The sequence below is a fragment of the Camelus dromedarius genome, chromosome 15 (assembly GCF_036321535.1).
Source record: "Camelus dromedarius isolate mCamDro1 chromosome 15, mCamDro1.pat, whole genome shotgun sequence".
NCBI lineage: Eukaryota > Metazoa > Chordata > Mammalia > Artiodactyla > Camelidae > Camelus > Camelus dromedarius.
The window spans coordinates 42,896,632-42,968,720 of NC_087450.1; the positions used below are offsets into that span (position 1 = coordinate 42,896,632).

The 72,089-nt window shown below is 45.4% G+C and overlaps 1 protein-coding gene across 1 annotated transcript; it reads right to left on the minus strand.

Annotated features, from left to right (window-relative positions):
• Positions 1 to 11,918: 11,918 nt before the first annotated feature.
• On the minus strand, positions 11,919 to 36,756 carry LBH (LBH regulator of WNT signaling pathway). The gene is made up of 3 exons (XM_010987759.3): positions 36,513 to 36,756; positions 33,821 to 33,923; positions 11,919 to 13,848 (listed from the first exon to the last, which is right to left on the minus strand). The coding sequence occupies exons 1-3, from the start codon at positions 36,536 to 36,538 to the stop codon at positions 13,660 to 13,662; spliced, it is 318 nt and encodes a 105-aa protein (XP_010986061.1). The 5' UTR covers positions 36,539 to 36,756; the 3' UTR covers positions 11,919 to 13,659.
• Positions 36,757 to 72,089: the final 35,333 nt, after the last annotated feature.

Below are 72,089 nucleotides of genomic sequence, written 5' to 3' on the forward strand. Positions count from 1 at the left end.
AGTCAACAGCTTCTATCAGATTCTCGAAGGAGTGCATGACCCCCAAAATGCTTTTAAAACCACTGTTCTTGTGAATTTAAAATATGATCTTAAAGATCAGTGTTTAATTTATACTCAGTTTTCAGGGGGCTGGCGGGCTGCTTCAAATGACGTGTGGGATTACACACACCTGGCCGCAGAAAAGGGGAAATGCCCCAGTGGAGTCACTGCTCAGTCCTCCCACCATCTTCTCCTAAGTGAAGCAATTCATTTTTAAACAAGCCAGCTTTATATCTGTGCATCAATGCCGGCACCAAGGGATGCCTTCTCATTCCTCCTGGCTTTTGTATGTGTGTGTAAGTGACACGCCAGCATCACCAGTCAGCCCAGAGCCCTGATCCCGTAAAAGAATGACCCTCCAAGCCTTACTGATCCCTTTAATAACTCTTTGTAGTTTATTTTAAGCCCCCAGAGTCTTGGGTGCTCCACAGGGACACAGGGCCAGGCTGGCACATCAGGCAAATGCCAGCCTGTAGGGCCCTGCACTTCCCTGCGAGGGGCGGGACGGCGGGAAGGAGAAGGGTCAAAACGAATGGGTAATTTAAAGGCTCTGAAGAGTGACTCAGACATTCCAATGGGGCTTTTATTTTTCCTTTTTGTTGGTGTGTGAAATGTAATTGTAGTCAGTTTTTCCAATGAGTTGATAAACAGTGATTATCCATGGAAGATTTTGAGCTGGGGCCAAGGTGATGCAGTCAAACTACCAACGTTTTTCTCTCTCCCACCCCCACCACACCTAAGATTACCACCCCCAAAGCCTAAGGGCAGAGTTTCCTTGGTCCCAGGAACTTTAGCCATGGTGCAGCCTGCAAGTGGTCAGAGGCTGTCTGGAAGGGTGGCCTGACCGTCAGCCACACCTCCTGCTCCTTTGTACCTGGGATGAAGGAAGGAGAGAGAAAGGGCTTGTTCTGCGTCAGAGAAACGGTCACCAAGAAAGGGGCAGAAGTCACAGAACATTTGGTGAGCCCCCTGTGTAGGCCAGGCGCTGAGCCAATTCACCCTTTCCACATGGATCATTTCATGTAATCCTCACAACAGTAGAGAATTGCTTGAAACTACCGCATACTAAATGCCAGACATTACACATACTTGGTCTTTATGATAATTACTCCAATTAGTTATTGTTGTCTCCCTCCAATTTACAGATCAGGAAACTGAGGCACAGAGGATTAAGTCACATAGCCAGTTAGCGAGAAGTGGGACAATTGGGATTTGAAGCCAGGTCTGTCTAACTCCGAAATCCATTCTCTCGCCACCACACAAGACTGCCTCCCATCAGAGAGCTGGCCCTGCTGTCCCACAATGGCCCCTATGACAATGCCCAGCTGTGACAAGGGAGTAGGGCCTCCCAGGTATGTCACAAAGTGGAGCAGCTCCTGGTTTCCTCCTTACCAACCACAGAGACACAGGCTTCCAAGGAGAACCTGTTTTATTCACTAACTGGTAGCTGGTTAACAGCCTGCTAGGAAGTGATGATGGACAATGCTGGTGTCACTGCTGTCTGCTGTCTGCTGTCATCTGTCCTGCCCCAGGCAAGGGGACAGAAGGATGGCTCCTCAGATTCTGCCAGGGGCATAGCCTTCACTTCTATGAGGCAATCCTCTTTGGTGACAGGGTTGCTGGGGGAACTCCCCAGCCAGGACCCCATAACCCAATCCTAGCTGGTCATGTTGGGTAAAGGATGGATAAGCCAGGACTGAGGTGGCTCTTTGAGGGGCTGTTTAAGGTCATTCTAGCTAACCCTCTTAGTGAGAAGCCCTCGTGTGTGGCAGTGGGGCCAGGCTGGGGTGGGGCAGTAACACTGGCGAGAAAGGGAAAGGGCATTTGGGAAGGAAGTTGGGTGAAGGTCTGGCTGTGCAGGGCAAGGAATCTGGGGTATCAGAAGTGAACAAGAGATCTGAAGACAGATAAGAAAAATGGCAGGGCCTTTTCCTAGTTGCTTGCACTGAAGACTGGGTGCGTTTTGGGCCCTAAGGTAAATTTTTATTTAGATCCAAAAGTTTCATACAATTAAAAAAGAGGTGGGTAGGAAGGTGCAGGTTATATATTCAGAAGAGCATTGGTGTCTTGGCATTAAAAATGCCACTAACACTGTGGTAGCTACTGTTTCTCATCATTAAAATGGGGGACTATCATTTCTCAAAGTTAGTTTGTTGGGGGTGGCGAGTGTGCCAGGGAGAGTTCAGGAGTCACTTTACTATTAATTCCACTGAAGTTAATCATCTTTTTCTTTCTGGCTGCTTTCAATATTTCCTTTTTGTCTTAGGTGTTCAGAATTTTAACTTGCTGTGTCTAGGTGTGTATTCCTCTTCATTTTGGGAGGGGGCATTCAGCAGTCTTCTCAAATCTGTGGACTGTTGTATTCAATCATTTAGGACAAATTCTCTTCCATCTTCCATTTTCCTTCTTTGCTTCTTTTGTTTGTTTTTAAAATTTCTTTCAGTTTTATTGAGAGGGAATTGACATTCAGCACTGTGTGAGCTCAGGGGCTTCCTCCTCCACCGTCCTGGCCACTCCCTCCTCATCCATTTTCTTGTTGGATATTGTATCCTTTTCATTTTTCTTCCCATCACCTTCATAAGCCCCAACTGGATGTATATTATGTATTCCATTTCTGCTCTCTGTTTCTACTCAACGTTTTCGTATTATTACCCTCCTTATTTCTCAATCCTCAAAGTTGTTGGGACAATATTTGGCACATAGAAAGCCTGTGATAAATCACTGTACTATTTCCTGGTAAAGGTGGGTAGATATAAAATTATTGGCAAGGAGTAGGTGAGCCTTGTATTTAAGAGACAGACTAAAAAAAGAATCACTGCAGAATATGTTTGTATGCAGGAGGACTGGGACACAGCAAGGTCCTCTAAGTTTTGCTACTCACACACGGTCCCTGGGCTGCAGCCTCAGCCTCAGCCTGCGGCTTGTTAGAAATGCAGGCTCTCAGGCCTCACCCCAGACCTGCTGGATCAGAATCTGCATTCTAGCAAGAGCCCTGGAAGATTCCCATCTACTGTAAATCCTGAGAAGCGCTGCTGTTTACAAACTTTCCTGAGAATATTGGAATCACCTGAGGTGTTTTAAAAACTACTGGCCCAGGTTCACACTCCCAGAGACACTGACTTAACTGGTCTGGGGTGAGGCCTGGGCACTGAGACTTTTTAAAGTGCCCTTGTGATTCTAATGTGCAGCAGGTGTTGAGAGCCACCACTCTGCATCCCTGGGGTTTCGGGTGCGGCGGGTGTCTGGGCAGGGAGAGCAGCAGAGGAAACTGGATGCCTACTTAGCCTCCCCAGGGGAGAAACCTCCTTGTCACAACGGGAGTCAGCCCTGGCTTTTGCCCAAAGGAGGCTGCAGGGCCTAAAAGGAGATTCTGGGTTCTAATTCCCAGTTCTGTCTCTCTAACAGGCTGTGTCCCTGAGCCCAGTCACTGCTAGCCAAAAGGACCAAGGAAGTGACATGTCCCTCGGAGTCCTCGTGTCATCACTTGAAAATGAGGGTATTTATTCCCTCCAACCATAAGGTGTAAAGTTTCCCCTACATTCTCTATCCCTCCTGTTCATGGTCCTGCTGGGCTGGCAACACTGGGACCTTAAACAGCTTCAGAGCAGGTGCGCTGCTGAGGGGTACAGAGCGTGTGATACCACTGACATGAGGGTGGTGGGGACTGAATAGTGGTTAGCCTTTGGAAGAGTTCTTGACAATGAAGGGGCACTCAGGAGACTTCTGGGCAGTGATGGCTTTCTATATCTAGACCTGGGTGGCGGTTTTATGGGTGTATAAACCTTCACTGAGCTATTCACCTGGGACTTGAAGACTTTATGTAAATTATACCTCAATTAAAAGCAAACAGCAAGCAGTGTTCAGTAGGCCCTCGGGGGAATAAAAAGTTCACATCACTTGACAGCCAGGAGCTGGGGGACTTTGACTAGCTTGGGAGCTAAAGCAGAAACTGACTAGGTGGGGAGAGAGTACGAGCCAGAGAGAGACCCAGAGAGACAGGTACAGACAGAGATGGACAGACAGAGAAGGTGCCTATGGCAATAAGCTGACCCAAATTCCAGACAGTTGAATTAGTCTTAGGTAAAAGGGGTGGGGTTTGGTTTCCAAGTAGGGTGGCCAACCGTACTGGTTTGCTCAAGACTCCCGGTTTGGGCACTGAAAAGTTCTGCATTCTGGGAAACATCTCAGGCCGAAGCAGTGGGGACTATTCATCACCCAGTTCCCAGGCCCTGGGCTGCGGCTGGCAGGGAAATGGAGCATGTCCAGGGAAGAGCTGCCCCTTCCCCAGGGCCCCCAGGATGGCTCTCTTCTCTTTGGCCATAGGTGGCTGTGAGTCCACTGAGTCTGCTGTGAGGTAGTAGCCTCCCGCGTCGTGGCCATCCCAGGTTTTCCCCAACTAAACCATCTCTGCCTTCACAGCACCATTGAGTTAGTTTGCAATTGTTCATTTGCTTATGGGTATTTCTCAGCTTTGCACCACTGCAGTTACGGGGCCCTTGCTCACTCTGCTCTAGCTCTGCTTAGGGCCCCAGCACCAGGGCCTCAGGGTTCCTCATCTTTTGGAGCCATGGATCCTTTTGTCAGCTTGAAGAAGTTTTAATCCTCTTTTCAGAATAATGCTTTAAATGCATAAAATAAAATGCAAAGAGTTGCAAAGAAAATCAATTATGCTGAGATACAGCTACACATTTGCGATAAAGTCAGACATGTCCTTTACGAATGCTTTATCTAATGAAATCCAGCAGCAGGTGTGATTTTGAGGTAGCCATGACTACAAATGGTGATTCATGATACCTGCAACAGGTATACCATGAAAATAAAAATACCTGTGACTTCTTTTGGTGACAGTCACTTGTGCTGCTGACACTGCTGTGGTTTGTTGCCTATATTCCTAATAGCCGTATGTGCTGAATTTCACTTAGTAGTTAATGAAAATACAGATGTAATTTTTCTGTCCCATCCAAATTCACATGAACCCCTGAATTCCACCCATGTGCCCAGGTTTAAAAAAATGCTGTATAAGTTACTGAAAGATCAGAAGTGTGTATTGTAAACTGTGGAGTGCAGTTCCTGTGTAATGTTGTTAGTCCTTGGGGGATGTGGGTGCTTCTGGGGTGGGCATGGGAGGTTGAGAACCAAGATTATTAGCCAGCAAACTGTGGCGCCAGAAGCAAACAGAGGCACCTAGTCTCCGTGTTTCAGAGCTGGCTTTGTTGTAGTAAAATAACATTTGGCATGACCCTTGCCCCCTCCCTCATTCCCCAGTGTGTAGGGAGACTGATCGCTGGCGGAGCTCAAGCACTGAGGGGAACAGGGAGGCTGGAGAGAGGACTTTGGGGGACCAGCAGGAGGTGCCTTGGGCTCAGACCCCACCCACAGCTGAGGGAAAACGCTGCAGGGAAGGCCTCTGTCCTCCCTTCCTGAGAATCCCCACCAATGTCCGTTGAGACAAGCTTCGGTTAAGACTTCCTGGGCTCTCTTTTAAGATGAAAGTCCACCTGGGAGAGGTGCTGCATTCAGATGTCACGATCTTAGCGTGAGTGATTCTTCCATCACCCTGTGTAAAAGTGCAGGGGAACAGAGACCCTGGGCGCAGGGGGCCCCATTCCTGGCACTGGCCCAAATGACCTCCAGCTGGAAAATTGCCCTCTAATTAGCAATCAGGAAATCAAAGCAGAGCAGAGTGCCAAGGAGCATGACCTCAGTTGTAGCCTGGTGACCTTCCAGCCCTTTAGACAGCGTGCCCCTGCCCTAGGGCTGCAGACCCCATGGGTTATTTTTTATCTAAGGGAGCTATTGTTGATTGGCTGAGAGCTGCTGTGGTGGGTTCCAGAAGCAGCCAGCTTGCAGCAAGGATTTCCTGTGCAGCTTCCTCCTCCTCCCTTGTGCAAAGGACCCTCCCTTCTCCAGTGCTCACCAGGCAATACGAGGGAGGGCTGCTTGGAGCTCAGCCCTGGACTTGGAGGAGGCAAAGGGCATCGTGGTCCTTTCTGGCTTGTCCCCCTAACATGGGCCACCCCAGCTCCACCCTTGGGTGCTGCAGCCCCATTTCCTCTGCAGAGAAAGATATAAAGCTACTTCTTCTAGATGCCTCTGTCCCACCCCACAACTCTATAAGGTAAAAGCACTGCTCTCTAGAAAGCCAGGTTCACTAAGTCAGTGGCTCTCAAACTGTTTTGACTGTGAAACAGCAAGAAAATTCTTTTTTCATGACCTAGTACACACATTCATATACATGTAGGAATGAAACAAAGGTTTCAGAGAATGACATTTAATCTTCCCCTGTCTGTTGCAGTCTGATTTTTTTCTCATTCTGTTCTAGTCTTTTCTATTTGTTATCTTTCTTTTTAAAAATTCTGGTTGCAACCCACAAATAAATTTCACAACCCAATAAGGACTCATGATTCAGTTAGAAAAATACTGTACCAAATACATCTTGCTGGAGCTGTTTTTCTTTTCTGAATGAAGGAAGGGCACTAGAGTTTATACAGGGCCTCTGAACGAGGCACAGTCCTAGTTTTGTAGGTATCTATCCATTTTATAGGAAAGGAAGCTGAGACTCGGACAGGCTGAGTAGTTTGTCCATGAAATCAGCTGGAGTGGGAGCATTTATGCCATAGAAACTGACAAAAGCTTTAAATCAGGGTTTTTTTTTTTTTTTTTCCCTTGAGAGCCAGCTCTTACACATTTACCAGCACATAATTGATTCTAACACCCCTCTTTCTGGTTCCAAAGTCAGTACATTTCGAAGCCCTCTGACCTCAGCTTCCTCATCTGTAAAATAACATTAAAAATGCCTACTTCATGGGAAAAAAAACATTCATTGAGTACATTCTGGTAAGTATGAGGGACAGTGACTGGAACGAAACAAAAATGCAAATTGACTGTGATGTGCTTTGAAAGACAAGGTCCCCAAACTTCACTGTCTTGTAGAATTTCCATCATTGCTAATTGTAGTTTGTACAGAAAAAAAACAAATTTCATATATAAAAACCTACACTTTGCAAAACTGTTGTGAGAATGAGAAGAATGACGGTAAACCTATGGCCCAGTGCTCTGTCAATGGTAGCCAATATTAGCAGAGTGAATTCATGTTTTTCTAATTGGAAATGGTAAAGGAAGTAGTGTGAATGAATTTCATTTCAAAGCAGGACTGCTAAGTAGGTAAATGGAGAGAAGAGAATTCTAATGAATATTCTGATACACAGACTATATTGACAAATAAATCACACATTAATCTTTGATATTTCAAAATTCTAGAATAAGAGCTTTACAGCGTCAAATGTATCCAGTCCCAGTGCAGCGGCGCCCCTGCCATCTGACAGATGCCTCTGCCTCGTGACACTCGGAGAAGACTCTGAGCCTTAGGACAGTGTGGGCTCCAGTGCCGGACAGTGGCCTTGGCCTGCCCGGAACCTCCTCTGTCCATTGCTACCCTGTTCTCTGGGTCACACAGCAGAAGTCTGTGTAATCATCACCATCGTCATATGATAATAATGGCTGTATTGGTTTCTTACTGTGGCCCTAACAAATTACCATAAATTTAGTAACGAATTAACAGAAATTTATTATCTTACCTTTCTAGAAGTCAGAAGACCAAAATGGGTGTCACCTAGCTACAGTCAAGGTGTTGGCAGGGCTATGTCCCTTCTGGAAGCTTTAGGGAGAATTGTTTCCTTGCCTTTTCCAACTTCTAGAGGCTCCTTCTCCCATCTTCAAAGCTAGAGTCTCTTTGACTCTGGCATTTACTCTTCTCCCCCTTATCAGGACCCTTATGATTAGATTGGGCTCACCTGGATATTCCAGGCTCTCCCAAGCCAAGGTCAGCTGATTAGCAACATTAATTCCACCTGCAAGTTTAATTCCTACCTGCTATGTAACATAGGAGAGTCACAGATTCCTGAGATTAAGATGGGGACATCTTTGGGGGTTGGGGGGTATTCTGCCTACCACGAAAGTTAAGTTTTCAGCACTTACCATATTCTTGGCACTGTTCTAAGCATGTTACTTGCAATAGTACATTTAAACCTCACCACAACTCAAAGAGGTATGTACCGATTTTACAGAGGAGGAAAGTGAGGCCCAGAGAAGAAAAGTAACTTGCCTAAGGTCACACAGCTAGTAAGAGGCAGGGCTGAGCTACTGATCCAGGAGCCTGATCTCAGAGCCCCTTCTCTTAGCTATAAGCACCTGTCAGTAATTGAAGGACAGATGTACAAACCAAATTCTATTTAATTTAATTCTCCTTTGATGATCCAGAAGCCCCTTCAGGATGTGCCATTGCCTCAGGTCCATCAACACTGACTGCCATTTGCCGCTGGTCAGACAACTTTGGTTGGGCTGACCAGTGGATTTCCAGGGGCTGGGATGCCTGGTAAGCCTGCTTCCTTCCCCAGGGGGCTTCTCACAATGGGTAATAGTAACTCTAAACTGGTGGTATCTGACGTGGTATCTGATCTCAGCTACTTCTCTTTCCCTCTACTCTGGCCATGCTGGCTTCACAGACATTCCTCAAAAAAGTCAAGCTGATGTTTACCGTGGGGCCTTTGCACTTGCTGTCCCTCACACCTGCAATCTCTCCGCACTTTACACAAAACCCAGCTGTCCCTGCAAACAGGTCTCTGCCCAAGGAGAGCCAGACCTCAGGTCTAGCTTGATAGACGTCCCCTTCTTCCCTCTCCAATATTTTTGTGGACAGAAGGCATCAAATTTCCCTTTTTCTCCCTCATGGTGATGAACAAAACGGGCAGATGAAGGCAGGTGCATTTGTGGGTGTCCTCACCTTGAAGCTCTCCTTGACTCGTGTGCACACAGGATCCAGAACAAAAAGCAGGGGAGAGAAGGCAGGGGCCAGTTCCTTAGCTACCAGATCTCTAAGAGGAAGAAGTAAAAAACCTTGACTTGTGGAGTGCCTACGGACAGCTCAATCTTCACATCCCTCTGCAAAAAGTAGTAGAAAAGAACACTGAGGATCCTGGATATTAAGAAACTGGCCGTGACCAACACATGGAGGGGCTGAGCAGGACTTGAATAACACAGCACAGTTCACCAGTTGTCACCAATATTCCTCCTTTAGGGACAGGGGAAGTGGCATGAGGTGGAGTGGGAACAGCTTTGAAGTGACGGGCCAAACATGAAAAAGGATTATTTTTTGGTCCTAAATGAATAATTATTCTACTCAGAATGTCACATGGAGACAATGAAAGACAGAAATAAAGATTCATGTTTCCAACCCTGGGGGATATTTGCATATGGATATACAGGTGTTCTAGAGTCGTTTGTTGAAAATACTGTCCTTTCTCCACTGAGTTGCCTTGGTACCTTTGTCAAAAATTGAGCAACCATGTATTTGGGATCTATTTCTGGACTCTCTATTCTGTTCCATGGATCTATTTGTCTATCTTGATGCCAATACTAAACGTTTTGATTGCTGTAACTTTGTAATAAGGTTTGAATTTGAGATTTGGGTTCTCTAACTTTGTTCTTTTTCAGAGTTGTTTTGGATAGCCTAGTCCTTAGTATTTCCATGTGAACTTTAGAATCAGATTGTCAATTTCTGCAAAAATAAAAAGCTTGCTAAGATTTTGATTGTGTTGAATCTATAGATTAATTTGGAGAGAACTGACATCTTGACAACATTGTGTCATCAGATCCATGAACATACCTCTCGGATTATGTAGGTCATTTCATTTCTCAGTAGTGTTTTGTAATTTTTTATTGAACAGGTTTTACACATCTTTTGTCAGATTTATCCCTAGTTAGTATTTTTTGATTCTAATGTAAGTGGTATTTTAAATTTCAATTTCCAGTCGTTCTTTGCTGGTATATAGAAATACAGTGAGTTTTTGAATATTGGTCTTAGATCCTGCAACCATGCGGAACCCACATGTCAGTTCTAGTAGTTTTTTGGGTAGATTTCATAGGATTTTTCTACATAGATGTTGTCATCTGTGAATATAGTTTTCTGTGGGGCTATGTTCCAGGAGGCTGTGTCCTAATCATCTCCATCCTCCGGCTGTTGGGGGAACACAGAGGGACAATCCAAGATGAGGACGGCCAGGGCCTGAACGTTATCATCAGGGCAGCAGATCCATACGAGTGGTCTGACTTAGGCTAATGCTAAAATGGATTGAGATTCCATTAATTCCGGGGGGGGGGGGCACTCTCAGCACAGATCATTTGATGGTCTATATTCACCATGGTTAGGAGCCTAGATGTGGGCCGAGTGAAGGTAAAAGTATCCAGCATCAGGTTCAAAAAATGTCCAAAAACCTTTTCCACAAAGCACCACCTGCTCTCACTCTGACCTCGGTGAAGCCCCCTTCCTGGTCTCCAGGACTTCCACCTTGCCCCCTCCAACCCCATCTCCAGGGTCAGATTGGGTAAAAATGTAAATAATACCCTTCTAGGCCCTACACTTGGAATAAAATCCAAACTCCTCACCAAGGCCCAAGGAGACCTCCTTGCACTGTTCCTCCTCCCCTCTTCCCTCTAGTCAAGCTCATCCCAAGACTTCTCTGCCAGAAGCACTCTCTCCATGCACCTCCTCCCCTTCCTTCATCTCCTTGTCACTTCTTCAGATGCCCTTCCTGACCCTTCCAACAGATACTCAATCTAAGAGCACCTGCTTTTCCTGCCTTGCACTCACTTTAATTTTACACTAGAGCAGTGCAGTGAGGACTGGGACCACAACTATTTTGTTTAACCCAACCTCTTAACAATGCCTGAGAAGTGCTAGGCACTCAGTCAATGGTTTGAATACCTCCTGGAGCTCTCTTGAGTTCTATGCACGCTCATCTATTAACTCCCAGTCTTTGTGAACAACCTTACATTATTATCTGGGGTGTTTCTCTTCCCTTATAAAAGTGTGTATGTTAAACTCTCCCCAGGTGATTCTGAAAAATACTAATGCTTGGACCTCACTCTAGGCCACTGAAATTCAAGTCTCTGGGGGTAAGACTCAGGTATTTGTATATTTTTTAAAGCTCTCCTGGTAACCCTGATGTGCATCCAGAGTTGAGAATTGCTGGCATAGAAGGAAAAGCTGCTTTCATTCAACCAGCTAATAAAAATCATGAACAGGCTGACCCCAGAAGGACTAGCAGGTAAGATATGTAAGGACCCTCACATGGGGCTTCCCCGAACTCAGCCTTCTGCGAGAGCAGCTTCTGTGCTTTGTTTGTTTCAACGGAGCAGGAAGGAAGAAGGAAACCAGACCAGAGTGGAAAGCATTTTCAAACTTTATTTACAACTGTCACAGTGACAAAAAGTAGTTTGGAAAAAAAAAAATGCTAGTTTCTCCCTGAGCCTCAAAAAAGAACAGATAGAAGTTACAGGAGGTTCATCTTACAACAGGCATTTTTACTGAAATACTAGGGTTGGTTTTTTTTTTTTTCCCAATATGATCAGTTAGAAATACACACAAGTTACTAAAAAAAAAAAAAAAAAAAAAAAAAAAAAAAAAAAAGAGGAGGCCAGACAGGAGCTCAGCTACTTGTCCAAGAGCAGCTGGGTCCCCCCAGCAAGCTCACTGCTGAGGGTCCTGACTTGAGCTGTCAGCCCCTGGCCTGCCCAGACTCCACATGGTCATACAAAGGGGTCTAGCGACCAGCAAAAATAATAAACCACCCCCATAAACACACATATACACAAAGTAGATTTGTTATGCAGTTTACAAGCACGTTACCATCACACAGCAAGACCGGGACAGATGATACAGGGGAGCAGATGAGAGGAGGACACAGAAACATGGGATTTTCAAAGGCAAGACCCCATCCACAAAGGGAGACACGGGATGAGAACTGCTGCTGGGAGAGAATGCGAGTAGCGAGGAAAGGCTTTCTGCAGCCCAAACGGGTGGAGAGGGAGAGAGAGAGAGAAATCCCCTCGCAGGGCAGGCTGCAGGCCTCTCCCACTTGCTTGAGGAGCTGGAAGAAGTTATTGCCATTGGTGTGTGCAACACGAGCAGGCAACACAGAGGGTGGGGGCCGAGGGGTGAGGGGGTGAGCAGTGGCTTCCAAGAACCAAGCCCCGCTGACGTGTCCTCCTGCCCCAGCGTTCTCCAGACCCACACTAACCTGGAGGTATTAAATAAAACCCAACAAGCAAGTCCTGGCCGGGGTCGACCTGGACTGACTGGAGACCTGAGGGGACATGGTGGGTGTCTTGGTTGGCCGAGTTCAGTCCCAGGGAGGGTCTTGAACTCACCTCTTGGCTGCACTGTCCTGCTGTGAGACAGAGATGGTTTGAAGAGTTTGTTCTGCAATCTTTGCAGCTCCAGATGGTTCTTAACTATGATAAGAAGCTCTAAGTCCAAGCTAGCTTTCTCATGCAACTGTGCCCTTGCCGGGGACAAGTAGGAGGTGTCCCCCATGCCACCCTCCTCCCACACTCAGGAACACCATGGAAGAAGCCAGGGATTTCACAACACCCTTTAGTTCCAGGTGAATACATGAAAGCCAGTCACTGCCATCCAATAATTCCCAGGCTTTGCCAGCTCTTGGGACCTGCATGAAAGATTCTGCCCCCAACAAGAAACAGAAAAAGCCTCCTCTGCTTACCACTCAGCTCCCACCAGAAAAAGGCCAAAATCCCACAGCGTAGTGGGTGCTGTGGCTGGTCAGGCTGGCTGGAATCTGCCGCAGGGCTGGCAGCCACATGGGCCTGACGGCTGTGGCTGGGGCTGAGGAGGGTGGAGGGCAGGAGAGGGAAGGGCCGGCCTGGGAGAGCCCACCGCTCTGGGCCTCGGCTCAGGGAGAGAGCAAGTCTAGGGGGAGCCACTGGAAAGAGGCCTTGGTGTTGAAGCATCTACCTCGGTCTTCCAACAAGGGTGGGAAGGGCTCTCACTACTTCCAAAGGGCTGGCGGGCAAAAAGGATGAAATCAGGGGAGAGCTCAAAGGTGCGGCCTCTTAAAAAACCCTCCGGCTTACAGCAGGCAAGTGCACCTGCCAGGGCCTGAGGGGAGGGGCGTGGGGAAGGAACTAGGAGACTTTTTTTCTTTCCCAGCATGACCTCCAGCTGGCTTTGCAGGCAGCCAGGTTCTACTGCTCCTTACCTGCCTCCCCATAGCAGACTAGCACACCCAAAATAAAAGCGAAGGCTGACAGTGTGTGAAACTGGAGCGAGAAGTCCCCGCAGCTAGAGCAAATGGCTGCGGGGTCGGGACTTCTCTGCTCTATGTTTTCTTTACAACATGTATTTTCTCTTCTGTCTCCTATTCGTTTTCTTACCCCTGGATGTTCCTGGCTGGCTTTGCACCTCCCCCATCCCACCCCCCCAGCCCAGAGCCCACTGGAATCCCACCACTGCCCCCAGCCTGCTTGGGTTCAGATAAAGATCTCAAAGATGCACCGCCTCGCCGCACCCCCACCCTGGCTCTAAGCAGCTTCCTTTCTCAGAAGGCCTGGCACGTCGTCGCAGAGGGCTCTGCTGCCCAACATCTCAAAAAAGGAAAAGAAAAGAAAAGAAAACCAACTCAGTGATCTGCAGGTGCAAAACGGAAGCCATCGCTGGCCGTTTTCAGAACTAGTGTGGCGCACGCTCTCCTTCCGTCGCAGTGGGAAAGAACACAGTTCAGGTACAGACGCTGGCTGGTGTGACCCGGGGGCGCCGGCCGGACTTTACTGCTCCTTGTTTTCATTCGCTGTCTCTTCACAGTTATCCTGCTCATCCTCCTGGACCAAGAACTCCTCCGGGGGCCACCGTAGCTCCCCGCTCTCCACCTCCCCCTCTGTGGGCTCCACCACGATAGAGGGCAGACGGTCCTTCAGTTTGCAGCAGCGGTCGAAGTCTGACGGATCCGGGAAGATCTAAAATGAAAGTGGAGACAGAACCAGGTCACCTACACGGGCAGGATGGAGCCCCCGCTGTGCACCAGGGACCGTGCTAAGCCCTCAGGATACTGGACAGAGCCAGGATATAGGCAGGAGCCAGGGAGCAGATTCTGGGGCAACAGATGAAACCATCCCTTAGCAGACTAGCCCTGAAGCTGAAACTTTTCGCAGCAGTGTTTGTATTTTTTGTTTTGTTTTCAGATAAAATAACTCAAAATCACATCATTCCACAGTAAGTCACATCTCCATTTGCAGCAAGCATTTTACTCAAGAAAGCCAACGCATACAACAAGTGCCAAACATTAAATTCCTCCCAGGATAATTATTGGCATCTGGTATGAGCCAGCTACCAGGCGCTTTACATGTATAATTTGGACCCAACACAGTCATGCTGAAATGTAGGTGCTGCTAATGCTACTAGAAAGAATCCTGGGAGATTCTTGGAGAAGGAGGTTGCACAAACCACTCAGCCTGGAAATGAGCAGTGGTGGGATGAGATTCAAACCCAGGTCTAATTTGACTCCCAAGCCTATGCCCCAATACCACCTGCCCCCTCAAGGAGATGGGTTCTGATCTCACTGCAACTGTAAAGTCAAGGCCAAATCAGGGTTGAGGGAGTGGCCCCAGAAACAGGCAAGCTGGGAACACAACCCCAGACTCCTTTTCTACATGTTGAATGACGCCTGGCTCCTTGATGGTTCCGTACCTGAGAGTCTACTTCTCTTTCTAGAGTCCCGTAAACAAAGCATTTTTTAATGCCTACTGTGTGCCCTGCCAAGAGCTGGGAGAAACCCCAAACCAGGCTATAAAATCCAGGCTCTGCAGATTCCCTTTGCGCACACTGCCCTGTGACTACAGCTGACCCAATTCTCTGCCCAGCAGCTTAAGTACTTAATCCAATGGGCTGCTAGTCCCTCACCACTCACAGCCCTCAGGGACATGCCCGAGAGCCGGAGAGAGGGGCGCTGGGGCACACAGAAATCACATGGCACCTTCAAAGCCATCTCTTCCAACTTCTCCACTTGACAGATGAAGAAACTGAGACCCAGAGGGGTCAGGAGACTTGCTCAAGGTCACACAGCTTGTTAATAGCAAAAGAAAAGAGCAAAAACTGGGGAGGGTGGAGACACACATTTGAAGAGATCCTGGGGTGTCCCTGTGCCTGGCTCTGGTCTTCAGAGGGTGCAGAAGTGCTCTCCTACAAACTCAGGCCTTCCCAACCTCCAGGGCACTCCAAGGGTGCCCAATCTTACTGCACCCAACCCCAAGCAGTGCAGTACCAGGCAAGTCCCTGACCACGTCACAGGCCATGTGGGCCTTCTGGGAATCACGGGCCTCAATACAACTTTCCCAATCCCCACAGACGAGTGATTATTAACCATTTATCCAATAAAGCCTTATTGCTGGGGATTAAGTCTTAAGCCAGCTGCACAACCAGGCATCATTAAAGACTTAACAAGGCTTATAAAAAGTATCGTAGTGGCAGCCAGGAGGAGAACAGGGCATGGAGGGGCTAGGCTGGTGGGGTGAAGGGAGGCCTGGGGAAAGTTGACCCCCACTGTGGGCTTTCTCTTCCTGCTGCGGCCAGCCCTCAGATCTGCCCCAGACTGTGCTGTGCACACAGACCCCTGTGCTGAGGAGGGAGAGGGTCAAGAGGCTTACTTGGGCCCCTCCTCACTTCTCATGTGGAGCTGGAGCCCCTCCCTACAGGTGAGGACACATGGGCCCTTCCAAGCACAAGCTCTGGACGTGAGTGAAGGGAACCCTACAAGTGGAAAACATGCTATGCTTTGCAAAGCTCTGTCAGAGTTCACCTCCCATAGGCCTCACCACCCACTATGGGCAGAGAGACCCTGGGGCTCTGAGGGTCACATGGGAGAGCCAGGATTCAAGCCTAGATCTGCTGTTTTCAGTACCTGTGACTTCTGGGAAATGAATGGACACCACTGGGTCAACATGCCCATTTCACAGAAACCTGAGCAGGGAGGATGGGCAAGGCCCTGGGCTATAACAGCCCATTTGGCTGCTGGAGGCCCCAGTTCAAGCCCCAGGATGACTATCTGGGCAGTCAGGTCCAAAAGGTGAGCTTCTCAGTCTGGACAGCTGTTCTAAATCTTTAAGGACTGAGCTGAGACATAGGAAGAGGAGATGGACGCCTGGCCCAGGACAGACCTAAGCCCCTGCCTCCACCCTCTGACCTCAAGCCCTGGGCCGTGCCTACCCTGTGACTCCCCAGCTGAGAAAGGTGGCAGCCAGCTTCTAATTCTGATCACTCAAGCTGAGGAAGAGCAAAGAGACAAGCAGCAAGGAAGGAAGAAGAGGACAATAAGGGTGGAGAACATGTGCTTTCATTTTTAGCTGGGAATGGGTCTTTAACCAAAAATAGGGGGAAAAAATGTTAAAGTAAGGATGATGATGATGATGGAAGGTATGCCAGGCACATTTGCTGAGCAGGACCTGTCTTCATAATCCTCTGAAGTATGTCGTGGTGTGATGACTATTTTATAGATGAGGAAACTGAAGCACAGAGAGGGCAAGTGACTTACTCAAGGCCACAGAGCTAGGAAGTGGCTTAACAGGGACCCAAACTCAGACCTCCAGGACTTCAAATGAGGTGTTCATTTGATATGTCAAGCCATAGACCCCAGATTCTATGTCCTCGATGCCACTTGTATAACCTTAACCAAGACCTCTCAACCCCCTGCGCCTCAGTTTCTCCCTTTAAGAAGTAAAGTCACATAAACAAGTTTACACTGTATAGCACAGAGAACTTATATTCAATATCTTGTAACTTATGGTGAAAAAGTATATGAAAATGAATATATGTATGTTCCTATGTGACTGAAGCATTGTGCTGTACTCCAGAAACTGACACAACATTGTAAACTGATTATATTTCAATAAAAATATATTTAAAAAAAAGAAAAGAAGTGAAGTGACCTTCTGGTCTTACTAGATGGGTCCAAATCCTTGGCAAATACAGAGACGATAAAATGCTTTGAGGACATATGCTAAATTCAAATTGGAATGTCCTCTTTGGAGCAGTTTCAATAGGACTATAGTAAGTATTCAATCTCCAAGCAAGAAGCAGCAACACTAATACAGTAATTAAAATAACTCCAGACAATGCCTTTCATACCAGAAGCTGCACAATTAAGTCTTTTAAGTCCTTGGGGGAAGTCTGAGCATTGAACTTCTGATACTGCTTAGTTGCCAGAGAACTTTGCTCCCTGAAGCAGGCACCATCAAAAAAAAATTTTTTTTTTTTTTGCAAAGCCTAATGACATTTAAAAAAATCACTGTAGTAATCTAACCCTCCCATCAGAGATTTTATTTTATTATCAGATAGTACCAATTTATGCCTCGGAAAATTGTAGCTCTCTCCAAAGACAAACAAAACGCACCCAAAACCAAACAGCTTCTCATTTCCTTACGTCCAGACAGAAAGGCTTGCAAAGCGTAGCTGAGTATTTTGCTAGTACAATCTTATCTCCAATAGCTGCCTAAGAGGCTGACCCCAAGGAGGTCAAGATTTTTCCACTAAGTCATGCTTTTTAATCATCTAGGCAGCAGAAAAATGAGAGGTTGCAACTGCAATTTGACGGGGTGGGGAAGGCAGTGGAAAAAAGGACTCAAATCAGACTTGCCAAGCACATGACAGGTAGGGCTGGGGCGGCAGGCCAGCCTGGCATGCTGTTTGCCTGCAGGAACTGGCAGGGAATAAAGCACTGCCCTTGTTCCAAAAAGAAACTGCTTCTGGTTAAATCTCTTACCCCAAAGCGTCCCTTCTCTCTGGACAGGGGAAAGGGGGGAAAAAAAGATCCTTTTCTCTTCTCTCTGCAGCAAAAGCTCATCTCCAAGAAGTCTAGAAAGGAAGCCTAGAAAGGAGGCTCTGAGAGGCATTTCCCACCCTCAGTCTCAAAGGCAGGACAGATCTAGAAGCATCCAACCCCAGCTGTGTTTCTCTCAGCCCTGCCCTTTCCTCTGTGCGCCAGCACTGGACTCCACATCCAGCTGTCACACTCAGCTGCCAGGGATGATGGCTCGGATGAAACTAAGAGACATCAAGTTCCCTCCTTTGCAAATGAAGTCTTGGAGATCACACACACACACCCTAACCCTAACCCTAACCCTAACCCTAGAACATCCCAGGTCCCGCATGTCCCACTGCGGAGGAATAGCAGGCATTCAACTTGGTAATATGAATTTTACAGGGGACACTTCTTCAAAAGCATCCTTTGCCAGGTAGCCTCCAACTCAAACAGGCCCTGACATTTTGGGAACTTAAATGAGTTCACTTGAAAGGTCAAAGGCATTTTAGGACCTTCTAGGAAGAAATGATCTGTGCAATATAGTTTGGATGCCAATATACTGGAATTTCTGGCTGTGTAGATCAGAGCTGTCCAATAGAATTTTTCCACAATAATGGAAATGTTTTCTGTCTGCACTGGCCAACTGTAAACACTAGCCACATGTGGCTATTCAGCACTTGAGGCTAAAATTTTTAATTTCCTTTCATTTTTATTAATATCAATGTATATGAAATATGTAAATATAAATATAAATAGCCACACAAATGAATGGTTAAATATGGAAACAATGAAAGCAGAACTGTTTGGGAAAACTGAGGATGCTTGGCTGATGGACCCCCATGGGCAGCGTCAGAGCAGAGAAGTCTCAGGTGAAGGTGAGCTCCTGGAGATGAGGAATCAGTCAGCAGGCTTTTGTTGAGGATAAAAGTTGCCAGTCAGTCGGCTCCCATTTCACCCATGGAGTGGAACTGAAAAGTAATACCAGGACCCCAAAGGGCCGAAATTTAGGGGCCTACCTATCAGCTGTCTGCCTCTAAGCCAGGTGACCTAAACCCGGCTGCCTCTGGGGTGGGAGAGGAGAGAGGTGTCTGGCACCTGGGATGGAAAATGTGAGCGATTCTGGTTGGAGCAGCCCTCCCCCATGCGCATGCATCCCTCAGCCATCATCCTGGACAGACAACTTGAGCTGGCACAAGGAGGGTGGAGGGCTGGGCAAAGAACTGGGAGATGCTAATGGGGAAAGCGGACACCAGCAGGCAGAGGAGACGAAAGGTGGTTAACTCAACACAAAGGGCTAATGACCAGTTCTGCAAGCTGAGACCCAGGGAGCTTGGCCATCCTGCTCCTCCTTGCTGGGGTGGAACAGAGGAAAGAGGCGAGCTGGGGTGCAGGGGAGAGGTGAGGTGGGGCAGAGAGCCTGAGGTGAATAACCAGGCCACTCTCCAAGGCCCTGAGAGGGATCTGCCTCAGCATCCAAAACCACACAGTTAGCCTCTCCCCTCTCTGGTTCCAGAGTGGGGAGAATCAACCTCAAATCTGCAAGGGCATAGCACCACTCCCACAGGTAGACCAGGAGTCTGAAAGATCTGACTTTTACCTTGTCCCCATGTCTGATTATCTCTGTGACTGGGGTCAAGTCATTTTAACTTCTCTGAGCTTCGGTTGTCTCCTGAGTAAAATGAGGAAGGAGTTTCTACTTTACAGTATTGTTTGAAGGACAACATGATATTTCAGATTGAGTGCCCAACACGGTACCCAACAGGCTCAAAGATGTGGAGGCCCATCTCCCTCGTCTCCTCATTTATAAATTAGGATGCTAATTCCCACCTTGTGGAGCTTTGGAGAGAATCAAATACAGCTACGTGTGAACATGTTCTGTGAACTTTAAATTCCTAATGATGGTTCTTACTAGGTAAAGCTGAGGTCCCCAGGAAGCATTTAGAGTGAGGGACTAGGAAGTCTGTAGCTGTGTGGCTTGGGCAGGAGCAAATCAGCAGCACTCCTGGGCTCATGCTCACAAGTTCTAGGCCAAGTTCTTTGGAGAATTGGTGGTGACTTCATCACTTCCCCTCCAGTGCCTCTCTTTTCTCAGGGATCGGGTTAGGCCAGCTGGAATGGAAGCCACTGCCGTGTCCAGATCCTGGCCTTTCAGTGGAAGCCCCTACAGCTAGAAGTCTTCCCATTATGCACACTCCCCTCCTCCACCCCCAGCCTACTGCAGGGGCCTGGGTTTCTTATTTTTCCTGGAGAACAACAATGGATTGGCCTTGTGTGTTTATTCCTTCCTAGGAGGGGCTGGTTTATAACAATGGGCAGATCTCTACCAGCATCCTGCTCTCTGCCAAAGGCTGAATGAATGAGCAGTAGCTAATTCAAAAGAAAAGTACAGCCTGCTTTTTGTCCCTAACAGTATGTGAAGGCAAGAAATATGTTCTTTGAAATCCTTGCCTCCTGCTATTTTATCATCATCAATCATTATTTGGATTTTACTGACTTTTCAAAGTGTGGCTGGTAAGAACAGAAAGAATTATAGCAAAGGGACAGTGGCTACTAACTGGATTCAGGGGATGGGAAAGAACATTCTCCCGTCTCCACTCTGATGCTAGTGACCTCATTCTCCATCCTTGAGAATCACCTCGGTTGAATCTCTCCTGGACTGGGTTACAGAACATCCACCTCACCCTCTCCTACCCTTCTCTGGTATCTCACTAACCCTTTGGGAGGCCTGAGCAGAGACTTGGGGCTTTATAACAACTGTTGGAGCTCCTTCCTTTGGATTAAAGATGCTTAAGCCTCCAGCCTAGAAACTTAAAAGAAAAGGAAATCCTCTGGATAAACACCATCTTTCATAAACATCTCCCAAACACACACCCATCCTGCAAGTCAAGAGTTCCAAATTCCAATTAATTAGCACTAATCGCTGCTGATAACTCTGGGCCCAGCAAGCTGATGGGCCTTTTGGAATGTTAAAGAGCACCTCTCAAAGTTCTCCAGCGTGGTTAGGAAAGATCGCAGCCATCCAGCAGAGATTTCAAACACCCGCATCCTATCACCTATATCATAGGTGCCCTTTGAAAAGAAGACATGCTTCCCAGTCATCTCTGGGCCTCTGGAGATGGCCTCTCTCCATCTCTCCTGTCGGTACTACCGGTGTCCCACAGCCACACTCCCCTCTCAGAAAGCCCAGACTGACATGGCTGCCATTTCCAATCATCCCCTCATTCTTTGTTTTGGAGACAAAAATCTTGATTATTTGGCCTGGTCCAACAGCCTTTTCATCCTTGTCTGGGGTTCCCTTCTTCACCTCTACCACAGGGCTTCCAAACCCATCCCTGGATGGAAACAACGCTTTCAAGTCTCTAAGGACTTGCTTACAGCCCAGCCCCAGGGCCTTTGCTTGGACTTCAGTCACCACCACCTCTGCAGAACACTACCTGGGCAGCCTGCTTCGGGACTTAAGCTCTCCCCTCATTCTCATGACCCTCCTTAGGTTCACCTAACCTGTGTAACCTCACCTTCCATGTGCCCTCCCTGAACTTGGTGTCACCCTAGGCTTTTCTCTGGACTCAGGCAGCTTCTTGGCTTCACCTGTCCATGTTAGGCTGAGGATTCCCCAGTCCGCAGCTGCACCTCCCTTTCCACCATCTGTGGAAAATGTCCACTTAGATGACATCCATCACTTCCAACTCACCTTTTCCCAAAGTGAGGTCATCAGCTAATTTATCTGTCTTTTTTTAAGTTAAAAACTCTTTTTCCCCCTCCCAAATAGGAAGCCTTGCTTGATAGTAGGTCCAGGAAAAGAGGCCTGGAGATTTTAGTTGGTCATAACTACAGTATTGATGCAAAAACACTGGATCTAACTGTCCTACGTTCCTAGAGGTCTGCTCACCTCATGGAAGCCATTTACACTAACAGGGAGGTGATGTCCTGCTGTCCTCTGATCAGACACAGTCCGTTCAGTCTAGAGAAGTGGTTCTCAAAGCTCAGTTCCCAAGGTCCTTTCCAGAAGAGAGTGTCCATAGAGTCAAAATATTTTCTTAATAATACTAAGATGTTATTGACCTTTTTTCCTGTGTTGATACTTGCACTAATGGTATAAAAAGGAATGGTGGGTGAAATTGCTGGTACTTTAGCAAGAACTAATGATCAGCAGCAAATTGTACTTGTCCTCATTGTATTCCTCACCATCTCACAAAACAAAAAACTTCATGTCCTAGCTGAAGCAATAAAGATTAATTTTTATGAAATACTGATTCTTAAGTACATGTTGTTTTACTAAATGTCCCTCAACAGATGACTGGATAAAGAAGTTGTGGTATGTATATACAATGGAATACTACTCTGCCATAAAAAGAATAAAATAATGCCATTTGCAGCAACATGGATGGACCCTGAGATTATCATTCTAAGTGAAGGAAGCCAGAAAGAGAAAGAAAAATACCACATGATATTGCTTATATCTGGAATCTAAAAAAACGACACAAATCAACTTATCTACAAAACAGAAACAGACTCACAGACATAGAGAACAAACTTACAGTTACCAGGGGGTAAAGAGGGTAAGAAGGGATAAATTGGGAGTTTGAAATTTACACCTCTTGGGGAGTGATGGAAATGTTTGCTGTCTTGATTGTGGTGGTTGTTTTATAGGTGTATACATCTATCAAAATTCATCAAATTGTACATCTGAAATATGTGTCGTTTACTCTAGAGGAATTATGCCACAATAAAGGGGTTTTAAAAACAAGTACATGTTGTTTCAATATTCTACATGATGGAATGGAAAGTTGGCATAAAACACTTCTGGTGCATGTCAGAGCGCCACGGTTGTCTGGAAGAAAAGCACTTGTGTGATTGACTTGCAAGCTGAACTAGCCACTTTTTCCATGGAACTCCATTTTCAGTTGAAAGAATGACTGACCAGCAAACCATGGTTATTCAGACTTGGGTATTTGGCAGATAGAAGCCTGACATTTCAGAGAAAATGACTGATGGTATTTGGTACCAATGATAAAAACTGAGGTCTCAAGCAAAAATTAGAATTTTGGAAAACTTGTATCAGCCACCATTAGCTTGATAGTTTCCTATTACTTGAAGAATTTCTGATGAGACCAGTGAAGATATTAACTAATGTGATTTTTTTTGATATTGTATAATGAAATGTGTTATCATTTGGAAGATCTGCATAACTCAGTGAACCTATATTTTCCTAATGATCAGTGTGGCACGTTATGAAACCAAGCTTGTGTAAAAGATTCATTCAAAGTGCAAGACAGACTAATGAATTTTAATGTAAGAGTACAGAAAGTTCATTGATAAGGGTTTAGATTCCTCATTACCACTAGCCGTTAAGAAACTACCACTTGAGTTTTGCTGAAATAGCAAAGAAAAATATATGAAAAGGCTGTTAAAATATTTCTTCCTTTTCTAACTACATATCTGCATAGGCCAGATTTTCTTTATTTACCTCAACTAACACATACACAACAGATTGAACGCAGAAGCAGATATAAGACTCGAACTGTCTTCTATTAAGCCAGATACCAAACAGATTTGCAAAAATGTGAAACCTTTCTTCTCGATAAACTTTTTTATTTAGGAAAATATATTTATTTTTATTAAAAATGGTTATTTATATTCACATGTAATGGTTTTATTGTTATTTTAAAGGAAGTAATAAATAATAAAAATTTTAAACACTGTTATAATATCAAAAGATATAACCCACAGAAACAAATATCTCTGGGGGTCCTAAATAACTTTTAGGAATGCAAAAGGGACTGAGATAAAAACAACTTGAGGACCAATGGCCTAGAGAAAAAACCCTCATGAAGATGATTCCGTAAGTCAAGGTTGAAGGATAATATGTTTAAAAATTGGAAGAAATTTGATGGGAACATAAAAGGTTCCTTCAAATATCTGAAAGGTTGCCATGAAGGAGAGAGATTTTTTTTAACTCTAGGGGGCTGATTTAGGGTCAGGATGGAAGATTTCACCTCATCATACAATATACTAACAAAAAAATCATAGAATCAACTCTCCCTGTTACAGACGGGGAAATCAAGGCCCAAAAAGGTGATGTGAGTTGCCTGAGATGACAGATACTGGCAAAGCCAAGATTAGAAATCAGTTCTCCAGATTCGTAGTCCACAATCTGCTGTGCTGAGAGGTTCTGTGCTCGGTGTCACTGGCAGGGTCCAAAGAACATGCAGTGACCCAATGCCATATTACTGTAGACCACATTCCTGTCTGAAAGAGACTGGCCCAGTCTTGAAGGTGCCCTCCCACTCCGAGATGCTGCAGTACCACAGTTTTGATCCCAAAGAGAGTGTCTAAATCCACAATCTCCAAACTTGGCATACTCCCTGAAAGAATTTTGATAACCTCTGTCTCCTTTCAAATCTTTGAAAATTGACACATAACGCTTCTGATACATTACAAATATTACCATTTTAAAACAAAACTTTTATACCACTCTTTTAAATATATACCCAATGGCTTATAAATACCATAGCAATTTGATATCAACTACCATCTATTAAAAAAAAAAACTCATAAACAAGCTCTTAAGTCAAATCTTATTCCTTTCTCTACCTAAAAATGTCTTTCTATTCTACTGCTCCATAGAATTCTATCTTAATATATTTTCATGTTTAAAAGTACTTAGTCTTTAGCTTTTTCCATACTTCTCTGCAGTAAAAAGATGTACTTATGTATACAAATTGACTTGAAATGTTTTTCTGTCCCATGACCCTAAGGCTTATGAGTAAAAAAAAAAAAAAATCTGGATTGGCTTATTGCAGCTATTAGTATAAAAGTGATCATAAACATACCACATGTAAGTATTAGACAAAAAAGTAATTTTTATTGGTTTCTTATTGCAGTAGATAGGTGGGATTTACAAAGCTTCTTAGACAGTAACATTTTAAATGGCCCATTTGTTTGATGGCCCTAAGGTTTCTACACCCTGGGAAAAAGACACCTTAAAAAGATTCAGGAAAGTGAGAATCAGGTCCTTTTAATAAAAGGGGTAGAGGGCAATCTTGACAGGAAAGGTAGGGAAAGAAAACTAGTGAAGCCTGTCTTCAGGAAATGCAGTTTTAGAAAAGCAACAGAAGGAAGCAGAAGATGTGGAAATTGATTTCCCCAAAATGCTCTCTGTTGGCACATCCCTTGGAAAGTTTGTGTGAACCCCAGGACAGCTACCCTCTGGTTTTAACACTTTGTTAAAATATGAAGTGGTGTATACACAGGACATTATTAAGAAGAAATTTGGGGTTAAAACCCCCAATATTAGGGTGCCAAGGAAAACAGCCAGAAGGTTCCTGGTGCTTCTGCTGCCATATCCAAGGGGCAAGAGACCAAAGAAATACAGAAATCATAACTTAGTATTAGCTGAGCTTTAAGAGTGCTTCCATCTAAGAGGACACATTCAACCCTTCAAGAAAAAAAAAAAATTCCTTCATGGTAAGAACAGTGATGCCAGCCTCAGGAAGGCAGACACCACCATCACTATTCTCTCCTGTCCATGTACACACTATGGCTCCATTGCATTTTTCATTGACTCACTTGTTTAAAACATATTTTTTTAAATAAAACTCTTTCACTACATAAATGGAAAATTAGTATTACTTGTCATAGGTAGTAACCATAAAATACACTAACATTTTTAAAGTTTGTCTGTGTAACACCTAAATTAACTTTGTAAACCACCAGGCATAGGTGGACCCTACTGGAATGTTGGCCTAGGCTGTTTACTTGTTGCAAGGAACCTAGAGCCTTGCAATGCTATTGGTGGAAGCCCCTCGAACACTGGCCCAACACTTCTGTTATGTTCAGATCTAGCTCTAAGAGCCTGTTTATCTTTAATTCCAGGGAAGCAATATTTCTAAACCATGACTATTTCATGAGCCAGACCTAGAACCCCAGGAAAACCAAAGTGGGTCTGGGGACTAAATGTACATTTGGTCAACCTTCTTGGGGCTCCAGGCTGAGGCAGCTTCTCTGGTCTTCCTCAAGGTCACATGGTGCTCCAATGTCATTAATAGAATAAAGGAGATGAGTAGGGCAAACACGGACTCATGTGCATTCGTAATCCACAGAGCACATCAATTTTCCCACTATGGGACAAGAATACGCTCCCCGGCCGTTTGGCAATGCTGACAAAATGTTGCCTAAACATCTTAATTGTCATAATCTCTGCTCAAAATAAGCAATTAACAAGCTAGAGGAAGATGTACAACATCTCCCAAACCCTTTAAAATGACCAAACACCTTTCTGACTTCTCTCCACAAAGTTCCTCCATTATCCCATCGATAAAGATTTTACACCCCTGAGATTCTATTTGCTAGAGCTTTCAATGCTGGAAGCTTATATTATGATAAATTCTTTTCTTTGTTTTCTGTTTTTAAGGAAATATACAATCAAGAGGCTTAATGAAGTTGAGTCTCTTTGATTCAGTAATTCTACTTCCAGAAATTCATTCCGAGGAAACAAATCAGACCTGTGCAGAGATTTGTGTAAAATGATGTTCAAAGCAGTGTTCTCTGTGAGAATAAAATATGCCACAACCTAAATATTCAGCAATAAGTGGTACATAACAAAATGAAATGCGGTTTTACAAAGAAAACCAAATGACAGGAACACAGTCACAATATTATACTAAGTGGGAAAAAATTGACTTAGAATATACAGTATTATCTCAATTTTATTTTTTAATAAAAATGCATAGAAAAATACTGGAAGTAAACATACCAAAATGTTTCAGTGATGGGAATATGGGCATTTTTGTCCTTTGTACTTCTCTATATTTTCCTAAATTTCTAAAGGGAATTAATATTACCTTTATAATAACACACACATACACACACTTATACTTTTTGACTCAGAAATTCTACTCTCAGTCTCCACTCTCAGGAAATAGTATAAACTATGGATAAAAAATTTATATGTAAAATTACATATAAATTATCACATTACTTATAAAAGAAAATGTATAAAATTTTTTAAAATTCAGTAATTGAAGACTGATGAAAAAATCATGTTGTAACTTTGTGATATAACATTGTGCAATTATTAAAATGCAGGCTTTAAAGCATTTTTAAGATAAATTTTAATGATGCGATGCTGCTGACTTTCATACCTTTAAGTAAAAAAGCAGAACACAACTCTGTGATCTTGGCCCCATAAAAATATAAGCGCTATGGAAAAGAAGGGAAAAGATGCTAAAATGTTAACAGTTGAGAGTCACTCATGGTGAGATTGTGGTGACTGGAAAACAAAAAGTTTAAAGAAGAAAATAAAAATTCCATAATGGGCATATGTTACTTTAAAAATTTGAAAAGTAAGCATAAGAATGATAAAATACGCCAATTTTACCGAAAATATGAAATTACTCAAAAAGGTAGGAAGGAAAAGAAAATTTTCCTATAATTACAGCACTCTGACCTAAAACAACCGCTATTAACATTCCGCTGTCTGCCCTTTCGGTCATGAGTAAGTGTGAGTGTGTGAGTTCACGTAACAGTGTGTGTGTGTGTGAGCGTGCACACCTCGGTAGGCATCTCAGGCTCTGTCCACAGGGATCAGCGGCTGAGCTTGGCGATGCCCACACACCTCGGGCTAATGCTCTCCTACTGACAAATTAGAGCTTATAAACAGGGCTGTTTCTGGAGAAAATGCTTAGGAACTTGGGAAAACCAAGGATGCCTCTCCAATCCAGGGTAGACGAGTGTTTCAAGCTCTACAGAGCAAAGGCAGACAATGAATCCAAGGCATATTATTAATTCTGCCTGGAAACTACCTTCAGGTTCACGTTAGGAGAAAGTCAGACCTAAAGACCAACCCTCTCTGGACTGAGGCTGGTTAACTGCCCTCCTTGCTCAGGCCAATTCTACTTTGGCTGAGAGGTCCAGAACCTTCCCTCCCACTGGCTCCAATACAATTCCTGGCCAAGCTGCAAATAGTCAGCGTTGCTCCAGCCAAGTGCTCAGGTGCCTCTTCTATACAATTTACCTAAAAGGAACTTCTGACAGTGCAAGGCAATTTATTCTACCAGGGAGGGGGCTGAGGGAGCCCCCAAACTTCCCTTGAGGTCAAAGGCTAGCTGGACAATGGTCTGGAGAAAGTTTTAACAAATTTTAATTTTTTTCTAAGACAGGTCTGTGCAATAAGGGGCCCTCCCCCAGATGAAGACTAAGGAGCAGACACAGGATTTGATTGACTGACAGAGCATCCTCCTGACCCGGGCTCAGGGACAACGGAAGGGTGGGTGGTGAGGTGAGAGGCAGCCAGTGGGGCACAGCAGCTAGGAGACTGAAAAGGAGTGAAGCCCTGGCAACTCTGAGCCCCATACAGATGAAGGCCTGTCTTTACCCTCCGAGGATTTTATTTCAGGACTTGGGCCTGAAAGATCATTTCGGGACATTCACTAGACACCCAGGAATAGCTCTTGGCTCCAGGCACAAGATTTACCACCCAAACTCATCCCTTTCCCTAATGGCCCAATCCTCCTCTCTATCCAACTTGGGAGACTGGGTTGGCATAGAGAAAATGCTGATCCTATAAAAATCCATGCCACGGGATGGCCAAGGTAGAGGGATAATTCTCAGTGTAGGAAAGGGAGAGCGGTCGGGTCCAATCTATCACAAAGCATCATTAAGCAACTATTTGCAGGACACTGCACTGAGCATCGTGGGAACAAAGAGCCGTCTAAGACACAGAGCCTGGGTCTGGAGAGTGATGAACGCACCACCGATGGAGAGGCCTCTGGCCTAACACAGGCCCTTTGAGAGAAGGCCGGGCTGTGTGGCTCTAGTGTGTGACATGCTGTCTTGGGAAGTGAAGCGAGCTTGTTCTCTCCCTGGCTGTGCTACAGACTCACTGTTGTGACCACGGTGTGTGTGTGTGTGTTGGGGGGGGGGTGCATGGGAATAATTCCAGCCTTCTGCAGGCCCTCACCCAGTGGCGTTCTAAAACAGTGAACACCAAGTTTGTATTGAGGCTTTGGGCACTGGAAGGGAGGTGCTGGATCCCTCATACAAAGTAGACAAGACCTTACCAACGTGGGCACTGACTCAAAAAGAGGCAGCACGTGCAGATACAGGCCTAATGCCACTCAAAGAAACAGGCTCCTTGTGCTTCTGAACTGTGTGGCCTTATCTGCCTGTTTTGCATCACATTCTTATGAACTGTACTAAGCAGGGAGCAGGGGGATGGGGTAGGAATAGGAGAAAGAAAACTCACTGGGATTCCAGTAATGTGGCGTGTCCATGGCTGGACGTCTCCTGCCAAGTGCTTTGGAATTTTAGCTTTATGTCTCTCCAGGGACAACTGAGGCTTTTAAAGTCTGATGTGAAAGACGATTTCCTGGTGAATGTGGGACTTCTGTGCAGCTGCTCAGTAGGGCCTCCGAAACTCTCGAGAACAAGTTGGGTACCCAGCTGTGGGTAGCCAATCAGACAAGGGCACAAAGATGAGGACACGAAGGTAGTGGATGAACTCCACCTGGAGTGGCCTTGTGAGCAGGGGCTTGTGGGAGACGGAGCAGAGATGCACTCAGGAACCTCAACCCACCAATGATTTCAACATCTGCATTTACAAAGGTGGGAACAGGGAAGCCAGGCTCAGGGGGTCTCGTAAAGAAAAGCTCAGCGGAGATAGGAGTGAAGAGAAAGTGTTTCTGAACTGCTGCCTGACCTTAGCTGTTAAACTGAGCCTGTTCTTTGAGAGAGGAGTTGCTGCTTCTGAGAAGGAGTGAGGAGGGGAGATGAAGGAGTTGGCTATTGCTGGGCCTTGAAGATGGAAAAGGCAGAGGTCCCGTCTGGGGAGGGGCTAGCTCCCAGCCAGCACGGTGTTTTGAACCCACCCTAATGCAGAGCCAAAACACAGGCTCAGACTGCAAGAAACAAAAGACAGGGCTGTGGCAGGAAGAGGTCACCCACCACTGTCCCTCCTCCCTATCATATAAAACACCAGGATACCCCTCCCTCTGTCTAGACAAATGCATGGGAAGATGCAGGGAAGATCTTAGCTCTGCAGATCAAAAGCAAGGCCCAGGACATGGGACACTGTGGTGCGTGCAGAATTAGCACCTCTGGTTTACAGTGCATCCTCCCTGGCTTCCCCCTGCCTGCCTGACTGGTGGATGTCAAATGGTAGGAGTATGTGACCAAGAACAGCAGGAGGAATACAATGGGCGACCAGTGAGGGACATGTGTGCTGATCAGAGAGGAATTTAGAGAGCCTTGGGAAGGATAAAAGTTATCATCTTGGTCCAGTTGCTTTAGAAGGAACAGTTTTAAATAAAAACCATGGAGCCAGATCTCTGTCTAGAACTTAGCATGGGCGATAAAACTGCAGAAGCCTCAGCATGCTGTGCTGTGCTGGCGGAAGTGAGGCAGCAAGGCCAGACTATCATAGCCCTTGGGTTGTGGCAGCATCAGTGTCCACAGGCAAACACTCAGGACCCTTCCCCATTCAGGGCCCAGACCATTCGGGCACAGCAGGGAAGGAGACCCAGCCAGCGAGGCATTCGGAAATGCCACATTCTTAGAGCCCCTGGAGTCAGAGGAGGGCCCTGCAAGGCAGCCACTGACCCGCCTTCTTGAATTAGGAAAAGTAAGAAGGCATTAGGCACAGACATTCCTGTCCCATGAGCCGGAGAACAGGAGGCCCACAGACACAGCGTGGGGAGGGAGCTGCAGACAGCAGGGACATAAACATCCTCATGGAGACCCTCCCACTCAGCCCCATGAGCTGGCCGCCACCCACATCCCGCCCAAAACGTACTCAAGACTTTCTAGTAACCGTTTACTCACCCACCCGGCAAGGTGTCATAATTCATGCCAAGTGAGAGTGCCAACATGGATTTTGCATATTGAATTGACTCTCTAAATAAATGTTAAGACGACATAAGGCACCAGCTCTGTTGATTTTTATATATGCTCATAAAATGGCACTAACTTCCTAAGCACAAGAGATAGGGCTTACCTGAATCCTTCAGGGGATAAAAAGACATCTATCGGAGTCTGAGAAGGCCCTTTAAAAATCCTATGGCAGAGGGGAAGGTGGCCAGCTTTAGAATCAAGAGACTTGATTTCACTGAGACAACCACCATCCACTTAGCACCTGCTCTGTGAAGGCCCTGGGCCGGCAAGCACCGTGGGTTGGGGAGGGGTATTAGAGGGGTGATGGCTGATGCACACAAAGAGGGAATAAGTCATCCCCTGCCCTCAGAGACCTGGACAGGGAGAAGGTCAGGCAGGATCAGGGCAGCATCATTTAAGCTCAAATGCCACAGGTGTTAGAAGAAGAAAGGTCACATCTGGGACAGAGAAATCGGGAAAGCTTCATCTGGGTAGGTCCAGAAGGTGGGGGAATGACTGACCAAGTCCAGTGTGCCTATTTATTTTACAACCTTGTTTCAAGGTCAAACCACAAGTCTGAGATTCTATTTCATCTGCCAAGTCAAGATTGATGTCTCCTTCCCACTTTTAGTTCCTTGGAAAAGCAGGTCGCAGTAAAAGCCATGTACTATTATTACCCTCAGGACAAATGCCAAGAACAGAGCTTGGAGACCTCCCACCCCAGATCTGAGCCCAGCCTGAGCATGCACAGTGAACAGGCTCTGGCCAAGTGCAGCTCCAACCAATCCCCAGAGCTCTGGTGGGAATGTGTTTAATCGGATGGCACTGGCTTTGAGTGGGTCTAGAGAATATCAGTCATATGACAATTGTCAGAGTAGCTCTCTGCAGAGCCCTGCAGCTGGCCTAAACAGAAGCAAGTCAAGCGGTATTTGAAGGTGCAACAAAATTAGAGATGGAGGTGCCTTCTCAAAGTCCTAATTTTCTTTCAACGCCCAGCCCCAGTCTGACTGCCTTTTCCCAAGCCTTCTGATTGCCACACATGCCTGGGTTGACCGTAGCTTTTTGTATTGTCCCACCAGACTGCCTGTGCTCCAGTTATGTAGATACTGGTTTCCCACATGGGCCCTGGACCCTCCCTAAGGTGCCCAGCATAGCACGTTACATACAGCGAGTACCCAATAAATGTTGCTTGGTTGAAGATAACCACCTCCCCCTTTTCTCTTCATCAGGCAACCAGAAGAACTTTCTGAAGTCCTGTGACAAAATCTTGTGACAGAGTGCTTTGAAGTTCTAGGTAAGATATTTTGGAACTGGGTAGTAGCCACCACTCAGGTAGCAGGGACAGATTTCCTGACAGAAAACTGGGCCTTCACTCTAGCACCACAAGGGAAGATTTGAGGGCCCTTTTCTTAGGCAGCAACAAGTTATTTCAGGAGCACAGAAGTGATTTTATTTTCCTCCTGCCACTGCAGCCCCAAGTCAGCTGTCCTCACCCAGCATTGCGGCCCCTTCTCCATCATCACCGGCAATAATCCTCAGATCCAGTAGAATGATCTGAAAGTGAAGAAAACTGCCCTGTAGGACCTGGCCCTTTATCCTGGGACGTGTTCAAAAGGAGAATATAAAAAGCATACACAGGATATATCGAAGGCTGTGTTTGGAAAGGTTCTGTGATGGAAATCTAAAACCCAGAACTGAAAAAAAAAAAAAAACTCACCTGTAACCACAAAGAGATTCACTCTGATTCAGCAGCTTGGAAACTGGTATCCAAAAAACACCCCAGCCAGTGGGTCAGGAAACTTCTACCCTCCTACAGGCTGTGGGCCTCCAATTGCCTCTCTCAGACCCACTGTGGGGGTGGAAGGTATAAAACCAACCAGGAAAGGGTATTCCCCCTCTCCCCCTGGACCCCATCAGGCTACCTAATACATATTTCCAGCCAGCCAAGGTGCTTAGCCATATTGACACACAACAAAGGGCCTTCTTGAACCTCCCCAGCATGTCTGAGGTGACTCTGCTGTCACCAGCCAAGTTACCTTACCCAACCTTAGCTTTCATGTCGCCTCCCTTTGATCACGCTCCCTCCATCACACCCACTCAGCTTCCTAGTTTCTACTTCTTTTACAAAACAAATGGCCTTGGATGGTCGTAAGGAGTGACTACCCAGAGCCAGTCTAGATTCTAGCCAAGACCCAGCCCCAAGGCACAGACACGTGATACATCAGAAAAGCGAGGCTTTGGAGTCCAAGACCCAAGTCATCCACTCAGTCTGAGTCTGTTTCCTCATCTGTGAAATAGAACAAGAATTCCCACCTCAGAGCTACGGTCAAGAGTGAATGAGTAACGTTTGTAAAGGGCATGGTGGGCATTCAGTTACTATCTGCTGAATGAGCCCATCACACCTATTTATCTTCCCTGGCCAGCCATCCTGCACAATTTCCCTAGCTCCAAAGTCTTTGCTTAAAAACAGACTCTTTCCTCGCCCAAATGTAATAACCTAGACACTCTCCTTGGAAATCTGAAGACAGCTCACTGCCCCAGTTGTATGTGAAGGTCTCTGCAGTCAGCCAGGGGCAATTGAAAAGCACATGGCCAGCCAGAACCAGCACTGGGCTGAGAACCTGAAGGGGTTACTTAGGCCACTTGTTTGGTCCTTATGCATTCTGGATCCACCACACAGGATGATCTCTAAGCTGGATTGCGGCAATCACATCCCTGAGATAGCTACCCTTTGGGGAAAGGTCTCCTCAACTCTAAGTAGTTTGAACATTAACCCTGTTGGAATCAGTTGGTCAACCATCAACCAGAAGAAGAAAGAAGCATTTGGCACAGCCATTCCTCCACCAGACCACCCTTCTCCATAAGCTGCCCCTCACAGTGATGTTGTTATTGCCCAAGGCACAGCTGGGAAGGGAAGTTCTGGTCTGAACTGACTGCACAAATCACTTCCCCTTTGCCACTGTGAGGGGGAGAGTCCACAGCAACCAGGACGACTAGTTAATAACATTGCCTCATGCTTGCTGAACACTCACTGTGTCCCAGGCACTGTGAATGCCTTATACGTGTCATTTCATCATGTTGAATCTCACCACAATTTAGATGAAGACTATTGTTGCCCCATTTTACAGAGGAAGACTGGCATTAGGGGAGTTTCTCAAGGGCACATAGCTCTTACAAGTGGCACTGGGATATAGAATCAAGTCTGCCTCCAGCCCTGTCATAAGCCACCAGGCTCTTAAGAGCCAGAAGAAAGCCAGTAATGAACTCACCTGGTAGGAAAGGCCATCCTTTCGGGGGTTAAGGCCAATCTCCTCCATGGATGGAGTGTTCATCATCACCTCAGTCATCTTGGCCGATCTCAGATAGTCAGGGCTGCCAAGAAACCCAGAACAAGTTAACAAACACACACACTTTCACATTCCTACTCTCGGTGCATCCTGCTCTTAGAGCAGGGGACTGTCTGGAAGCAGGATGAGAGGTGTTCGAAACAGAACTCTCAGAAAAACAAGCTCATGCCCCGAGGAAGCACCTTACAAGCCCAGAGAATCAAGCTCTCAACCTCCACCAACAAAGCTCATTGTCTGAAAACCACTCTGCGAACCTCCTCTTCCCTCCTCTCCTGTACTTGTCCCCACTGGCACAGAGTGACTCTGGATTTTCTTTTAAGTGACAGAACTAGAAAAAAAAAAACAAAACAGTAGGTAGCTGAGGCCATCTATCTATATTAACACCAATTCAACCCGTCTCTAGGGGAACTGAATATTATTATTACATAATGATAGCAGGTCAAACTCAGGGAAACCAAGTTCAATAATGCTGCCTTCCTAAATTTCTGTCTCTCTGGTGTTCCTTTTTGCAAAATGTCCCACTTAAAGCCCCAAGGGGTCAGCTCTCTGCAAGCTTCACATCTGCAATCCAACCCCCTTCTCCAGCCACAGCCACAGCAGCTGCAGCTCACAGCTTGAAAAACATCCCCTGGATTAAAAGCCTTAAGGATGCCTGGACTCTGATTGCAAAGGAAATTTCCAGAGGGGCCAGGCTGGCCCACCAATGGCTGACATGTGAAAGTGCTTTGTACTTCGTAAGCAGGATACAAATGCTCCATTATCCTCACACAAGACATGGGCACACACAGGGTCCCGAATGTGTAATGCCAAGTAGCACATACCGAAGTCAACGTACCGGCCACATAACATCCAGTATTTTCACCATCATGCCTTTACACGTGATTTAAAAAAAAATAGGATAGGCTTTAGAAAGACTAAGGAAACAGGAGTACCAAACTCTTCTTCATTTTATGGCTCCTACATAGAGTAGAAACGGCATTGGATTTGGAAACAGAAGCGATAGGTTCTGGTCCAAGCTCTGCCAGTCAAGTGCAGTGTGATCTTGAACAAGTCATATAACCTCTCTGAGCCGCAGGTGCCCTGTTAGGCTGTTACCACGATACTAATTATGCATATCTCACAGTTACGCTAAAAGACTAATCTAGGGGGAGGGCATTGCAAACTGAAATGCTCATCAACTGTAAAGTAATTCCAAACCTTAATCTCTCAGGGGACGATAACTCTGATAGGCCCTAACACCCATCTTAGCAAGTTTTGAGTGGCCAGGGGCACACAGCGTCCAAAGGCCTTCCAAGTCTCACCCATATGGTACCTGGCTGCTCAGATACCACGGAGGGAGTGAAGGGGCGCTCAGAAGAAGAAGGACACTGCAAGCCTCAGGCGTGAGGAAATTTTCACTTTGTTTTGAGAGTTCAGTCTCCTCTCTGAAAAGAGCCAGACTAGGATGGGGGAGGGAAAACTAAGAGAAGATGCTGGGTTTCCGGGCAAGTTTAAGGTCGGGAGCCAGGACTCCGAAGTCCGTTTCCTCCTGAGTCATGGAAAGGCTACCGCCGACCCCCAGAGAAATGGGCCAGAAGAGCGCCCACCGGGCTCTCTCCAGGCTTTTAATCAGGTTTCAGGGCGCTCACTTCTCGCTCACGGCTATGCGCGGCCGCGAAAAGTTAAAGTAAGAAGCATGAACTTTCCGGTTCCTCTGCTGAGGAGGACTGCGCGGAGCTGGAGCCCGAGGGGCCCGACTTTCCGCGCCGGCACCTGAGAGCGCGCTTCTGGGGCCGCCAGCGCTCGCCCCCCGACCGCTCTTCCTCTTCCCTAGCGCAGGGAGGAAGCAGCAGCCTGCGCGCAAGTCCCAGCGGCCCGTGGCCTCGCTCCGCAACGAACCGGACGCCCAGAGCGCATCCCTCCCAGCCCCAGCCGGGGTTGGGTGCAAATCTCCGCGTTCCCCCGCTCGGCCAGGGCCCCTTCCAGCCGGGCCCGGTGAGGGCGGCTCCTCCTCAGCCCGGGCCCCCATAAATGCTCGTCGGGTTTAGGGGCCATGGAGAGGAAAGGGATCGAGAGGGTGCAACGACAGCTTGTGCTGCTGCTTGTGGTTTCAGCCGGGTTAAGTGTGGGGAGAGCGTTTTCCCCCACCCCTCGGAGCTCTGCAAACGCCGCCGCTGCACCAGTTCAGCCCCTCTGCCGCCGGCCTCGACGCCGAGACTTGCATGCAAACAAAAAGGAAAAGGGGAGGGGCCCAGGGAGAGCAGGAGCCCCCTGCGCCAGGCAGGGCGCGCGCCTCCTGCAGCCCTCCGCATAGGGGGTTTTATTAACTGGATTCAGCTGTGACCCCTGGTTCCGCACCACCCACCACCACCACCACCACCATATACACACCCTCCCAGCTGTCACTTAAGTGAGGGCTTCGAGTTCACTTCCTTTGTCTGGATGCTCAGCACCACCTCCCCCCACCCCCACCTTTGCAACCTTGACGTTGACTCCTGCACGGGCTTCGGCAGCAGTTTAATGCCAGGCGCCCTCGCCGCTCACTGCCCTCGCACCCGAACCGGCGCGAGCAGGCGCCCGGGACCCGCAGCCACGGCCACGAGACAGATGCCCGCCGAGGGCGCAGGATACTTACCAGTGAATGGGGAAATATACAGACATGAAGTCCTAGGGGAGCCTGACCCACGCCCTTGTGATTTAAAAACGGTCACTGCGTCCCGTGTAAGGATGTCACGGGCGCAGACAGGCGCGGCAGGCAGCCGAGTGCGGGCACTGGGCGTTCGCCGGTCCGCCTCCTGGAGACAGCCCCACCGCCAGCGGCGTCAGCAGAGAAGACGGAGCTCTCAGTTCTCCACCGAGCTCGCAGCCCCACAAAGGGCCCAGGAAGCCGTATTTATAGGAGCGGGGGCGGGGCTCGGCCCCGGGAGGCCCCGCCCTCTCTCGCCCACTCCTGGAATAACGTCACCAAAATCATGAATGGCTTCGGCGCTCTCAGCTTCGGCAGGCGGCGGCTCGGGGGCGCGCTAGGCTCCGCTCCCCGAGAGCCGTGGTTTGCTGCAGCTTGTAGCCCGACACCCTCCCCACGATTCACACAGGCAGACACGCGCGTGGACACGCGCGCGCACACACGCACGCAAGGGGGCCGGAGTTCAAAGTCAGCGCCGCTTCGCGTTTACAATCCTGCCGGCGTCGACGCCCCTCTCCCTGCACACACCCCGGGGGTGCTTGGGGGCAAAGGACGTGGTGTGAGAAGGGCGCCCGGGCAGGCTCCGCTTGTGACCGCTCAGAGCTGGCCCTACGCCAGGGAAGGGCGCCATCCCTTAACCAGCGCCCCCTTTTCCACCCACTAGCAGTCCATAGCCCCCACCTCGGGACTCCTCTTCAGCGTTCATCCCCCAAACTAGGCCTTTCCCAGGCATCCTCGTTCGCAGCACCTCGATCGCTGCGCCCGAGGCACGTCTCCTCTATCCCCAGGAAACTGAGTGGAAATGAGAGCACAGCTAAAAAAAGAGGCGGTGGGAAGGTGAGAGGGGAAGCAGAGCTGGAGGACCTTATGGCCCTGGGGTTGCGTTAGCTTCCGAGGAGCTGGTCTGCATCCCTGAGAGCCGCGGAGGGTCTTATTTGTATAAGAAAGGATGTGTTGTCGTTGTAGGGTTTTTCCATTGGATACGTACACCCAGCCCGCGGCGGGTGTCTTGGGATGCTGGTGGACGCCGCGCAAGCAAACTCCACCAGCTTTGGCTCCCAGATCTGCTCCAAGAAAAAACAAAGAGCTTCAGCCGAACCCCTCCCACACTGCCCAGGAATTGCAACGCCAGGAGTCTCTCCGGGCGGTGCGCAGCCCCTAAAGCCCGGATGGGAGTCTGCCCCTCTGTGGCTGGAGTGCGTTGCTTCACACCTCTGCCTCAAGACTCCTCCTGTAAAATGTCTTTATAACCCTGACCCAAGTGTGTCCTCGCGACGGAGGAAGTGTGTGTGTGGGTAGGGACATGGCGGGGATGGTATCCAAAACTAGGCAAAATTAAGTGTGCATGGAAAGGTAGGGAATGTGTTGAATCCATATATATGTGTTTAAAGGGGGAAATATCAGCCTATCTCAGGTAGAAAGGATAGGATTAATGGTGAGGGTTTGACACTGGCAGGGCTATGAGGAGACCCTGATAATTTTGATCAGCCCTCCCAAGCCAACACAAATAAGAATAATAGATAAGAATAATCAAATTAAAACCAACTTTGCTATTTTTTACACTCATTCATATATACAGCCTGAATAAAAACAATGTACTTCCCATGAAAACGCAGCTTCAAGACCAGACCCCAGGTTTCTCCCTCCAACCAGAGAAATTCAGGAGCTTCTCGCCACAAAATAAATCAGAAATTGATTGTGCTGCCAAATACGACCTCCATTCTGCCCCTCTGGAGGTAAAGTCCTTGATGGTGGGCGATGTTTTTCTGTGGACAGGTGCTATGGCGGGGCGGGGGCGAGGAGTGGGCGGTGGGGTTGGGGTGGGGGGTCCAGGTGTAGGGCTACTGCCGACAGGGGGCGCTGTGTGCCTTGTGCTTAGGATTTGGAAGCTTCTCAAAGGCTAGATGTGACCTGTCGTCTACTTCTCCAAAGGAGAAGCCAATGTTTGGAGAGCTGGTTTCCAGGCTGGGCTTTCTGGGGCACTTAGAGGACAGTGCCTGAGTTAGGCCCTTGGTGAGCAGAACTGATGCCTTCTGCCATCTCTCCCCAGTAACAATCCCTGGCAAGGCCTGGCATGAAAGACGGTCTCACCACTTTCACTTAGCAACAGCCCTGTGTTACATCTTTGTGATTATCACTTTGTGAAATTTTCAAAATTCAGAAAGGTGCTCCTACCACTCACAGACACACAGACACACATACATCCCTTAGTGTCAAAATGGCCTCATTCTGGAGAAGAGGATGGGAAGTAAGGCCTTCACCAGCAGATATCCAGCCTCCGGAAAAATTCCCTACTTTGGAGAACATTGAGGTAATTATCTTATGCTCCTCTTGGATAAAACTTGTTTTAATGCCCATTTTAGCTAAACTTCACCTCCATCAGTAAGATGGAGTTGAAAGTAAGCCTTGGGTTGGGACCCCAAATCTACACTTTCTGTTTCCCTTCTGGGTCCCTGTGACACATTCATTCATTTGAAAATATGGGAAGCATGGGGCTAAACTTTGATACAACTATAATGAGTACACCACTCCTCAATCATAATACTTTATATAGTGTCTTGCAGGTTTCCAAAGCATTTCTATTATCTCAACTTTCAAAAGAATGTAGAAAGATTACCACAGCACAACATACAGTCCCCAGTTTACAAATGTGGCAACCGAGGCGGAAATAAATGATAGGGCTTCCAAGGATCACACAGCCACTGTGCTGCATTGCTCTGGATCACGCGTTTCCTTCATCTCTCTAAAGACACAAGTTATTTTAACCTGCAGACTGATCATTTCTTCCCAATACCCCATGAGATAGGTTTCTATCCCTACTGCCTTTGAGTAAATGAAGAAACAGAAACACAAGCAAATGAAGTTGCATAGAACTCCAGAGCTTAAAGAGCCCTTCCAAATCACCAAATCCAGTCTCCTCATTTTACAGGTGAGAAGACATCTAAGAGATTAAATGGCATGTCCAAGATCGCCAGGATATTAAATGGTATAGATGGAACCTGATCAAGGCCTTCAGATGGCTGGTCAAATGTTCTTTCCACTGCAAACCTACGCCCTGCACTGCACTTGCCAGGAAGCCAACAGCAGAGGTCAAACATGGGATCTGGTCTCTTGAAACCCCCTCAGTCCACCACCAACACTTACTGAGCATCTACTAAGTGCAGACCAGGGAACTAGACACCCTTCTGTATTTCCTTCTCCTACCTTTGTCTGCAGGAAATAGAGAGCTGAATTGCAATTCTGCTTCAATAAAAATCCAAGGGTAATCAGAACCCCCTTGCTTTCCAATGTTATATCAATCCAGTTTCCCAGCTCCTTCTCTCTCTCATCTGAAATAAGGATTTTAAAAAAGAATAAAAGTACCAAGTTTTATATCTTATTAGCATTAGCTCAAGCATCACTGTGTCACACACTCAGGACATGTAGCTAATTATTCATGGAGTAGAAAAAGTCTCCAATTACATTCATTTAGTAACATATTCCCACACTTTATTCCTCTTCTGGCTTTGCAAAAAGGCAGTATTGCTTGTAATTTGCCTAGTGGTGAAGCTGGACCTTGGGTTAGCTAGAAGGAACTTCACAAAGTAAGCTTGCTGAGGTACACTCCTATCTGTTAGAACATTTATGTCTCGCAAACAACTTTAAGACAGAGGCACTGTTGCCCCATTTTATAGCTGAAAAAGGAGAGGCTTTGAGAGGTTAAGTAACCTGACTCTGAAATGGGTCAACTAAAATTTGATTCTGGGGCTCGTTGGTTCTAAAGCCTATGTTTTCTCCACAGTATGACATTTATCCTGGCCTCTGTGGGTTTGTTTGTTTGTCTTAACAGCTAATCCATAAACTGAATACAAAAGTGTTGATTCCAACAGCAAAGATCAGGACTATTTTGTGTCCATCCTGTGGGGTAGGGCTGGCAGAATAAACAAATTTCCCACCCTGGGAATCTGGGAATGTCTCAAAGGTGTCAGTCAAAGGCTTGGGGTTAAAAAAATAGTGAGTGGGAGAAGGGGAGTTTCTAGCCAATTTTTCGGTGAAACTCATTTGAGTATATAAGAAATCTGAAAGGCAAGAATGTGTGTGGGTTGATGTGAGGATGAAATGAGATAATGTTATGAAAACACTTGGTAAGTTGGAAAGCACTGAACAGACGCACAGCTTGTTTTTAAGGTGTGGGGGGAGAGAGGAGGTTCAGCAGACGTGATTGCATCGGCCTCAGTTTTTCACTTATTTCAACCACAGACTGCCCCATTTTCCCCTGGAGCCCCTTGACTGAAGTTTCCAGCTTCTGGGGGACAGGGGCAGACACCAGAGGCAAGCAGTGAAGCTCTGCCTGATGGGCACTGCTGTGGTCCCAGTGTCCCAGCAGCTCCCCTCATACCCTATGAGTTCTTCCCAGCAAGGATTCAGCTGCATTCTGGATACATGATGAATGAGCGGGCCTGAGAGCATGGACACACTTTCCCACCTTGGCCATTATGGAATTAGCAGTCCCCCACACAAAGCAACCCGAACCCACCAGACGGAACCCTCCAGCCTTCCACTGACTTCGCTGTAAGTCCCCAGGCAAGTTGTGTGACCTCTCTGTCTCAGACTCCTAAAGCAATAAAAGCAGGCAATAGATGTCTCTTTTTCACTCTTGGAGTGCTAAGAAGGCTGAGAGAAATTGCTTCTATAAATGCTCAAAAGGGAAGTGCTTTGCAGCCCATCACCAGGGCTCTGTAGCCAATAAAGCCCGTGGGTACTCTTGTGCTGTGCCATCTCACAAGGAGCCTCCATCGTTCTCCAACATGCTCACCCCCTGGGATCTGGCAGCCCGTGAACTCTTGCTTTCCCAAATATCAAAGAGATTCAGCCCTGGCTTACTCTTTATTTCTACCAAGGGGCCTTTGAACCAAAGGGATTTTTCAAAGAAAGAAAACTCTATGGAACGTTTACAGTCCAGGCTCTTAAAAGAAAACACTAAAACTGGAACCAGTTCAAGGCCCTCGTGTCCAATTAAGGAAATACTCACATTCCTGTCCTGGCTCCGGCCCTAGCGTGCTTTCTCTCTTTCCACATCTACCCAGGAATGCACTTTAACAGCCAGAAAAGAGGTTACTATCACCAGGACACAGATCATATAGCAGAGGGCTCCTCGGGGTGGGCTCCAGCAGGCTAATACCTTCCTTGAATTAGACAAAGAGCATGGACCACAGAACAATCCAAATTCCCTTCATACCACCCTAACACGCCGCCTCCCCCCATTTCACCCACAGCTCTGGACCAGAGAAACTCCATGGTACCTGTGGGGTTAGGAAAAAAGAGAAAAACATTTACAATAGTTACTTGTGAAGAAAAGCACTTTCAGTTTTCTTTTCAAATATACAGGATGTCAGCTAGCTTCCTCCAGGGACAGCTGCGTCCGTCCCTGTTGATTTCACACCCACCGCTCCTCCTCGGAGGAACGAGCAGTGAATTATGCACAAGGAGCAGCGCCTTCTGAATGCTTCTGCCAACTCCGTAACCCGAGCTAACGCCAGCTCGCTGGAGCCCCTGGTGTACTTCACACCCACGTGGAGCCTGGCCTTGGGATCACATAGCTGGGTCCATATTACACCTTCCTGACCTTTCAATGACAGTTTTACCAACAGGTATTAAGCACCTACCACGTGCCAGATGGTGGAGTTCCAAGGAATTGCTTTAGGAGATCTTTAGTTCTCTCCCATCTCCATCACCCTCAAAACCATCCCAAATAGACACACACACACACTACGTGATCACAGGGGTTCTGCCAGGCCAACACAGCTCTGAGACAAATCACTAAATTGCTTTAGTGCACCCCTAAATAATTATAAAGCCGAATAAAAACAGCATATATGTTATGTAAGTGCAGTTTCCATATAAGACCCCTAGCCTCTACCCTTCCTACCAGATTTTCTACCCTCAACTTTCTTTTATCAAGAAATCAGAAGCTGCCTCTGATGCTTGTCATGGTGTCTATCACCAGGGAGATTGGGAGAACCAGATGCCAGACCATCTGATACCTGCTGTGATAGAAATGTGTGCATGGGTAGGGGGATGTCCTGATTTGTCTTGGAGAGCCGGTGCTGACCACCCGAATGTAAGCTCTTTAAGGGGAAGGACTGAGTCTGTTTGGTTTACTGCTGTACCATCACCACCCAGAAGGGTGCCTGGCACAGAATAGGCATGCAAGAAATATTTGTTGAATGAATGAATGAATGTTATCAGGAGAAGCTAGGAAAGGATGCTACTGAGCTGGCCTTAAAGGATGGGTAAAAGCCAGAGAAGGACAGTCTTAGCAACAGGAACAGCATAAGCAAAGGCTGGGGGTGGGGGTGAGAAAGTGCCAGGATGGGCTGGGAACTAGCAGTGAGCAGAAGAATCTGGATCTGGTGGAGGGGCACTGCAGGCCCCTAGGACTCCGCATCTGCATGTGGAATGGAATACTTGTTTGTTAGGAAAAGGCCTTGTGCTCTGCAGGATGGACTGAGCTCTGAATTTCTGGCAGGAAAAAAATCTGTCGCTTCTTAGCCAAACCAATCCCATTTTCCTCGCCTCTACATTATTTTGAATTAATATCAGCATTTCTCCTCCAGTTGGGTGGGGTCTCAGCAGAAGTGTTAATTAGGTCAGATAGAGTTTACATGAATTGCTTCTTCTGAGACTTCCCCTTTCCATCTTCTCTTGTTTCACACCTCTCTTTGACCACCTCCGGGCACCCACTGATCGCAAGAAACCCACGCTCCCTCCTCTGTAACAGCTTTCCAAACTCCAAAGCCACCCTTTTCTTTTCTGCTGCAATGTCCATCCTTCAGCTCCTTAAATCTCAAGCAGCTGTCAGGCAAGCAAACTTGATCTGCCAAATAAATTCACACTATGGTGAGAATGACATGCTCACAGTACCTCCAGGGCCTCCGTCTAATAGGGCCATTTCTGGCAGGGTAAGTGGGTAAGAGGGAAGATCTCTGAGTCCCAGAGGTTGGATGATGGTTGGCAGTAGGAGTCTGAGGGGAAACCACGCTGTGAGAAGACAGAGAAGGAAGTGAACCCCTCAGAAGTGCTGGGTGGATGCCACCAAGGGTACACATATAAAATGACTTCCCTAATCGGTCACAGCCCTTCTGGAGGGATCTGATTGGAATCCTCCAGCGCTAATCTGACAACAGCACTGTAGCAGACTAATTCCACTGATCAATGGGGAGGGGTAAAAACAAGTCTGGGCAGACCATTTTCTTCCTTTCTTTTTACTAAGAAGGGACAGAGCTTCAGACCAAAGGAGACTTCTCCAAGTGGACTCCAGGCACTCAGGGCCCCTGCCCAAGCCCAGGCCAGGCCAAGAAGCTCAGGTGTGCACCAGGAGAGGTGGTTCTGACGTCCCTGCTGAAGTCCTGCACCAGCCTGAACAAGGCTGATGACGTGGTGATGGAGAGAAAGGCCTTTTCACATGCTCGATGAGGGCCTGAGGCAACAGAGGCTTCCACAAAGGGTTTCTAAGCCTAGCGAATAAACAGTGTGGCATATTTGGGCTCAGACAGAGCCGGACACAGTACTGCTCACCAGCTACTGAGGACGATGGGGCAGCTGGCCGCCCACACCTCCCACCCCGACATCTGAAGCCTGAACCACTGCTGGAATCTTGCCTTGAACCCCCAGCCGCCCCCTGAGTGAACATCTGGCCATCTCGCTCCTCCTCACCCAGGCCTCCTCTTAGGAAATGAAAACTGGAAAGAGGGAAGGAGACCCTCCCTAGGCTCTTTCCTAACTTCACTCTTTAATGCCTCTGATGCTACTACTGAAAAATGCTAGACCATTAGGCATGTTTTAGTCTTTCTGGAGGCTAGGGTAGGGGCAGGGGTGGGCGTTCCCCAGCCCTAACCATGTGCTTTTTTTTATATGGGGGTGGTATCTCTGAGACCCTAATCTTCCACAATGCTTACTTATTTTGCCATTTAAAAAGAAAATAGAAAGACTAATGAATTATACATCAGATATGATGTTGTCTGACCTTCTGAATAAGAGAACGAACAGGTCTCTTCACTTGTCTAGCCTCAGTTTGCTCATCTGCAAGATGGGCCTGATAGTCCCTGCCCTCCGCTAGTCACACATGATGGAGCAGTAACAGCAAACACTCAACTTCCTTGGCAAAGAAGTGTGGTGTTAAATTATCCTCTACTGGATATACTTGGAGATGAACAGTAAAAAGAAGGGAAAGTGAAACCTGCATCAATTATTTCATTTTGTTGCTTGTTAATGGGAAAACATAGCAAAGGCAACAATTCTTTTTTCTTCTCTGAGTAAGAGAGGCTAAGCCAGTTCTCTTAGAAGAGAATGATACCAAATACAGTGGTTGATAACCCATGCCTCCCTCTTCCCAGCACATTCCTTGGATTGTGTGCACCGAGGACATGGTGTCCCACCTTCACAGCACTCCCTTTGGCACATGGGCACACAGGCAGATGAAAGTTATTTGTTCAACAAGGAACATTAAGAACTACCCTGGTATTGAGTGCCAGCAAGTCACCCTACTCTTCTTTTGTCCTTGGGACCTCCACATGTCCACACAAACATGTACACTTATGTGCCAGGGGCACCTCGGCAATTAAACAAATGCTCTGTTTTCTAGGTCTAAGCTAGGGAAATAATGCTGATCTCAATCCAAATAGAAACAGAAACTTCTCATCCAATTCATGGTGTTTTACCACCTTTGTTTATGTCTGAGTATTTGTCACAGGCAGCAACAAATACCTCCCCGTGACTTCAGGGGAAACAGGTGTGAGGGCTGGTGTGATTCCAAGGTATCTTGCATTCTCTTCCTTCTGCAGAGTGATGATGCAGCGGGGGCCATCATTGTGATGGGGGTCCACTGGGGGATGACAATCTGATAGTTGGAAAGGAGGGGCGGACTGGAGAAAGGGAGGTCAGAAAGGGAGCTGCCATGATGGCCAAAGAGGGAGGTTGTGTCAGTGGGAGGTGCAGACGATGAGGGGAGAGGCCACAGATGGAGGCTTCAGAACTCAGTAACTGTTTGGATGTGGGAGCAGAAGAGGGAGGGAATTGGAAAAGACTTGGAGTCCTTGAGCTTGAGTGACTGGAAAACTGTCACTATATGCTGGAAAAGCAAAGTTTAGAAGGGGCTGGTTTGGGGAGAAGAGGGTCATGTCCGTTTTAGACCAGGGAGTGGGGGGCGTCCACGTGATGACTGCCCAGTGAGTTGCAGCTGTGTTGAGCTGCAGCACATGACAAGTGCTGTCATATCACCTACACCAGTTGTTTCTCTCCTTCTGGGGTCCATGATGGCTAAGACTTCTGTTCTAAAGGTCAAGTGCCTGGCAGGTCTCTGTGCCATGGGTGCTTCGACCTTGGTGCAGATTGGGTTCTTCAAAGGCAGCTGTGGAGACAGGGTTTTGGACCAGCACCGATGAAAGGAAGGAGAAGAGCAGGCTTGGGCTGAAAAAGAAGTCTAAAGGTGATGATGTTGATGTAGGCTCAACACATCTCTGCCAAACCTACGGGGAGCTTTGGGTAAAGACTACCTACCAGAGTGTTCTGCACTGGGACAAAATGCCTGGACCTTTGTTCCCCTGCATCAGCGGTGTGGGCTGTCCTGAGGAAGGCATGATCTTAGGTGAAGAGGCTCTCTTCAGCCAAGGCTGACCTTGCAGGAGCTGGCAGCTGGAGGCAGTGTCCTGACCCACTCACCACAGCTGGCAGCGTGGCCTCCTCTGAAAGGGGGGCTGGGCAGCACAATTCCATTTCTCCCACAGACCCCAAAGCTTGCATCCCTGCTTTACTGCCTCTCTTTGGTGTGCTGTGCATTGCAGAGGACACAGGTGGGGGGATTCTCAGAGAAGGGACAGGTTAGATGCCAGCCCATCTTCTCTGTTTTGCAGGCAACAGAACTAAGGCCCAGGGAGAAGAGTTGACTTTTCTCAACTCTGATATCAGAGAGCAGAACTCGGTCCTCTGGCTCCTCGGCCTGTGCTTGCCCAGGAAAAGAGACTGCTCTGTGCCCAGCAAGTCATGCTGAGAAGACCGCTGCCCAGCTCGCGGACGGGCTACATGTCACGTCACCCATCTTCACCATCATTGTCTGTAGATTTGCTGGAAGCGCTAGGGATTCACACTCCAAAGCACTTGAGTGAGGTGGGCACAAGACCTGGAGAGCAAACCGAACTCAGATTCCCAGAGAGGCAGGCCTGGGGAGTGCTTAGAAATCGGGCAGTCAGATTCCCAAAGCAGTTCCTCGCCTCTGATTTTTATAGTGGGATTGAACCAGCTCAGTGGGGTCACTCTGGAGTCAGTCACAATTGCTCTCAGCGGACTAGGCCCTGGCACAGCCACTGGCCTGCACTGAGCACATTACAGGGAACGTCCCCACAAAGCAACCTGTGGGGTTTCCCGTGGAGCTGGTATGAGGACACTCGATGACGTTCCACTGAGTTGTCTGATTCTCCCTTGTGAAGCCCCATGGGGGCCTCAGCATCAGACACAGATGTGCTTCTCTGAAGCAGGTGCTTAATTTTTTACAGCATAGGAGCAGTGAGTGCTGCACAAGCTTTCCTTGCACTTTGCCTGGTAGGTTAGGAAGTCAGAGTTTCATTTAAAGGTACCTTAGTCCAAGTGCGTGGGACCTTACAGTAGTTGATGAGGTATCGACCGCACGAGGCTTAATCTTCTTCTACCTTTTATTTTCCCTCCTCCCATAGTCTCTCCTCTTATTTTTAACTTTATTTTATGTGGTTTCCATAAAATCCCTCAAATACTTTCTAGGATGATATAATATGTAAATAACAAATTAAATACGACGTCTTTGGAGGCCTTCAATTTGTCCAGAACTTGCTGCTCTGTGTATTTTCTTCTGCGTAACAGCTTCCCAGGGATGGAGCTGTGAACCTCCAGGAGGGCCTGAACCTGACCTCCCCCACCCTGCAGTACCAATCACAGTTGCATTTGGAACCACTATTAATGAGATTCAATTGCTAATGGAGCTCTAGAAGTCCGACTGGAGTTCAGTCCGACTTCCTGAGCGGTTACCAGAACTCAGGTCTTCCAAGGGTCTGGGGGAGAGTCTCATATTTTTTTTTCCCTCTTTGCCTTGTGTGTGGCCCGAAGGAGCCAGTTGGCCGCCTTGCTCCTTGAGATGCAGACGTGATGCAAGTTCATACCTGGAAGCTGTCTGGGTTCTGCAAGGGCGCATCACAGTTCTTCAAGGTATTTGAGTATCTCCAGGTGGGTCAGTCAGTTATAACTGCCTTCACTTTGGTATTTCCACAAGCTGGGGCACTTTTTTTTCCCTCCTGCAGTCATGAATGTCCCTTAAGAGACATTCTTTCCAAGCTGACACATCAAAGCATCTCCTCCCGGTATTAAGAATCTCAAATCACATGTCCTCGGGGTGAATACATCAGTACCGGAGGAATTTGAAAACCTGACACGTCCACCCTTCTGAGTGACTGTCTCTACTGAGGCCAAGGCTTACAGGGCCAAACGCTCACCCCAGGATTCCTGAATTCTTGTGCTTGGCCCTGATGATTCTGTACAAAAGGAATTACTCATTCTCAGGCGTCAAGAGGACCGATCAGCACAAGCAGACAACTCCCAGCCCCACCACGGGGTGTTTATTATCCTTTGGGTAACTTCAGATCGCTGGGAAAGGGAGGGAAGGCAGCAATGAAACTCTTGGAAATGACACTTACATAGCAGGAATTACCCTCTCTTAACCTCAATTTCCTTACCTGCCAAGGAAGGGGCAGGGATAACAACGCCCACTTACAAAGCTGGTCCAAAGAGTTAAAGGGCTAGCTGAGAGAAGACACCTGGTGCAGCACCTGTCACAGAGTCCAACGGAGCTCCTTAAACGGTAACTCTCTCGATTGTGTAAAATGCACAGTCATCTGAACATTAAGGCTTTGCTAGCTCACAGTGTGATCTGGAGACCAGCACCACCAGCATCACCTGGCAGCTTATTAGAAATGTGATTTCTCAGCCCTGCCCCAACCGGCTGAATTAGAAGCTACATTTCAACGAGAGCCCCCAGGTGACCAGATGCACCAGATGCAGTTTGAGAAACACTGAATTAAGGGACGTCCGTTTCACCTTTGAATCTAGTGGGTGTGATGGCATTTCTCTTGGCAACCAGACAGTAAATGACAGTCAGTAAATGAGTCGGTCAGTCAAGTGTAGGCAATATTTACTTATAACATCCTGCTCGGGGCCAGGCTGGTTCTGCAGTGGCTCCGGGCAGCACATGGCTTGCTCTGCTCACCTGCTGTGGTCACCTGCTTAGTGGCCAAGGCTTCAGAGAGTTCGAGGGCTCCTTGTTTACTGGGCAAGCACAGATAAGGTTTCTCACAGCCCCACCTGAGCTCCCGTGCCAAGGTAAACTTGCTCTCCAGAATTGCTCCCTGATTGGAAAATGTGTCAGCCTATTTATTTCTCACTCCCACTGGAAAAAAGGTGGGGTGGGGGGAGTGGTTGGTCATGATGTCATTCTTTCCACGGAACTTCTCAAAGGCATCGCATTTCACGGCGACTTCCAAGCACCGCTTGTGTTTCGCTGCACGGTGCAGAACAGAACTGGCCAGAGCACAAGTTTCTCTTCCTTCTCCCAGCACTCTGCCCCCACCTCTTTCTGGGGTTTTTACTCCTTGAGGGTTTTGCAGGCTGCCCTGAAAGGGAACCTGGAAGTCACCAGATGTGGGAAAGTTTTCTTAGCATTTCTCAGAGAGGTGACCTGCATCTGGGGAAACAGTTGCTGGCTGGTGAGGATGGAGGGCAGATGTTGGCTCTAAGGGGGTAGGGAAGGGACTCCCTGGGGGCAAGCCTAGTGCTTTCAGAGAATTAGGAACAAAGGATGAAACAATTTTTCTAAAACCATACAAAGAGTTGGGACCATTGCATTCATCACAATTCTTGTTTACATTTCTCTGGAGAACTGCGACTTTCTAACTGGGTTTCTGGCTCCCACAAGCTGAGGAGAGATGCTGTAGGCTAACAGATAGCAACTAGAGGAAATCTGGACTCATGCTAGGAGTGCAAGCCCATCATTCTTTCCCCTTACCAAGATATCAAGATCTCCTGTCATTCAACACTGCTTCCATCCCAAGTTCAAAGTACTTACTAAGAAAACAAGAATTAGTAAAATAAGAGGCCTTATTCAGACCAGTAAAGGTAAAGTGCCATGAACTGAGAAATATGATTAATCCAGTCCAATTTAAAAACTATTTTTGTATTTGTAACACATAATACAAATATAAAAATATATTTATAATATTTCAACATGTAGATAAAATCAGAGATTAATATAGTGAACCCCAGTGGACACAATTCCTAGCTGTATCAGTCAGGACAGAGTTGGTTGTGCTTTGGTAACAAACACCCCCTGAAAGCAACAAAGGTTGATTTCTCACTCATCCACCTGTCCTCTACAGGTTACCTGGAGATGTCATATCTCCTTAGGGCCTGGGAAGGAGAGAAGTTTTGTCTCTGGGCTGCCATGTTAGCCAACACTTTTGTGCACTGGCTCATGAGGCCAGAAATGTAAGTCCCTTCCACTCCATTTTTTTGGCCAAAGTCTTCAGGTCAATCCTAACTTCAAAGCAAATTGAAAATGCAATCCTACCATGGTCCTGGAAGGCAGAGAGCCAGAAATATTTGATGGGTAGCACTAATGATGGCCACATCAGCTTTAGCAAATATTAGCATATTGTCTTATTTGCTTCAAGTCTTCCTACTTTAAAGAAAGTAAATATTAGAGATACAATTGAGTTTCCCTCTGTACTCCTCCCCGCCCCATTCTCCTCCCTCATTTCCCAGAGCAAAGCACTGTTTTGAATTCAGTGTTAATCATCCTTGTGCATGTTTTTATATTTTTTACTATATTTATTGCATTTTTATATATCCATAAACATTATAAAGTATTATTATGCTGTGCCAGCTTTTCAACTATATGTGTGTGTATACATAATCATAATCTTCTGCAATGTGCATTTCTCCCCTAGCATTTACAATTATGAGATTTTTATCTATGCTGACACATACTGTATTGTATTCCACTGCATAGTTATAACTCAATTTAGTCATTCACTCTCTTGTTGATGGACATTTAGGTTGTTTCCATGCTGTAGCAAACATCTTGATACATGTCTCCTTGTGCACACAAACAAAGCCATATGCCTAGGGTGGAATTTCTGGACATGACCACCTACAACTTTACTAGTAACTGCCAACTTGCTCTCCAAAGTACTTGTTTCAATTTATAATCCCACTAGCAGTGAATGAGACTCCGTGATTTAATAGATCTTTGCCAGCACTTGGCATTGGATGACATAAATTTTTGCTGATCTAGTGACTGTGTATAGTATTACATTATTGTTTTAATTTGTATTTCTTTGATTAATAGTGAGAGCAAGCATCTTTCTGTATTTTTATTGATCTCCCAGGGTTTCTCTTCTATAAATCAATAGTTTCTATTCTTTGCCCATTTCCCCCCATGTTTTGTTTATCTTTTTCTAATTAATTTAAAAGATGTCTTTACATGTTACAGTCATTGCAAATATCTTCTCCCAGGCTATGGCCTGTTCTTCACTTTGCTATAGTGGCCTTTTTTTTTGTGTAGAAGTTAATTTTAATGTCGTCAAAGTTATCCAATTTTTATGGTTTCTGTTTATGTGTGTGTATTTTTAAAGAAATCCTTAAGTCATGAAGAATTTTTTCTATACTTTCATCTTGTATTTTAAAGTTTTACTTTTTGTTTTCAGTTCTTTAATCTACCTGGGGTTGATCTAGGGTAGAAATCTAATTTTGTATTTTCCATATGGAAAAGTTGTTCCTTAGAGTCATTAAATAGATCCACACTGATTTCTAACATCATCTCCACCTTGTATTGCTTCCAAGTGTGGGTGGGCCGGTGGCTAGGCTCTCTATTCTGCTCCATTAATCTATCCTTTTGCCCAAATGATACAGTCTTCATTACTAACTATTTTGATAATAAGTCTTGATATCTGGAAGGGTAAGTTCTTTCACCTTGTACTTTTTCAAAACTGCTTCTCAGTTATTCTTGGCCCTTTCCTCTTTTGAATCAATTTTGGGTTCAGACTGTCAAGTTCCAAATAAAGCAAAACACCCTATTGGACTTTAATTAACATTCTATAGATGAATTTGACACCTTTGTGATTTTGAACATTCCTATTCATTTTATTTTGTATAACATGCGATTATGATTTTCAAGCCCTCGTTTCCTCCTCTGCTCCCCTCTCCAGCCTTTCCCACTTTGACTCAAACATTGTTCACTTCCTATTTCTTACTGTAGCTTCAGTATTTTTACTTGTAGTATTTTTCTCTTCCAAAGATCTCCTAATTCTTCCAACCTTTCCCAGTGTGCAAAGGATAAACCCCAGACACGTATTATAGTGACAAGGGAGTAATAGAGAGTGTTCCAATAGTCCCCAGTGAGGAGATATGATGGCATAATTACATATAGGGGAGTGAACAGTAATCTTTGCTAAGTTTCAGGAGATAGTTTGGGTAGTGGTAGAGACCAGACTGCTGAGTTGAATCCCAGCTCTATTTCGGGCAAATTACTTAACCTCACTGTGCCTCAGTTTTCCCTTCTGTAATGTAGGGATGAGAATATTAATTATCTCATAGCATTATTGTGAGAAATAAATAATTTAATGCATGCAAAGACAGCACCTGGTATATTGTGTTACCTACTGTTGTCGTTACTAAGATGGGATTTCCATGGCACATTGGGAATGTGGCTAGTTTCAATGTTCAAACTAGATAATGTCAGAGTAACTCACTAATCTTAATGCCAAAGAACTTACTTGTTAGTGCTATATCTTCTCATTAAGCAGAAGGGCACCATCCACATAGCTGCAGGTTTAATCATTAGTGGTCCTCAGTGGTGCTAGTTTAGTTTTAACCACGTAGCAAATTTTACAGAATCAATGAGTTCAGGGTTGGATGGTGCCCAAGATAATCAAATCTAATTTCTTACCTCATACTTGAAACCTCTTAAAATAAATCTATAGAAAGAGGAAGACTTTTGTGAAAGGTCAGAAAGGCAAGAATATTAAAAGGGCATCAGATCTACTTAAAAAATAAAACAGAAGAGATGGTAGGAAATAGCATGAATCGCTAAAGGTTGAAAGGTTGCTGGGAGTGGCCATGAAGAGAAGCTGAAAGGAAGGGGGTGGTTCTAGGTCCAAAAGAAAAATGTCTGTGCCTTGGAAACCAAGGGAATACTTCTCAAGAGTCCTCATCACTGCTTAAATGGGTTATTTGAAGGGCTTGGAACAACTCCCTCCCCTCTCCCTGCCACCAGGCTGCAGGAGTCCTGATATTTCTACCTCTGTGTTAAGACTTTTGATGCCCTATTGAAAGGAAATACGCATAATTCATGAGGATAAGCCCTTATCATCCAAGAGACCCTTAGATTGAATTCCTCAGTTTAGGCTTAGCTGAGAGCAGATCACAAGGTACATATACAGCACAGGAAGTTCTGCTGGGCATAGGGAAAGGGAAATGCTCAGGGTGTGACCCTCTTCCAAGCAGGGAAGGCCAGAATAGAGACTCAATGAAACCAGAGCAGGGGACGATGGGGGGATGGAGTTGGGTAATAGGGTATAAGGGTGTGGGTAAGGATGTGGGAGGGGAAGGTGAAGAACGCAAGGAATCACCACCTAGAGTTGCTTCTCCATCTGGAAGGAAGTTGGCTCTACCTCTTAAAAGTTTTTTTCAAATGATCTGAAAAGCCACAGATCTGTGGGGAGTGGAAGACTCCCCTCCAAGGAAGCAAGACAGATCAAGGAATGCATACCATCATATGGGATCTCTCTTCAGAACACAGACTCCAAGGTCAGAGATTCTTACGTGCCCTGTGGTATGTCCCTGATGACAGCATCACCTTGTTTGCAAGCACTTAAATATCTCTCTTGCTGCTTTTATACCCCTGGAAGCTGGACAGGACAGTGACATTATCCCCAAGTTATGGAAGAAAAAACTGAACTCAGAAAGGAGGGCAAATTGCTATAGGTCCCACAGCTGGACAGGAGGGAGTCAGACTGGCCTCACATCAGGTTCCCCACAGATGTCAGAATGGAACTTTGGGTCATATGGAGAGCCAGTTGAAGATATGGCAGGCACTGACCCCAGGTCATTATCTTAGAGCATGACTGGGCTGGGCTGGCTGCCCCAGGTGCTTCCTCCCACAGGGACGGGTCTGCTAAAGGGGCTGCCACCCTGACAGAGGTCATGCACACAGCACTATCATGAAGCTTGGTTGCTGTCCTGGCCCCACAGCAACTCCTGCTCCAGCCTTGTGGCTACCACCACTCCCCCATTCTCTTAGCTCACTCATTCATTCACTCATTCATTTATTCACCACACAGTGAGATGTAGTGGTTAGGATCACAGGCTTTGGAGCCAGAATGGGAAAATGAATTAAGGAGAGAGGATATATTTGAAGTTATAATAGTTGAAATTTTACAGAAATAAAGAAAATATAAAACTTCAATTGAAAGAATTCAGTGTTAAACAAGGTGGATAAAAAAGGAACTCATACCTAGTTATACTGTAGTGAAATTTAAGAATATTAACAGCAAGGAAAATTCTCAAAATATTTATAAAGAAAAAGTAGATCAACTAAAAAGGAAAAAGAATCAGAATAACACGAAACCTCAGTAACAAAAATTGTTACAAGCAAGCAACGAAGTAATAGTTTAAATGTTGATGGAAAAAGGACTTCAAACCTAGAATTTTATATCCAGCCAAACTATTATTTAAATTCGAGTAAAACAGAAATAGTACCAAGCATATGAGGCTTTAGATGGCTTATCTCCAAACCCGCTTGGAAACATTCTTAGAGCTAATTTTTCAATTCAGGAAGCTAGAAAAAATCTCCAGAATAAACCTAGAAGAAGGAGGAGAAGAGGGTGGGGAGGGGGGAGGAAAGGAAAACATATACATAATGTAAGAAATCAGAGAAACAGAGTGCAGAAACACAAGATATTAAATAAGCTGGTTTCTTGAAAAGGTTATAAACTATCCAAATACTATATGACAAAATTAGTAGAGGAGAGAAAGAGGTAATTAATACAATTAATTATGAAATAAACACAAACATAACAAAAAGTTTCAGACTAACAATATAATGAAGAACTGTAATTTGGAGACATATTAAAATTGATACAATTCTGGAAAAATATAAGATTCCAAAACTGCAACAATAATAAATAGCAATTGAATTTTCAAGTATTCAATTAAGAATTACAATACGATCAAAGACTCCCCTCTTCCTAAAAAAAACCCTAGACTCAAATGGTTTTACAGATAAGTTCCACCCACTTGTCAAGATACCCTGACTTACACAAATTGTTTCAGAAAATAGAAATCAGTTTCTCCTTTGTTATATGACTGGTCTAACCTTCATTACAAAGTCAGATAAGGATGGTTAAAAACAAACAAAAAGCTAAAAGGCTAGTTCATGTTTGAATATAGATATGAAATTCTAAATAAAGTATTAGCTAACTGTATCCAACAGTGTATTTAAAAAGTTATGACCAAGCAAGGTTTATTTTTGGAATACAGGAAAGTTTAACATGAGAAAAAACTATTAATGTAATTTTTACCATTAATGGACTGAAGAAGAATTCCATGATTGTCTCAAGAAATGCTTTTTTTAAAAATTTGAACATTTATATCAAAAAGCATTTTGAACATCATTTATATCCAATAAACACATTTGAATTTTAAAAACAAATCTCTCATAAAACTATAATAAATGTACATTTTCTAAAGTTGATGGAGGCTACATTTTAAGTATCTATAACAAGTATAGTACATGGAGAAGTTTAGATTCATCTCCACAGTTAGGGTGCCTGTTGGCACTGCTATGGCTCAACACAGTCTTAGAGACTTAGCCAAAGAAAGAAAATCAGAAAAATAAATAAAAGCTATAGGAAGGAAAGAAAAAGAACTGTAACTGATAGATAAATAACAAGTTTCTTCTGTATAGCACAAGGAACTATATTCAATATCTTGTAGTAAATATGATGAAAAAGAATTATGAGAATGAATATATGTATGCATATGTATGACTGAAACACGCTGTACACCAGAAATTGACACAACATTGTAAACTGACTATACTATTAAAAAACTACAACTGATCACATTGAAAACTCAGCATAGTCAACAAATTATTAGAACCAATAAGAAAGCTTAGCAAGTTGTCCAGTAAAGATATTACAAGGGTCTTTCTTCTATATCACCAATAAAAAGTATATTAAAATAAAAAAAATTAAAAGCATACCATTTTTTTCTGAACAGCAACAACAAAACAACCCATGAAGTATTTGAGAATCATTCTTATAAAGGAGCATAATATCTTTAAAGGGAAAAAAAGTTAAACAAAAACATCAAGCCAATAGAATAGGAGAAAATATTTGTGAATTATATATCTGATAAAGGGTTAATATCCAAAAAATATAAAGAGATCATCCACTTCAATGGCAAAAAACAAACATTCTGATTTTTTTAAAAGACCTCTTTCTAGAGAAGACACACAAATGGCCAACAGGTGCAAAGGTGCTCAACATCACTAATCATCAGGGAAATTCAAATCAAAACCACAATGAGCTATTACCTCACACCTATTAGAATGACTGTCCTCTAAAAGGCAAGAGATAACAAGTGTTGGCAAGGATGTGAATAAAAGTGAACCCTTCTGCACTACTGATGGGAATGTTAACTGGTGCTGCCACTATGAAAAACAGCATGGAAGTTCCTCAAAGAAAGTTAAAATAACACTACCATATGGTCATGCAACCCTACTTCTAGGTATATATGCAAAGGAAATGGAAACACTGTCTTGAAAAGAAATCTGCACTCCCATGTTCCTTGCAGCATTTTATTCAGATTAGCCAAGACTGAAAACAACCTAAGTGTCCATCAATAGCTGAATGGATAGAGAAGATGTGAGATTACATCTTATATCTCACATCTTCTCTATCCCTTCATATGTGATATATTAATGTTATTCAGCCACAAGAAACAGGGACATCCTGCCATTTGTGACAACATGGATGGACCTTGAGGGCATTATGCTAAGTGAGATAAGTCAGACAGAGAGAGACAAATAGTGTACGATATCACTTATATGTGGAATCTAAAAAGCTAAACTCATGGAAATAGACTGCAGTGGTGGTTACCAGGGGCTGCAGGGTGGGGTAAATGGGGAAATGTTGGTCAAAGAGTGCAAACTTCCGACTGTAAGATAAAAGAGTTCTGGGAATCTAACATACAGCATGGTGACTATAGTTAATTATATTGTATTATATACTTGGAATAGAGTAGAATTTAAATGTTCTTACCACAAAAAATAGCCAGTAATTATATGACGTGATGCAGGTGTTAGCTAGAGCTATGGTGGTAACCACTTTGCAATATACAAGTATATTAAATCAACACCATTTTAAGCCTTAAACTTACACAATGTTATATGTCAATTATAACTCAATAAATATGGGGGGAGGGCAGAAAATTCAGTGTGCATAGAAATCATACAAAGATCTTGCTAAAATGCAGATCTAATTCAGTAGAATTTGATGTGCCTAAGATTCTGCATTTCTAACAAGCTCCCAGCTTCCGGAGGGCAGTGCTGCTGGTGGAGGGGCCACATTTTGGGTAGTAATGCAACAGATCTGTGCTTTCCAACAGATAGCCACTAGCCACATGAAGCTATTTAAATTTTAATTTAAGTTAATTAAAATTAAAATCTAGCTCCTCAGTCACAGAAGCCACACTGCAACTGCTCAAATAGACACATACCGTTAATGGCTAACATATTAGACAACACAAAAATATATAGAACATTTCCATGATCATGGAAAGTTCTCTTGGTTTATCAGTGATTGACTGTCAGTCTTATAAGGAGTTTACTCAGACTTTTAGGTGATGGTGAGGACTGACTAAAGTGGTTGATTGTGGACATCACTGTCACCAACTTGGATGAAGGACTCAGAGACATGTACAGTAAATACACAAATAATACAGAATTAGCAGAGATACACCTCCAAGGTGATAAAGCCTATAATAATATAAAACAAATCAGGGGCCAATAAGAATAAAACAAACCAAGTAGGCACAAGTAGCAGGTAACGTACTTGGGGATGGCAGGAGTAGGGGATGAGCAAAGCATAGACATACAAATGGGAAATGACTAGGAATATGGAGAAAGAGGACCCGAGGTTGGGGTTCATGAGTTGTGAGCAACAATAACAAAAAATGCTTGTTAATAGCACCTTAGACACAGTATTGGTCAGAAAAGTATCTGGTTCAAGCCTCCAAATCAATGAATTCATCAATGAATAAACAAATGAATCAATGAATGAAAAACCAACCAGCCAACCAAACAACCAGATAGGAGGCGGTGCCCATTTAAGGAGTGAGAAGAGGTGTTGAGTGGAAATTCAAATTGTGGATAATGAAAAATGCAATAAAATCAAACAAAATAAGAGAAGATCTCTTCATGGCTTGACAACGATCATGTACACAAGTTGAGAATGATGACCTTATATTTCTACACTGGGAATTTAAAAAGAGAGAGAGCAGATGGAAAGAGATGGAGGATCTCTCTTAATAGAAATATTAGCACAAGGTAGTGTCTTTAGGGCCATAAGACCAGATTCTTGGTTGTTTGGGGGTTTTTTGTTTTTGTTGTTTTTTAACCACTGTGTGACTTTGGACAAATGTTAAGCTGGCTGAGAGTTTCTTCATCTTAAAAAAATTGGAGTTAAAACCGTATCTGTCCCACCTCCCTCTCAGGATTGCATGCCTGATGAGCAAAATCACAAATGAGAGAGGAAGTTGCACTCCCGGGAAGAACTGTGAAGTGCTAGTACTGTGATAAGTGCAGGGTAGTGGGTGAGCAGCTTTGGGACATTTGGTCTCTCACACTCAGCCTCACCAGCAGCATTTCAGTTCTGAGTATCCAGCTGCGAGGAGACTCTGTCCACAGTCCCTGGGCCACATCACTGAACCTCAGGCCTCTCAGCTGCTCCCCAGGGGATTCAGGGCTCTCCTCTGAGGACACAGGACCCCAGAGGGACAGGCATCCCACTGGAAGCATACCACCTGGAATGGAGTGTCCTGAGGTCAGAGTGACCCGGACCAGACAATGGCAGTAGTGTCATCCCTCCTCTGTCTAGCACCTCAAATGTCAGCCCCACACCCCCTCCCCGCTGGCCTCCCATCACAGGTGTCAACGGGCCCCTTTCAACAGCTCCCTGCCAGTGAGAGACGCTAGGGGGAGCAGCCTTCGGACTCTCCACCACTAGCCTGCCAGCACATTTTATAGTTTGCAAAGTGCTTTTACCCTGGTAATTCCAATGCTCCTACAATGCTCATGGATGCAGAAGCAGGTGCACAAAGGGAAAGCAGCACAAGCTAGACACTGGCAGATCTTGCATGGTCTGTATTCAGATCCTGTGCGTGCTCCCGTGTTTTGTGCTGTTGTAGGCCTCCTGGAAGCATCTGGGTGTGGGGGTCCAGAAGCGGAGAGCAGTTTTCTTTCCATGTCCCTGGCTCCCAGATGCATGCCACCTGAGACCGCAGCAGTCCACACTGATGCTTCCCTGCTCTTTCTCTGGGTTCCCTCTCAGTGAAAACTCCTTACTACACTTACTCCCAGAGCTCCGTGGGCTTTAAAGGATGTAAGCATCTAGAATGGCAGGCTTCTGCCCTCTTCTGGCAACTTGTGAGATTGCCCTCAGCTAATCTATCCATTCAATTGCATTTCTTCTTTGAGATCATTTTCTTTCTCTGGGATTCTTTTTTCTCTCCAGCTCTTACTGTGTCTGAACAGAATGAAAATCATGATATCATACTATAAGCATCAGACTAAAATATAGGAAGGCTTGAACCGCCTGTCTTTTGTGGGATATTGAGCAAATCTTTCCAATTCTTTGAGCCTCAGCTTCCTTATCTACAAAATGGGTATAATATCTTACACTTATCTTACAATGCAGTTGTTCTTGAGTGGGTCTTTTGGCCATTCATAGCTCCACATGGAATCCAGATCAGCTCATTGATGCTTGCAGCAAGCGACTCAGAACACCATTGGTGAGAGGTAATTTGGGGACAGGTAAGCCTGGATGGGTGAGGAACTTAAAGCAGTGAGGGGACCAGGTGAGGACATCTGGGAAGAAGGGCACCCAAAGCTGGAGGCTGGGAAAGTGTTCAGAAAAAGGAGGTAGAGAAGGCAACTCGAATTACTTGACAGTTTTGGCAGAGGAGCTGCTGAAAACCATCTCATATTCTGCCACATGTGAGCAGGTTTTGCATTTTTGCATTAAGAGATCACCCAGTCTGGAAGGCTACACACCTCAGTTTCCCAGAGCCCTGCCCAGTCTCCCCAGAATTCAAATCTGATTGCCAAGCATCTGCCCTGCATCTCATTAAGTTCCTATATAATCTGTCTTCTATTCCCTCCAGGAGAAAGAGAGAAGGAAAGTAATGATGATGGAGAAGATAGATATACACAGGTTTGCCCGTTCCTTCCTCTCCTTTTATTTGTACATTACAGACAACATTTTCCCATTTCACTATATGTGAGGCCTCCAGATAAAATTAATTCTGTACGTAAAATTAATTCTGTATGTTTTATCTCCCCTGCTAGACATTGGATACCTCGAATGTAGGAACCAGGACTGGCTTATTCATGTATTTGCAGCCTTATGTAGTGCCTGGCACACAACAGACGTACAAAAATGTGTGTTGAATTTAAATGAATTCAGCAAGTCCTGTGAACAGTTTAAAGTTGGAAGCTTGACATCATTTAGCCTAGTAGCTCTCAAACCCGGATGTGCATTAGAATCACCCTAGGAGCTTTAAAAAATAATTAGGGCCCTAGTCCCTCCCCAGACCAATTAAAACCGAAACTCTGAGAGCAAGATTTTCATAGTTAAATGCCCAGAAAAGAGCTCATCACCTGAAGGCATGCTTCAGTGAATCCTTTTATAAAACTGAGATCACTTTCTAATGCACGATAATCATCCTTTGCATTATGTTTCAGTTATCATATAATGAAAGCATTTTCTTTAAGTTGAGCCTATGTGCACTAAATATACAGAACATGAATTTTTAAATAAGTAATTAGCAAATATAGAAGGAAAAGGTAATTTCCACTGGATAGTCAGAGACTTGCCCGTTTTTGGAATAGCAGAAGGTTCAGCGTAATATCATAATGGTTGAGCTGAATCTCAAAAATTTTAAGGACAAACAACCCAAAGGATGGAAAGGAGAGAGAGAAGGAAGACCCCCTACCACCCAATAAGAGTCTTTGTATGAACTACTGAGACACACTTTGGTCCAAAGACACCATCTTTGGAAATGTGTGTATATCTGAATGTCTTTCTATTTAAACAGAGCAGAAGAATCTAAGAGTGGGCTTTAATTATATTTAAGTGTCTGCTAAGAGAAGCTTGGTTGGCCAGCACTTGCCCGTCACAGCCCCAGCTGCGTGGAGATGGCTGGGAATTTTTATACATCACAGCACCTCAGGACTGGAGCAAGGCAGAGGCAGGCAGAACCTCAGCATCTGCTTCTCTGAGCATGGTTCCGAACCAGCAGCGTGGACCTCCCTCATCCAGGACTCAGAACTACTGAATCTGAATCTGCGTTGTAACAAGATCCCTGGATGGCGTACAAACATATGGAAGGTTAAAAACACTGCCTTTAAGGGTGCCCCACTCAGCCCCCTTCTGATGATTGCCACTGGCTTTATATGGAGGGGGCTGGATATTTCCCTCCTCACCCCAGGAGCTAGTATGCAATAACTCTTACAGTATTCTAACAACCTTTTCAAGCCCTTGTGACTTTTTCTCTTTATTGGGAAAAGGAAAAAAAACTATTACAAAAGAAATGAAATAGCTGTCATCACTGATTTGAGGCCCAGAGGGAGAGAGGAAGCGATCAAAAGTCAACATCTGTGACTCTGCAAATAGAAAATGAAATGTTTCCCCGGCGGGCTAGGAAACGGCCCTCGAGTGCTTGCGTGGCCCTTCATAGTCCCACTGAGGGTGGCTGTGTTCAGTCCAGAGCCTTTAAAGGGAGCCCCAGGGCTGCCCATCACGGGAGGTGGGTGCACTGAGCCAAACTCCCAGGGAAATCCCAGGTGGGTCTGCAAAGGCTTAGGCACCAGCAGAGCAGGCCACAGACAGCCCTTCTGCTCACTGGAGACCCCTGAAAGGAGCAGAATAAAATGTCACCCGAGTGTAGGACACTTGGTACAGGTAATGTTCCAGTTACCTCCTCTGCGAACCCCTATCCCAGCTCTTAGCCGGCGCCTTGTCCTTCTTCTGTCTGGGGACCAGATCTACCTGGGAAGCAGGAAAGTGACATAGAGTCCTGAGCCTTCTTTCTGGTGTTCTGGTCAAGTTGTTTCTCTGAAAGATTATCCAGAATGTTGCAGAGTAACCCAGCAGCTAGTGTGCTGGGCTGGGGTTGAGCATGATGGGGGCGGTGGGGTGGTCAGGGGGTGAGGGGACTAGTTCCAGAGACTTAGTCTCCCAGACTTAAGTCTCCCAGATCCCTTTGATCCATTCGTGGATGGGCTTCCCCGTCCGGGCCCCCAGAAGAGGTGAAGAGCAAAAGTGGTGAATGTTATAACCGTCTTTCATGAGCTCCTCCTATGGGCCAAGCATGACACCAGGTCGTTCGCACGCATTATCACTGTTACTCTGAACAGGAACCCCACAAAGCAGGTTGTTCCCCCATTTTACAGAAGAGGAAAGCTGAAGCTCAGAGGGCATGATTACCATCCCTACGTTTAAAGAATTCATACACCACAGAGCTTGGATGAGAACCCAAGGTCTGTGATCATCTCCCTACTGTACCTGCCTCTGTCCTGAGGGTTTGAAAAGCACCCAATTCTAGTCCTAGCTCTTTAATTAATTGGCCCCGTAACCTTAAGCAAGGCCTTTTGTTTCTCTTGGCCTTGGTGTGCTTACTTGTAAAAATGGGAATATTAATAAGCCTCACTTGTATCGTAAAGTGCCTGGCACACAGCAAATCCCCAGTGCATATTAGTTTCTTTCCTTCTTCCTTTTAAAATGAAGGGAGGGCCTTGGCATGGAGGTCAGTCGTGGGGGGTTAAGACTGTGTGCCGGACCACCCGCAGGCCAGGACTTCTACCTCCGATGGAGGGGACCCTCCGGCAGGGCTCCCACGTGACGCAGTGCCTGGCATCTTTGTCCTCTTTCGCCGCCACATCTGGTTGCTTCTGTCCTCCATGTAGCCCAGGAACTTTCGACCAGACAAGCTCACCTACGCCCTTTTCCTTGCTCTGAATTCTGATCAACAGCAGACCTCAGATGCGCTGGCCTTAGACATCCTCAGCCTCTGGCCGCACTCCCAGCCTGGAGGGCTCCCCTGAGGAGGGTGCTGGCGAGCCAGGGCTAGAGCAGTTTCTGCGCGGAGTCTCCCCTCCACGGCTGGGTGTAAGCTGTCCTATAGGACAATTGGGCCGTTTTCTGCACCAAATCAAGAGTATGGAGGAAAAAACAGAGGTGATGAATAGGGGACGGTGGAATGCTCCATTACCCGTAAGAGAATTAAGAAACAGACTACCAGATGTGACATGCTGACCTTGTTTAGATCCTGATTAGAATAAACCATCTCTAAAGAGATATTTTGAGAAGACTGAGGAAATCTGATTAGAGACTAGATATTGGCTAATCAAGAAATCACAGCTCATTTTGCTAGGTGTAACAATGACATTGGGGTTTTGTAGGAAAATTTCACACTTTTGAGATGCATCCTGAAATGACGCAATGCTGGGAATTTGCATTAAAATAGTTCAGCAAAGGAAAAAAAATGAAAAAGGGATAAATGAAGCAAGGGTAGGACATGTTTGATAATTGTTGAATCTGGGTGATGGATAATGGAGGTCCTATTTACCATTTGCTCTATTTTTAAATCAGGTCGTTCTCACAGCCCTGCTCTCTCTGCCATGGTGACGTTAGGGTATAAGTCAGTTTCTCCAGTTGACTCCCCACTAGAACAGAGTGGGGGAACACTCCACTCCCAACACTCAGGATGGCTTTTTCCCAGCTGTACGTTGCCTCCCATGTCTTTTTCCCAAATGCTTCCTGAAGCTCACAGGTCAGGGCAATTTGGTTGTGGGGTGTCCCTTGCCCTGGGGCCCCGACCCCTATTGCCTTGGTGGCCCCATGAAGAAGAGGCCGAATGTGCTTCTCCTGGCTGAGCGATGGGGACTCATATCCAGGGGTTTCCGTGGTCCCCATCCAGCTGCAACCATCCCTCAGGGCACCCTGAGGGTATGGGGCCCTGTGTGACTTCACTGGCCACATGTCCATGAAGCTGGCCCTGCCCAGGAAACCTCACCTGCAGCCCTCTCTTCCATCCTTGGGACCTCCATCCCCAGCTTCTGAAGGGCACTACCAGTCACTAACAACAGTTAATGCCCAGTGAAGAGGGAAGAGAAGAAAAGAAACCAGGTGGGGAGGATATAGCTCAGAGGTAGAGTACGTGCTTGGCATGCGCGAGGTCCTGGGTTCAATCCCCAGTACCTCCATAAATAGGTAAATAAATAGAAATAAACTTAATTCCACCCCCCCCCAAATAAATAAAACCAAGCCAGTACAGAAGAGGCAAAGCTGAGGGAATGCAGGGCAGACAGAGAGAGAGAGAGATAGGAGAGAAAAGACCATGTCAGGTGGAGGGGGAGTGTATTTTTAAATTTTTTATTGAATATCTTCTGCACAGGCAAAATGATGTCCTATTGTTTTCTGTTTTGTTTTTTTTTGGGGGGGGGGGTTAGCAAAGTCTCTATTTTGATTTTCTGTCCCAGAAGACCATAATTTGATGTTGAAAACTACATCAGTACTGTAAAAATGAATCTGTAAATGTTTGTAAGTAAACAGCTCGGGGGAGCTGTAAAAATATTTTTGGTTGGTGAACATTTTTTGTAATCTTAGTCTAAATAAGACATTCCAAGAACATAAAATTTGTGACATTCTCTTAGTTTTAAACATCAAATTACAAAATAGATGTACATTGTTTTTAAACTGCTTATATTTACACAGCACCATTTTCATTTTGTTGTTTACAAGTGCCTTGTTATTTGATTCTTACATCAGCTCTGTGAGCTAAGGGGTCAGGGTACTAATGACCCAAATGCCTGCTGTACTAGAGATGCTTATCCTAGAAAGTGTAGCCCAGGCCTGGCTTTAGGTCCTCTGTCTGGGACCTCTCTGTTCCTCCATGTCCTCACGTGTGAAATGGGAAAAGCTCAGCCTCTCATATGCTGTTGTTGGGTGCTGTGTTAACTGAGAGTGTGTGTTGGAGCACTGGTGTAATGGCTGGTACAGGGCAGACATTCAGTTGGTAGCTCTTCATTAAGCCCCTTAAATTCTCCCCTAAATCCTTTGCAGGGGGTATGGTCATCTCTGTGCAAGGAGAGGAAGGGACCTGGGAACAGAACACCAGGAGCTGCACCTAGCTGCCCCACCCAAAGCCTGAGTTCTCTGCACTACCCTACACCCTCAGTAACCCCGGCAGTTCTTAACGTCCCCATTTTAAACGTGGGAACTGAGCTTCAGAGAGCATGAGTGATAAGCTCAGGGGCCCACATTTGATCAAAGGAGAGGGGTCATTTTCCGACTCTTAAGTCAGAGACTAAGTAATGCATGTGAAGTGCTTAGCACAGCTCCAAAATGATAAGGACGAGGCAGGAAGGCGGAAGAGGAGGCAACCCCCTTTTGGCCACAGCTGCCCCCCTCCCTCTGGGTATACCACCTTCAAGACACAGGGTATTGCTGAGGGGCCACTGTGACATTTCCCCTCCCTCAACTCCGGGTCACGCTCTATCATCTAGTCTCACAGCCACAGCACAGGAATTCCTGACCCCTTAACCCCCAGCAGGATGTTCTGCCACCATCCAGGCACTTTCATTTCAGGGTAACACTGATACAAAGATCTGCTAAAAATAAGATCACACTCATTTCAGTCAGAGTTAGCTCTGCAGTGGTCTGTGCTCTGCTAACGGGCGCCCCCTTCTGGCCCCTCATCAAACAAGGTACAGGGAAAGCACCTTCCTATTTTCCAGCTAACAAGTACCTAAAGTAGCCAGCATTTCTTTCCCTACACCTGGCTTCAGTATAATCCCATCTGCTGGCACTGCTAACAGGAGACGGCTTGGCGACCCAGAGAGGGGAGAGCTGGGAGAGGCGTTTTTCAGTTTATCAAGAGATGAACAAGGGCATTTCATTATTTTTTAATAGACTGTACGTTTTAGAGAAGTTTTAGGTTCCCAGCAAAATTAAGTGAAAAATAGAGTTCCCATATACCCTATGGCCCCCTACATACAGAAAACCTCCCACATCAATGTACCCCACTAGTGTGGTACATTGTCACAATCGATGACCCTACGTTGACACCGCATAATCATCCATAGTTTACATTAGTGTTTGCTCTTGGTATTACACTCTGTGGGTTTCAGAAACCGTGCAATGACATGCAACCATCATTATGGTATCACAGACTATTTTCACTGCCCTAAAAATCCTCTGTGCTCTGACTGTTCATCCTTCCCTCTCCTCTGACACCCATGGAACCACTGATTGTTTTACATTCTCCTTCATTTTGCCTTTTCCAGAATGTCACACAGTTGGACTCCTATAGTATGTAGCATTTCCAGAGTGGCTTCTTTCACTCAGTAATAGGCATTTATACTTCCTTTATGTCTTTTCATGGCTTGATAGCTCATTTCTTTTTCATACTGAATAATACTCCATTGTCTGGATGTACCACAGTTTATTCACCTCCGGAATGACATCGTGGTTGCTTCCAAGTTTTGGCAATTACTAAAACATCCCTGTGCAGGTTTTTGTGTGGACGTACATTTTGCAGGTACACCTAATTTTTAAGAAGGTACAAGGCAAAGAGGAAGAGAGAGAATTTTTTGTATGTCATGAATGAATTGGAGGTGATTCCATAACTTGGGATTCCTGTTTTGAAATCTTAAGACCAGGATCATTTTTTACAACTGGCAATGAAAAGATGACTCAGGATTTCTTCTTTGAAAAGGCTGATCTTCCTTTCTGCCGTCTCCAGCTCCAGAAACCACCAGGTCTTTCTCAGCAGGATTATAGTTTCTGAAAGCTCTCATGAGCTCATGAGCTCATGAGCTCACAACACTCTGAATTCCACACCAGACAGTGAAGCCTTGAAGACAGGGAACTGTGTCTCCATCATCTTTATGTCATCAGATCCTAGCAATTATTCAAAAAATATTTGGTGGATGCATACAAGAAGAAGGGAGTTCTGTCTTTACTACAGAAGCTAAATCCTAATCCATCTGTATCTACAACTGAATCAGTTTGTGTTTTATTAACCCTGCTCCATTGTTCAAAGAGTTTAAAAAAAAAAAAAACTCATCCACTTTAATTAATGCCTTTCGAGGTAGAAGGTAGTGTTGTTATTTCCACTAGGGTCAAGCCAGGAATAGCACTCGGGTCTTTGGTCTCAAACCAATCCCGTCTCTCATCAGCTTAAACCCAATCCTTCTGTAGCATCACTCTCTAGGATTAGATTGTTACTGAAGTCAGGAGGGACACACTTCAGCCAAGAGCACTGTTATTCTGCAACACACCAGCCACTACTGTAAGTTTATTGCAGCTGTAGATATAGAATTGGTCAGCCTTGCTTCACAGCAAGGGGTTAGGAGCTAGTGCAATACCTGGCTTACCTGGTTTAATCCGCAAGCAGGTGAGGTGCTGCTATTATCCTGTTTGCAGATAATGAATCCAAGTTTCAAAGAAATGTGTCATTTTGTCCAAGATTATCCCATTTGTAAATAACAAAACACAGATTTTACCCCAGATCTAGCAAACTCTGAGCCATGTGTCTTAGTTTCCTGTGGCCGCCATAACAAAACACCACAGACTGGGTAGCTTAAAACAATAGAAGTATATCCTCTCACAGTTCTGGAGGTTAGAAAGTTGAAATCAAGGTCTCAGCAGGGCAGTCTCCCTCTGAGGCGCTAAGGAAACACCCTTCCTTGCCTATTCTAGCTTCTGGTGGTTGCTAGCAATCCTTGGTGCTCCTTGGCTTACAGATGCATCACTCCAGTCTCTGCCTCCATCATCATGTGGCTTTCTCTCCTGTGTGTCCAGATTACCCTCTTCTTATAAGGATACCAGTCACTTTTGATTTAGGGACCACCCTAATCCTGTATGACCTCATCTTTTCTTGATTATATCTCCAAAGACACTACTTCCAAATAAGGTCACATTCACAGGTTCCAGAGGTTAAGACTAGGACATATCTTTTGGGGGGACATAAGTCAACCTATAGCACCATGTTTTCTCCAGTATATCAGCTGCCTCATATGAAACATGACTAAAAGGTCAAATGCTTCAGTCTTGGTCATTATTTGATCCCAGTTCTATTTGAAGACTTTCACACAGTACAGTGAAAAGAAACAAGAATCGTTTTTGAGTTGTGAGCTGGGATCCAAACGCTGCTGTACTCCGCAAGTGACTACTCTCTTTTCTTCTCCCTGGGCCTCAGTTTCCACATACGTAAAATATGGAAGCCAGTCTAGACAGGTAGTAAAGTCTCTTTAGAGCTTGATGGGATAGTCTATAAAGGCAAAAATCTTTTATAGCACCTCTGTATGTCCAAATTATAGCTATTTTAGCCCAATTCAACAAATGTTTACTTAGCACCTCTACGCATCCATCTCTAATTATATTGCATTTTCTGTAACTAGATTTGTTCCTTAAGGCAGTGATCATGCCCAGCGCCTAGTGAGGGTTCAGAAAATGCTTGTTAAATAAAGAGTATGACAAAATAGCAGGAATGCAGAAGGCAGAGATTAGAGAGTCAAATTATGTTGACTCACTCACCAAGTGCTGCATGGGTTTATGCCTTGTTTCCCCAAACAAGTGTAAGCTGCTGGTGGACAGAGCATTCCTCTGTTCTTTACAATGCTGGAGGCAGGGCTGGAGATAGTAGGGATACAATATATAATTTCTTCTTCCTTGTGTGTTTTTACATAAACACATAAATGTGATCACACCACACTTGTCGGCTATTTTTTGTTGTGGTTTCCTTTTGTTTGGGTTCACCTTTCCTCTCTCCTTCACCCTCTTCAGCACCCACCACAACCCAAAATCCTGCTGGGGGTAACTGATATTAACAATCTGGTATGTTTCTTTCCATATTTTTCTCCATACATGTAGACTCATATATAGGCATATACATATGTACATGAGTATTCAGGTACATAAATGGGGAGGTTGTTTGTCATTGTTTTATATGATAGGATCACATTTTAGATGCTTTAAAAGTAGCTAATATATCTTGCTTCTCTCACTTAGTAATAATACATGGTAGAACTCCATGGAAGCCCACTGGTGTAACTCTAATTTGAAATTGTAAGTGAATGCACACTATTTCATGGTATAGGTGTACTGTAATTTACTCAGCCATTCCCTGGCAGAAGGGCAGTATGTGATTTACTGATTACTTGTTCTTGAGGAAGAGAGTTGCTGAGAATTCTCTGATCTTATTGCCAAATTGTGTTCTCCTCATTTATCACTCTCTTCCCTAACACCTCCAAGGTGTCCACACAAGCCTGAAGGTACTTGGAGTTCTGACTTCTCCCATCGAATCGGAATCCACACAGTTCTCAGTATTTCATCTTAATGGGATCCAAGACTTTTAATGGGATTCAAGACTTTTAATGGAATCCAGACTTTCTGGGCTGTTTCCAAAGGAGATGACTTTTTACTTAATGGCATCAAACCCACTAATCCTGTCTACAATCTAATCAACACATCAGACAAGGGAAGAAAATGCTGTTGTGTGAGTGAAAGGGACCAAATACAATGAGATTTGCCTCCTTTTGGTCAGGAGCCCTGAAATGAGGGAGAAGCAATTTCCAGGGCCCTCATGGGCTGAGAGGCAGGGGAAGGAAGAGGTCCTTGCAGGCATGGGGGTGGGGGGGTCACAGAGCCTGACCCAGGAGCTGGCCCTTTGAGCTAAAGCCACTCCGCCTGGGCGGTCCCTCCCAGGGTCTCCAGTCTTCGGCTGCATCAAGAAAGCAACAACTAAGTTGACTGATGAAAACTTTTTTTTGATTGTAAAACATAGCCATATACGTAAAAGTATATGAAACATAAATGTTATGAAGAGTTTAATGAATAAATGACCATCCGTGGAACCACCTCCAAGTCAAGAAACAATATTATCTGTACTTCAGAATATTACCCCTCCTGCCCTTTCCTAGTTACAACCCCTTCCCTCCTCCCTAAAGGCAGCAGAGTCCTGACTCTCGTGAGAATCACCTTCTTGCCTTTGCTTAAAAAAAAGTAACATTTGTTCAATAATTTTTTTTTTAAATTTTGGCCTTTTCTTATTGAGTCATAATACACATACAGTAAAATGCACAAGTCTTAGTTTCCTTATGAAATATACCTGTGTAATCACTATGCAACTTAATATAAACATATCATCCAATTAGTTGAAGGCAAAGACTGAGGTTTCTGGAAGAAATTGTCCCCAAGACTGCAACATAGAAACCCTGCCTGAGTTTCCAGCCTGCTGCCCTGCTGAATTCAGACTCAAGACTTCAGCAACAACTCTTACCCCAACTGATAGCCTGCTGGCCTGCCTTATGGATTTTGGACTTGCCAACCCCCAATTATATGAGCCAAAAAATATCTCAATCTCTCTCTCTCTCTCTCTCTCTCTCTGGATAGATAGATAGCTCTATATCTAGATAGATAGACAGATATCCTAGTTATAACATTCACTTTATCTTTCAAGCCTTAGTTTGCTCATCTCTAAAATAAGAGGTAATGAAATCAATCTTGTAAAGTTGTTATGAGGATCAGATACAACAATGCATATAAAATTCCTAACAGATATTTAATGGGTATTTAATAAGTGGGTATTTAACAAGTGGCTAGTTACAAAAACACACTCACCCCTAACTTATGTTAAGTAGGTCAAGGAAGTGATATGTGCCCAGGTTAGAGAAAAATTTAGTAGAACCACAGAGTACAAAATAAATAATAGTCTCTCGCTTTCTGCTTCTCAGCCCAAAGAAAACTATTGTTAATGGTTGCTTGTATTTCTTCTAGATGTTTTCTATGTAAAAACATACACAAATGCAATCAAGCTTTACCAACAGTTCTGAGACTTAATTTTAGTTAAAAATATGTATTCCTTACAAAACTGTCTCCACGTGGTCCAGATTCAGAGCAGCATCCAGATCAAAGAAATATTGCCAACAATGAAAGGTTAATTAAAAAGGAACTTAAATTCATAATTGCATTTTTTGGAATCACATGAAGGATATGTCTTAGAAAATACTGCTCCCCACCCCGCCCCGCCCCAGTGTGTTGGCTCACATCCCTGAACTATCCTGCATTTCATTCTTTAAAATTCTGTGAAAAACTTCTCCCTCGTCACAACTCCTGGCTCCTCTTCCTTTTCTCTTGGTCCTTCTCTCCTGTCACATAGGAAAAGCTCATAGAAACTTCCCTGGTGAGATAAGACCCATCACAGCTTCAGAAAGAGAAAGAACTGAGAGTCTTCTTTACAGGTGGGAGGGGAAAGGCGGTGACAGGACAACAACAGCCAACAGGATCGTGATGCTCCAGGTGCCAGGCACTGTGTGTTACACACATCATCAACCTTAATTCTCATGGAAACCCTACGAGGAGGTGCCGTGCTCATTCACATTTACAGCTGAGGAAGCTAAGCTCATGGGAGCTAAGGGGCTGTGTGAAAGCACTCATGATTTAAATAGCTAGCATTCTCCAGAGGCCAGGGTCAGACCTGTGACATTAGGCATTCCTGCTCACATGCTAATAGATTTTTGTTCAACACCCCTTCCCCTCCTTGATTTTTCTATGGACCTTCCCAAGGGGACGTCCAATGTCTAATGATGCCTCCTATTAACGCTCCCTATTTACAGGCTAAAACCTCCCTTTCTTACATCATAATCTCCTCAGAACCATGTTTAATTCCTCCCTGGGAATTCTCTGAGTGCTTCTGGCTGGAGCTGAATGATTCCATCTCACTTCCTTTTGCACACACTAGGCTGGGGGTAGACTGGCATCACGACAGCAAAAGTCTTAGCAATATCTTTCAATTGCTACTTCCTTCGAGCTCCAACACCTTACTTATGGTCAGGAAGAGGAATGTGGGGAGCAAGCAGCCTTTCGATGCCCCTATTTGTCATAATCCACATAACTGGGAGGCCTGTGTTGGTTTTAAAATAGGGCCATGGATTCTTTGACACTCCTCTGTCCAAAAGATGGAATCCAATCCTCCCTTGAAATACAAGTTAGACTTAGGGACGCAATTCTAACAACAAAAACACATCTAACAACAACAACAAAATGTGGCAGAAGTGATACTATGTGACTTCCAAAGTTGGGGCATACTGAGGATACAGTCTGCCTGGCTGTCTTGGGACCCTTGATC

Bases quoted from the DNA above. Each gene is read 5' to 3' on its own strand.
- LBH (XM_010987759.3), bottom strand. From the start codon at position 36,538: ATGTCTGTATATTTCCCCATTCACTG. The intron at 33,924-36,512 runs GTAAGTATCCTG...GTTTCTTGGCAG, and splicing joins GTATATTTCCCCATTCACTG to CCCTGACTATCTGAGATCGG. The intron at 13,849-33,820 runs GTGAGTTCATTA...CTTTCATTTTAG, and splicing joins AGGATGGCCTTTCCTACCAG to ATCTTCCCGGATCCGTCAGA.